Genomic DNA, 72089 nt, shown 5'->3' with positions numbered 1-72089 from the left:
TGTTCAATTTAACGATACAGAACAGTTTGGAAAAGAAACTGCTGATGAGCTAACAGAGTTCACTCAGCAGAACGTGAGTGTGCGTCCACATCCGAAACACGGCGGTTGCTATGGTGATCGGTGCATGATCGGGTCCATGCAGCACCAGAAGTCGCAATAATGTAAAGAAGTATTTTATTTATTATTGATTAGCTTAAAAAGAATACATTCAGAGACTTATTATATTCTAAAAGTTTGATCTTACTTAAAAATTCATTTATTTGTATTCAGTGTTAAAAACTATTATCTGGCTCTCACAGAAATACATCATGTGGCTTTCATGCCTCTCTCAGCCAAAAAGGTTCCCGACCCCTGGCTTTAATACTGGCTTGATTGGTGATGGGAAGCAGGTGAGTCAGGCAGGTGAGGGGAGGTGGTCTGATGAGGAGGGCGTGGCTGGCAGGTGAGTGGAGAGTGAATGGAAAAGTACTGAGAGGAGCAGACTGTGACAGCGAGGCAAACATGCAGCTGAAAAATCATAAAAAACTGACTGTAAATTAATGTCAGAACTGAAACTTTTTCAAGGTTTGGCAGAGAAACGTCGATATTTTATAGATTTTACCTGAATTATTGTGATCAAACACATTTAATAAAGCGATGGCACTAATGATTTTACAGAGAAACACTGTCAACTACAGTATCTAAACTAAACTAAACTAAACTAAACTAAAACTGTTATTTAACAGATCTTTGCTGATCCAGAGACCGCTCAGGGCCACAGTGGAAGCTTTTGTCGAGGTCCTACAGATCTGATGGTCCTGATTGGTTCAGATCTAAGATCAGCTGTAAAACCAAAAGGCAACGAGTGCTATGATTTAAAATTTGAGGTGTTCATTTTTCTGATACGTTTGGATTTAACTAGTCACGTGATCTTTAAAGGGACTTTGCATCACGACCGACCGCTGAGTCCTGCTCGTGTTTGCCGGTGTGTAGGCGGGACCATTACTGCAGACGCCGGCTCCAAATGACATCACCGGCGACTTGGCAGCACCCGTAGCCGAGATATATTGACTTCATTTAGTATAGTGTGAGGAAGTGGAGAGACATCGATCTTTATATCTGTCAATAATACTGACACATTTCTAGGAAAGTCCAGAAAACTAGTTGAGTAAGTCTTAATGTATTCAGGTGAACTTCATTGTTTTTTACAGTGACGCAGCTGTTTTCACTCAGAGCCTCATTTAACTCGACAAAGTGTCGCTGCCTGACCTCCGTTCACGAGCCCGAGGAGCGATTCTGCTCCGCTTTCATTCTGTCTTTGATTCCCCGCCGCTGACTGTACAGTACATTTGCATGTTTGACTAAATAATGTGAGCTGAGTACAGAGTCGGATCCGGCTGCTGGCAGGCTCGGCGCGGAGGCGGCAGCGCTCGGCAGTAAAATAATGCTAATCAGGCCCGGGCCGAGCTGACCGGCGCTCTGGCAGCTCGGTCCGGGCCTAACAGGCAGAGAGGTAATACATTTTTAATTGCAAGTGTGATTATACGGCATGAGGAACCTGCACCGGCTGATTAAATGCATTTGGGTTAATATTAGAGGCCAATCATTCCCAGTGACAAAGCCTCTGGAGGAGGGAAGGTAATTGCGGGAGGACAATTATAATCCCTCATATTGTAATAACGGAAAATAATGTCCTCCAGGAGGCTTTTTTTTAACCAGGCAGACAAAAGATAAATGATTGGATGGGTGCTCATATGAACTGCTGGCAGAGAAAAAAAGGTGAGATTCATCAGAAACAATGATTGGATGCTTATGTCAGCGGTTAGGACGCGACTGTACAATACAGAAATATTAGAGGCAATAACACAGATTGGTTGTTGTTGTTATTTCTAACAAATGGAGGCATAACATTGTGGTTGATTCCTGTTTTCTGGCTCTGTCATTTAGTCTCGTATTCAGCCGGTAGAGTGCGACAGCTTCATCTGGTCCCACTGCAGTTTGTAACTCCTGAACAGATAACGAGACACATTTAGTTCACGCTCCAGGCAGAGGTGAGGATTCTCCTGGATGAAGAGTAACATGTCATTCTTAATATTTCACTTTCATCACGGATTGGTATTTTTGGATTTGTAACGATAATATGTGAAATTATCGACCCCTAACGGAAGATTTATTTCACAAACATAAACATTTATGATACAGTAATGAAGTTTTCCTGTCTGTGGAGGTTCTCAGTCATTCAGGTCCTCTTTCTACAAGATGGGTTCCAACCCAAGAGGCTTCTTCATCACCAGAATCCTCCCTGTCTTTCTTATCTCATGGATTGTGTTAGAGAGATCCTGACCCGACCATGCGTCGTGTAAAGGGATGAAGACGTGATTGAAGATTGTGAAAGTTGGTTTGCTGGCGAGGTCGAGCTTCCTTTTCACAAATACATTTGTATTTTTTTTTTTTCTCATACCTACGTCACCACCGGAGAAAGCTCTAAGAAGTAAGACTGAGCAGGTCATGGCAACTTTTCCATTAACAGATTTTCTATTTTTACAGCGATACTGTTGTCTGGGCTGATTTTATTTTGAAAACCTAGCATTAGCTAGTAAAGGGTTCAGACTAAAATCCATCCATCTTCTTCCGTTTATCCGGATTCTGGTCACGGGGGCAGCAGCTTCAGCAGGGAGGCCCAGACTTCCCTCTCCCTGGCCACTTCGTCCAGCTCTCCCAGGGGGACCCCAAGGCGTTCCCAGGCCAGCCGAGAGACATAGTCCCTCCAGCGTGTCCTGGGTCTTCCCCGGGGCCGCCTCCTGGAGGGACGTGCCCGGAACATCTCACCAGGGAGACGTCCAGGAGGCATCCTCACGAGATGCCCGAGCCACCTCAGCTGGTTCCTCTTGATGTGGAGGAGCAGCGGTTCGACTCTGAGCTCCTCGCGGATGGCCGAGCTTCTCACCCTATCTCTGAGGGAGAGCCCAGCCACCCTGTGAAGGAAGCTCATTTCGGCCGCTTGTATTCGCCGCAGACTAAAATCTACCGGATGTTTTGTGTTGGATCAAGTCTTTAAAAAACTCCAAATGACTCCTCTCTGGTATGGAATTGAGATTGTGGGTTTCTTTCTATTGTTGAAATAGAGCTGGAAATGTCCTCCAGTGAGCGTCCTCTGTGGACGGCAGTCAGGGGGTCTCCAGGGTTAAACAAGCTGATTTGTCTCAGAAACAAAATGGCAGCTTTTCTCTGGCTCTGCAGAGACAAACACATCGTGAGCTCTTTGCTCTGTGTGTTGATTAGAAATCAGGATCATGTGTTCGTCTCTTAGAAGCAACGCTGACCGCCGATTCCCCGTAGTCCCCTCTCCACCAACCCCGTGGCCCGTGGCGACAGTTGCTAAGTAACTGAACACTTAGGCCTGCTGCACACTGAGTCAGAGGTTAAAAGGTAGAACATGCAGGACGCTTCCAGCGGCATGTGAAATATTATATGCTGCTCTCGTAATTAGGCTGCAGGATCAATACTGTCCACCGTCGGGCTCGCCCTCCTCATCGTCAGGGAGCTCACACAGCACCGACGTGGGTGGCTGATTTCTCCAGCAGCTTTCAGTTGTTGATTCTGAGAATATCTGAGCTGGGCCTTTTGTTCCTGAAGCTGCTGGAAGCCATGTTTCCCTGAAAAGGTTAACTCCTGCTGCCTGCTCATCAGAGGTAAGCTAGAAAAAAAAAGAGCGAGTTAAAGGATGATTTTAGGACGCCACAACTTCTCCAATCATCTGTGCACGACGGGTTTGAAAGAGCAGTCGATAAGTGGACTCACACTGTGATGGTGCAGTAACAAAGCAGCAGCAATGCATCTGCAGCAGCTGATTATAACACAGTCATAAGGTGGTTTATGTAGAGAAGGCGCCTGCACTCAGCTCATGATGAAGAAGAACAGGAGGAGCTTGGTGAAATAAAAGGCTGAAAGACAGACGCCGAGCTGGGCTTCTTCCACTAATGTTGCTTTAATTACAGATATTGGTGAGCGCTTTGTCTGCAACACAATGTGAGGTTAATGAAATAACATGCGTGTTCCTGGCAGATTACTTTGTAATGAACAAAGAAGGTGAAGTAGCATCTTTATGACAATGTAAATCACACAATCAGCCAAAGAACAAAGGAAATGTGCTTCATCATCACGATAACTCTGCTGGCAGTCATGTTAATATCACACATAAGTGCATTTGAACTTGAGTGTTCAGAGCCTGGAGAGCTCGTCCAACCCCCCGAGTACAAAATATGAAAGCTGAAAAGCTGCTCACAAAAATAAAAACAGAGATTATGGGATAATACAAATATAGCTCGTCTGATCCACCAGGAGGCGGGGCTGCTCATTAAGCCATGAATCTGAATTTAAAACATAAATATTCACTAAAAGCATCAGCTGTATTTAAAGGAATAACAAGATATGCTCAGTGTTAGTCATTAACTTCCATCCAGATCTGCAGTAAACATGCTTTGTCTGCGCCTCGTCCCTCTTGGCCCGCAGAATCCATGAGTCACCACAATATATGTGTATTTTCTTAAGTGTATAACAGGAGTCATTAATGCTCTCATGCTGTTTTACAACGTCTCATGCCTCCAGATTCAAATGAGGTGTAAAATACGAGCCGGCGGCAGCTGCGTCATCACAAACGAGGCAGAAAAGCCGTTGCACCGATTCACAGCCACGAGGCGATGCATCACCTGCTCCGAGTCTGTAGCGCTTCATCAGAAAAACAACGGACGCCGGCAGACCGAGCGCGAGGCGCCAAGTTCAAACACCAACACTGTAAATACTGACTGACTCCACTGTTAGAGCATCAGGACAAACACAAGACCACAATGATGACGTCAGTATTTATGTAATGAAGTCTAAACCTGCAGCTCTCAAACTGTTTGACTGAAACTACAGGAGCTCTGGGCTGATTGATCCTCCCAACAGTCCGTGAAAGAACCCAGTCTGGGATCTGGATTGTTATATCTCTGTCCTCAAAGCCTCCAGACTCCTTTGACAAAAACAGTATTACCTCACAGCCCACTACTGACTCCATCTGCAGCAATTATCTAACATGTGAAAAGTCAAACAAGAAGAGGTGTCGTTTAGCTCAGGTGGCAGAGCGTCCGCCCCGGGTACGAAGGCTCGGTCCTCGCCACGGCGGCCCAGAGTTCGAATCCAACCTCTCTCTCCACATTTCCTGTCTCTCTTCAGGCTGTCTCTATCTAATGAGGCTTAAAAAGGGCAAAAAAATATCTTCATACAAAAACAAACTACCCGTTGGAGGCAGCAGTGGACCAGTAATTCCTGTTTTTGTCAGTGTCTGTTGGCTAAAGCACAGATGGACTTTAAAGCTAGATTCCCTTAAGAAATACTCTGTAAATATAACATACACTTAGACTAATATTCATGTTTCTCTGTGTCTAAAATATGTTTTGTTGCTGCCCCTCTTTAGTAGCGTCCTTCCACCAGTCTGTGTTCGTACATGCGGTCGCTGTCATGTTGAAACAGGAAAGAGACAAACCAGCTCCATGAAGAAAGTTTGGTGTGGAACAGTGTGACCTGCACAGAGCCGTGCATGTGTGTCCTCAGACATTTGGCCATAAGTTTCTGAATATCACCTTCTGCAGTGTGACAGAGGCTGAGAGCCCCGTCGCCTTCGTGGGCGTCCTTAGAGGCCGAAAACCTGTTCGGCCTGCAGAGCAGCTCGGTAAACTGACAGAGGGAGAGAGGAGCGGCCTGACACCGGCGGCCTGACCATGCGTGACGCTCACACTGTTCATATTGCCAGGAAGAGAATAATTGGACAAAGTTTTCATGTAAATTTCCCGAGGCCACAGAATTTAAGGTGGGATCTGTGCATTCATGCAGATGACAAGTTGAGCTCCCGGTTTGTCCGGACTCCCTCTGAATAATCTGAAGGAGAAAGAGGCGACGCTGGAAAACCGTCCAGAAAAACAAGGAAGGTGACAGGAATTAAAGAGCCACATGTTCAGCTGAAAGGAAACAACAAACAGACGGCTTCAGAAGACAAGCATGTCGAACCAGATCCATGTTCAGCCAATAAAAATCAGACGTGTGCTGATGTCTGCGGCGGGCTGACAGGCAGAACAGAGGCGAATGTAGCCGTAAAGGGAAAAGATGAAGGAGTTGTTGAATTAGATATGCAACAGAAATGAAAGGGAATAATTAGGCAATCATCAAAAAGGGCACAATTTGTTAAAATTCTCGACACTAATGAAAAAAGGGTGATTGAAGCTGATTGTTTTTAGAGCCGTGAAAGCCGCGAGACACGGAGATGAGAGGAAAACGGGAAATGGGAATGTTTGTGATGCTCAGACGGAGGCTGGCGTGTTGCTGCTGCTGATAATTCTCTGTCACAACGCTCAGGTCCACAAAGACGCTGATTTCTGAAAGTGAGACCGGTTCAAAGCTTCCTGATTTTATTATTTTTTTACTTTCTTAAGTGCTCCGTGGAGACGACAGCCAACACTGCATTAACAAACCACAGAGGTGCAGCTGTCAGACTGAGAAATACATTCACCTGTTTGACTCTTTGGGGATTTTCAGGTTTATTCTGGGAGGTTATTTTTCTGGTTTTGTTATGCCGTGTTATCCACGTTACCAGCTGAGATCTGGGAATATGTTGAGATCATTAAAAAGAAAACACAAGCAGTCGTTTAATGAAAACATCATTATTTAAATAAATGATAGAAACGTCGTGATAAAGTGAAATTATCCTCAGATGCAGACCCAAAAATGTAAAACTATTTTCCATCTGAAACAAAGATCAGAAACATCAGAGATGTTCCTTGTTATCACACAAAGGTTTGGAGCCACTGAAAGAAACAAATTAACTGCAAATGCACGGCTCTGCTTCCACATGCTGTTTATTCAGTCGTCCAAAACATTTCAGAAAATACTTTGCACGGGTCCAAGGTGACATCAAATGTTTTATTCAATCAAAAGTCAAAAACTCAAATTCAGTTTCTGATTATAAGTCCTCCGGCTGCTCCGCCTCAACTCTCTGTGATTTACAGAGTTTATGATGGACAGTGAAGTAAACTGCTGACAGCTGTAGCTGCTGTTAGCTCATGTTAGCTCAGTCTGTTAGCTGCTGTTAGCTCATGTTAGCTCAGTGTGTTAGCCAGGGCTGCCAGGCCTGTGAGCTGTTTTCAGGCCCAGCAGTCAGCAGCTTCTACAAAACCTTCTGTGCTCATTTCTTACACCACGTTCTTCATGCCTTACCCGAAACAACGTCTTCACAACATTTCAGTACGTGTCTCCGCCCAAAGACTTTAGATCTGGTGTTGGGTTCATCCTCTGGGGAAATCTGTGCAGTAGTTTTGGCCTATATAATGGGACTAGATGAGGTCCACTGGATGTCACCCAGATAATGAGAATTCAATCTGAAGAGTTCATTAATATTAAGAGCAAATTTCACGAAAATCTGTTCAGCAGTTCATGAGATATTCATTTGAAGTTTCCAACAGACAAACTGAAAGAAAACGAAGAGACGGGAGGAGGAAACGAGCAGGAGACAGACGGAAAACAACTGGGAGGTTCAGATGACGAAGGAGCGAGAGCAAATGAAATGAGAGCAGCTGTAAACATGCAGTCCTTTACATATTTGTCACATTAACACAGCGCAGAGACAGCCGGCGCTAATCGCACACAGGATGTTGATTGATCGGCTGAATGACGGATGGATTACCTGTCCGTTTCAGGTCGCAGCCTCATCCATTATGCTACCTTGTTAAGATGATAGTGCATTAAGCGTTTATTCAGAAATATGCCGGTGCATGTCCTCTGCTCCCTCGGGGCGTGCTCATTACCGAGACGTGTCTTTGAGATCTTCTTTTCTCTTCTGGCAGGAAGTGGAGGAGGGACAAAAGGAAGGCCAGGCCGTTGAAGTTAAAGGCGTCGGTTGTTTCTCTGCTTTTCTTGCATCTTTAAAGGGAGAATGAAAAAAAAATGTTTCTTGCAAAGGAAACGTGTGAACATTAGAAGCCCCGGGCTGCAGAGCGTGACGACTCATTAGGGCAACAACAACAGATATGAAACGCAAACGTCCAAATTCCTTTTGACTGGAAGACTTGATTTGTTTGGAGCTTCTGCAGCACAAAAGCTTCAGTTAACTCGGGTGATTCCGCGGATAAGCTCCTCATCTGACAGTCAATCATGGGAAATAAAAGGTGCTGGCTAACAGCCAATCCCTGGCACTGTTAGTTGAAGCGGGATAATGATGACTTCATGTCAGCCACAGAATCTTCCCGCCACAACAACACCGACTAAAGTGCAGACAGTTAATAACTGTAACGATGAACAATCGCCAGCAGAAGCAAATCACATGACAGTTAAAATTAAATGATTGAAACTGCATCTAAAGAAGACAAGACACAAGAGACGAGCGCTAACAAACCGCTGTATGTCAGACAAGGAGACGGACGTAACGAGGACAGAAGCAGAACAGACAGTTGGACAAGAACTGCGGGACATGATGCTAATTGGAGCTCGGTTGTAAATAATGTGTCACCATGAGAACGACATGAGGACGCTGAAGACGAGGTCCAAAGATCTGCAGGTGAACGTGATGAACAAGAAGGTGGAGCTGGCCTGGAGCTCCTGTTGGATAAAAAACACTGAAATGTTCAAAGAAACTTCTGTAAGTTGTGGTGAAGCTTTGCGTCGGTGGATTGAGAAGATTCTGTGTGTCTGAGGACACTTTTGGCAAATAAACTGTTCATATTGAGAATCCAGACGGACACTGGAGACGTGGATTAATAAAGGTTTTAGAAGCTTCGATGAAGGCTTTGTGACGGCGTCTGTCTTCATAACTTCATAACTTACTATTAGACTTACTAACTGCTATCAAGTTTTCTGGTTTTCCCTCGGATGTCCTCCGGCTGCTCCGCCTCAACTCTCTGTGATTTACAGAGTTTATGACGGACAGTGAAGTAAACTGCTGACAGCTGTAGCTGCTGTTAGCTCAGTCCGTCAGCTTGGCAGTGAGCTCAGAGCGACGGGTGTTTGTACCAACAGGCGTTATGGACGACCAGGAAGAAGAAGAGGAGGTAACCAGGCTCAGCAGCTTCTATGGACATGATGGCAGAGGAGAAGAGAGTGAAGAGGACGCTGACGGAGGAAGCTAAGAAGAGAAAAGGAGAGAGTGAGCGAGCAAGAAGCCGCCGGACAAGAGTAAATGTGGGACTGACTTTTAGTGGTTGGTGAGAGCTTGGTGAAATAAAAGGCTGAAAGACAGACGCCGAGCTGGGCTGACTGCTGCTGGACTAGGCAGTGACATCAGCTGCTGCTGGGGACCTGGATGATGATTGGCTGTTTGATCAGATGTAATGTAATCAGAGGAAATACTCGAGTACAGCTGAACATAGTTACACAGTGGGATTACTCTCTGAGACTGGAGACACAAATCACAAAGATTTACCTGCAGGTAAATTTACAAGTGGTGCTACACCTCTAACCTGGAAGAAAACATACTGCTGCAATAGTGTAGTGTGTGTGTGTGTGTGTGTGTGTGTGTGTGTGTGTGTGTGTTGCCACTGGTAGTTTTGTTACAGCTGTTCATCTGTCGCTCCCTGAACAGTCGAGGCATTAACACCAAAACACAACAACTGTATTTCATCCTCCTCCTCCCGCTCCACAGCTGTGTGTTTCCTGTCAGGACAGACAGGCAGAGTCTCACTCTTTGTCTTTTTGTCTTTCAAAGCGGATAAAGACATATTTCATTTGAGTCAGAAATATTCTGCGTCTACCCCCAAAAAGCACTTTAGTGCACCTGCTGTGATCGTTTTGTGCCATGACACGCTGCGTGAAGCCCGAGCATCCTCTTTCATATGCATGTTACCTCACACAGGTGTTCCTGTTGCTGTGATGTTAAAGTACACCAGTCAACATGTTAACAAAGCATCCAATAACACTCAACGTGTCTCACACATAAACACACATAGAATTATCACAACTCTGCAGCTCTAAGAACAGCGGAGTGCTTCCTGTTTGATGCAGTCTGAGTGATTGTGAGGGCTGCTACAGTCATCTCTGTCCAGGCCTCACTGATTACTGAACAGAACCAGAACCACAGAACTTTATTCAGTGACTTTGGTAACTCGGTCAGCCGTGTAGCTAACTGAACTGACTCAGCCCCGGGATGCCAGGAGAGAAACCCGGCAAGAAAACCACCTGATAGGCTGCTGTGTTCACTGTTAGACTGGACACTGCCGGTTCAGAGGTTCTGTATCCACAGATTTTTAGCTGTTTCTTTCTTGCACAGTCTAAGCTTCGAGTTTAATCCTTTGGACTTTGATGCATCACATGATTGATCATTGAATGGTTTGCCCTATTAGCCCCCAGGAAGAGCACAGAGTATTTACTATATATTTGAAAACCCATGTCCAGATTTGACCCGGCTGGACCGTGTGGTGATCCACGGCACAGGTGATCAGTGGATGGCTCTGAGCAAGCAGACCAGCACAAGCACTGAATCAGTGAGTAGCAGCAATAGTGCGAATGCCACTTTGACAAGGCCATAAAATGATCCTTTGCTTGCTGTGGACTTCTGCCCCCAAGTGGGCAAAAAGACCTGATTAACATTTCCAGTTCAGTTCCAGTCTTCTGGGTTGAATCTGCCTCCAAACAGGAAGTTGGATCAATCAGTGAGCTTGCTTGACACGCACGGCTGCACAATGCTTTGTTGGGATTCATGAGGTGGCTCCTCTGCGAGCTTCTGCGGCTCACAGTTACCTGTAACACCTCCACAGGTGTCTTAGCTGCATTGTTTCAATGTAGTACAACATTACAGAACTTTCCTGTTGTCCTCTGGAGTCTGCATCCTTTAAAATATGTTGATACTATTAACAATCAAGGTCCTCAAGGTTATTGATAATAACCGCATCATGAGTTAAGATCCTTCTGTCAAACTTTGAGTGTGCGTGCGCAGAAATCATTCATTAGAGAGCACAATGTATTAATCTGAGGGAACAAACTAGTCCATTACACCTGCTGAGCTCTGTACTGTTACAATGACAGTTTGTCCTTTAAAATTACAGCTACAACTGTTGATCGAAAACGCCCTCGAATAAAAGTTTGAAGTCAGCACAACCAAAAAAAGTCTCGGTGTCCCGCTCCCTCCTGTCTGCAGGCTGCAGATACCCCCCCTCCTCTCGCTGCCGGCTCCTCTGGGCGTCACGCTGAGCTGCAGCTGCTCTAATTGACTCCCTCGCTCGCCCGCATCACTTCCGCATCACTGTCAGCTTCCTGCAGCGTCGGACACCTGGGTGGACTGAGAGGAAGAGAAACACCAGAACTAACCCTCGCTTCATTACAGAGAAATGCATTTTTTATTTGTTTGTGCATCTGCACCGCTGTGGACTGAACACCTTTCAACTCAAAGTCCAGATCACGCCAAAATATAATAACAAACATACCAAATTTTACAGATTCTCCCTGAACACCTTCAATAAAGTGATGACGCTAATAGTTCTACACAGATATATTATTATTCTTTACATTTTGCCACTTAACATGCTTTTGCAACTTAAACTACGACTACTGTGGTGGTTTCTAGTGCGTTTTTAAGGTAGTTGCCAAGCGGTTGCTATGACCGGGAGACACCGACGCACATCATCTAATATGTGACAACTTATTTTCTTATACAATTCAAAGAAACTTTATTAATCCCACTTTGTCTGGAGCAGCTTGCTCTTCACAAAAGACACGATGACATGAGGGAGCTAAATGTGGGAAAAATGTGAATACGATAAAAAGATCAGAGAAAACATTCACCGATGTAATTTCAGAGGAATGAGCGATGCCCTGATGGCAACAAAGACTATTCACTTGCAAGAACACGTTCGAGAGACACCAGAATACTCGCTGCTTTCTAGAGGATTTGTTGTTTGCAAAAAGATCTTTTTGTTTCACTCCATTGATCCTGGAACAGATTTTAACAATGCTGTTTAGGCTGTTACTATGTTTTACTTTGAGACCAGCAGATAAAAAGAAAAACTCAGGAGACCCTCAAAAAAAGATTGATGGAAACAAAAAGCAGACAGAGGATGATGGGACTCACAGAAAATGAAGCTGGTTTTTCAGAGAAGTGAATTTTCAGTGTTGGTCATTAAAAATAGTACCCACATATCAATAATCAGTTCGTTGAGGATAAATCATAGACTGTGTTGTAAATGTTGGAGAAAGCTTCTGGGTCCTAAACCTGCATTATTTTTATTAGTCAGCTCTACTGGCTGCAACAATCTGCTCTGTTTGTATAGAGTCTTATGGAGAATGACCTCAGTAAAGAGTTTCCTCGTCAGTTTGTGGTCTCAGTTTCTAGTTTCAGCTTCTTCCACACAGCGTGATGTTCATTTGGTGAATTACTCTCGACCATGTCTGCCTCCCGAAAACACAAAGTGGTAGTTTGTTCCACAGGAACCAGTTCCCAGTCCACTTTTGGAGACTAAAGGAACCACGAGCAACCCTGCAGCGTTCTCGAGGGGTACCAAGAAGTTTTCCAAATGGCACCGCAGACAGAAGCTCCTTGATGGAGGTAATAATATGTTGATGTCTGATCATAACCTGAACACAACCTTCCTGCCAAAGCCAATTTTGTTCCGCTGTATCTCCTGACACTGAGACACTTCAGAGTCTCATTTGCATTTATTTAATGTAGATTCAAGAAATTCATGCAAATTCTACTAAGTGGTCGTGACGGCGCGGCGTAGCTCAGTCTGTAGGGACTCGGCTTGGGTACCAGAGGGTGGCTGGACCACAGTACGGAGCGTGGACTGGTAGCTGGAGAGGGGCCAGCTCAGCTTGTGGGCACCTTGAGTAAGACACCAAACTCAAACTGCTCAGAGGCTGTGACTGAACCCGGTCTAGTCCGGCTTCTGTTGCCTGCTAACGGGAGATTCCTCTGGGTTGCAAATGGTTTCCTTTCACAGACCATGATGACGGTTAATGAATGTAAGGGGTGAGAGTCGGTGGGCCAAAGATCTTTAAATGACTTTTTATGTGATATTCTCTACGGAGTCCGCGTTGATGATGCTCTTCTTACACGAGAGCCGACAGTGAATGGTGGAGTGTGGTTAAATCAATAACTCTGTGAGGTGAAGGTGAAGTTATGATATGTCCCTACACCAAGTCTCCTTCTGTGTATTTTGATGAAGCCAAATCAAATCAAAAGATTAAAGATGAGCTCGGATCAGTGGCCATCGCATCCTTCAGGTTAAACTCGGCCTAATTAAACTCCTCCACAGAACTCGGCCTTCAAACGGAAAGCAGCGTGTTGCCCGAGCGCCGCCGTCCGCCTGCAGATTTGTGCGTTTGAATGGTCACAGACAGCTGTTAATGCAGATTACTGCCGCTGTGAAGCACCGACAGCACCGCGGCACCACGGGAGCCGACAGATGCAACTGTTCACCGACCCGCTGAGAGCTGCTGTTCTGAGAAGCATCATCACAAAACCAGCAGGACCGACTGGATCTGGACTGGAAACTGCAAACATGCTGGTTTATGTTGGTGTCAGTGTGTGTTTGTGTCGCTGTATTGTGGTTATAGTGCTGACTGACTCCTTGTTTGGAGTGAAGGAGTAAAAGTGTGTGTGTGTGTGTGTGTGTGTGTGTGTGTGTGTGTGTGTGTGTGTGTGTGTGTGTGTGTGTGTGTAAATGAATGTTTTTAATTTGCTCTCCTGCTTCTGCTTACCCAGCATTCAGAACTGCTGCCTGTTTGAATACACAGTGATGGATGAGGGGCTGCCACACACACACACACACACACACACACACACACACACACACTTTTACTACCCTTGCGAGGACACTCGTTGACATAATACATTTCCTAGCACAGAGGAATGTAACTTCAAACATAAACTATGAGCCAAATCTAACTCTCTAATCTTAATCCTGAAGCCAGGTCTCTGAAATAAATCCCCACCGCTTAAAACCTCGAGATACGACAAGATAGCAAGGTCACGAACAGCAGCAGCTGATATCAGTGACTAGTCCAGCAGCAGTCAGCCCAGAACCAGAACCAGAACCAGACCCTGCAGCAGCTGATCTCACTGCCTAGTCCAGCAGCAGTCAGCCCAGCTCGGCGTCTGTCTTTCAGCCTTTTATTTCACCAAGCTCTCACCAACCACTAAAAGTCAGTCCCACATTTACTCTTGTCCGGCGGCTTCTTGCTCGCTCACTCTCTCCTTTTCTCTTCTTAGCTTCCTCCGTCAGCGTCCTCTTCACTCTCTTCTCCTCTGCCATCATGTCCATAGAAGCTGCTGAGCCTGGTTACCTCCTCTTCTTCTTCCTGGTCGTCCATAACGCCTGTTGGTACAAACACTCAGTTCGTCAGCTTGGCGGTGAGCTCAGAGCGACGGGTACCCGTCGCTCTGAGCTCACCGCCAAGCTGACGAACTGATCTAACATCAGCTACAGCTGTCAGCAGTTTACTTCACTGTCCATCATAAACTCTGTAAATCACAGAGAGTTGAGGCGGAGCAGCCGGAGGACATCAGAGGGAAAACCAGAAAACATTTCCTCCATAAAATATGATCCAGTTTCACCAGAATCAGTGAAATAGTTGCTGCTGTGTGACTTAGTGCCGTAAAGCGTTACGTACTTCTCCCGACCCGGAGCCCAAAGTTACATAGAGTGAGAACAGACGTACGAATGACAGAGACACCGTTCACCTGATCACAGGTCAGTGTGGGTCCTCCAGCTCCTGAGGGAAGTATCTGTCTCTAACTCGTGTCTGTTTTGCTGTTCAGTGTGTTTGTCTGAAAAAGATGCAATTAGAGCAGCGAGAGTGAAGCAGGACAGTAAAGTCCAGACAGATAAACAATGAGCTGAAAGTCACTTTAAAGCTCCATAAAGCCGAGAGAAGGTTTGTCAGGACCAGAGACACTACGACGCTGGAGGGCAGCACGGACCAGAACTGGAGATGCCGGTTCACCTCCTGCCAAGAAGCTCTTGAGCAAGGCTCAGTGCTTCTTCTCCATAAACACCATGACTGTGCTGCCGCTGTCCGTGGTGCTGACGTGCAGCTGATGTTGCTGATGAAAATTACCATGGCGATTATTATTATGAAGGTGATGACAAAGGTGACAGCAGAGATGATGATGATGATGATGGCGGTGTTGATTACAGTGATGGTGATGGCAGCGTCGCTGATGACGATCATAAAAACGACAATGAAGGTCAAGATGAACGTTATGGAAAGACGGAGACGACGATGATGATTCTTCTCTTATGGTTCTCTGTTTTTAATGTAGGATATAATCTTCATAACTCATTCATTCACCTGAAATCAGAATATTTATGTTTTTGTTTCCTTAGAGTGAGACTTTTATCTATAGAAGATCTTTGCAGTGCAGTGTGTAAGATTTGGGGCCTTAATTTTCAGAAAATGGTTGACATGGAATATCATAATCGTAACTATGTTTTCATACATGTATGATCACCTGAAAGTAAGATCCTTTATCTACAGTGGGAGCGGGTTCTACAGACTAAACTAAACACTGACTCTAACCCTTAAAGTGTTGTTGATGATATGAGGAGATTAGACCACTTCATGAAACTAAAGTCTACACACTGGACCTTTAAAGGAGCCATCAGGACTTCTGTAAGGTTGTGATGTCACAGCTATACCGTCACCGCCCTCAGAACAGTTCACCTCGACAATCTGTTTATGTCTATGACCAAAACTGTTTTTTGTACCAGGCTGTAAACATGTTTATTTCTGCTGTGAAGTTGGACATTTGGACATGGGGACTTATGGAGACTGACTCACTGCTGGAGCCAGCCTCAAGTGGACGTTAGAGGAACTGCAGTTTGTGGTTGTTGGCTTCATCTCACAGCCGTGAAGGTTGCCCCTTGGTCATAAATACACCATAATGGTTAACAGCAAAGATGCTGCTGCTGCTGACGATGATGAACAATAATGTTTTTATTTTGTTTTTTTATTTCCAGTTTAGTTTCATCGGTTGATTTTTCCTCAGCGATCAGACATAACGATGTTAATGATGAAGATGAAGATGAAGATGAAGACGTTCCCTTTACCCTTCAGTTATGATCAGCAGGCTGCTGTTTATCTCCGTCTCTCCTCTCTCACAGTTTCACGTTTCTTCCTGATCCCTGATTGATTTCAGTTTGGCTTCCTGTCGATGCTCTTCCTCCTCTGCATTCATCATATTTCGGATATTAAATTCTCCGCTGTGGTTTTATATTCCTCACCATCGACTCCATTTAGGGCCAACACTTAATATCAGCGGCTCATCAATTCTTAATGTGATCAAATCCAAACAGAAAACTACAGGCTGACGCTTCAGGTTTCAGCAGGAGGCTGATGGTCCAAAAATTCTTCATCCTCATCATCGTCGCTGTTGTTGTTGTCAGGGTTCGCCTCCGTAAATGTGACCTTCTTTCTCCTCTTTATAATCTCTCCTTCCTCTTTTATCTATGCTCCTCTCCCTCATTCTCCTAAATAATATCTCCTCATTCTCACACCTATTTCTGGCTCCTCCACCAACTTCCTGTCAAGTAAAAGGCTGCCAACTGTAGTTGCTGTTAGCTCAGTTTGTTAGCTGGGCTTCCCAGACTGTGAGCTCAGAGCACTGGAGGAGTGTTAGTGTTTGTACCACAGGCGTTTTGGACCACCGGGAAGAAGAAGAGGAAGAGGGGGACGACGAGGTGTTCAGGTCCAGCAGTCAGCAGCTTCTATGGACATGATGGCAGAGGAGAAGAGAGTGAAGAGGACGCTGACGGAGGAAGCTAAGAAGAGAAAAGCAGAGAGTGAGCGAGCAAGAAGCCGCCGGACAAGAGTAAATCTGTTCGTCTGAAAAGAAGAAGAGTACCGGAGTGAAAGTCGGATCCTCCAGACTCAAAGTGAAAAACAGCAGATGCAGCAAAACAGCATTTAATGTTCAACATGTGTCGCTGATTGAAACAGACTGTTTCAGGCGTGTGCGATCTGTTCGCAGCACGTAGATTCAGAACGAGTGAAGACGTTGACGTGTGCTCAGTCGTCGTGTTCGCTGCTGAAACAGCTTCATCATCAGATCATGCTCTGACTACAGACGTTCTTACATTCATACACTGATGGCATCGGCTGACACGCGAGGTGTCGACTGCTCAACAGATTCCAGGATCTAACCAGTCCTACGCATTCACATCCGGTGGTAATTTGGGGTTCAGCATCCTGCTCGAGGACACTCGGACATGCAGATTGGAGGAGCCGGGGATCGAATCATGATCATCTGATTAGTGGATGACCCGCTCTGAGAGAGAGCAGGGCAGGTTCATACAGCAAAGTCTTCACCAGGAACATGGAGGAGCTGATGGCTGCAGACACTGAGCTGCAGGCGTGAACATCCAAACAATACAGCTAAAGAGCTGCTCACCTCATCCTGTTCAGCCAGTGACAGGCAGAGAAAGAAACGACTGAATGAATGAAAACAGATGGATGTTAGTTAATGCCAGAGATTCATGAATGAATCATTCAGTTGAAATCAAAAGGATGTAACATAAACCTGCTGCTGCAGATCTCCACGCAGATCCCTGTCCTGTCTCTGAGGTCCTATGGTTGTGACCCTTCGTCCTCGTCCTCATCCAGCAGCTGATCGATGAGGCTTTTCTAAAGAACACCACAAACACACTTTTAAACTCACAGAAGCAACAAACTCAGGCATTTTGATGGACACACACACTCCGTGCCCAATTACATACTGCTGGCCTGCTGGAGCACGCAGCCTGAGGAATAATGATAAGTGTTTAAATCAGCAGTGTGAATGTCTAAACACACTTCCCCCGCGCTCTGGATTTCCTGTCGCTGCTGCCTGATAAGAAACCTGAAAAAAAAAAATCTATTAAACAAACATTCAGTAACAATTTTTAACATTTTCCAGTCGTCTGGATGCGTGAATGAAGAGAGAACACTCGAGTCTGAAGACGAATTTCAATGAGCTCACATCCTGCCGACTGATAGCTCTGTTAATGCAGCTGAGGCCCGTTAGCATGCCACACTGCAGCGCACGCTAACGAGCAGAAAGCAGAAGCAGCTCAGACGAATCAGAAACACAACAAAGCTGAAATATGGATTTCTGTGTGTGTGTGTGTGTGTGTGTGTGTGTGTGTGTGTGTGAAAGACTGAAGAATGAAACAACTTGAGACAAAAGTGGAAAAAACAAATCGAAGGTAATGAATGTTCCAGAGGAAAGAAAAAAGTTTATTTGTTTGAAACTCTTCTTCAAAGAGGAACCTGGACTTCTTCATCGCGCCGTGACAGCAGAAGAACCAACGCCGGGTCTTCATCTGAACTGATGGGTCGAACACACAGGTTTGACTTTCAGCCACATCAAGAAGGGATCGTTCAGAAAAGAAGCGATAAACATGTTTTGCAGAGCGACCATTGACAAAAACATTAATTTCACCTTGCAGAACACTTTCTGGTTCTGGTTCTGTTGATTTGCATGGATCCAGATTAACATCAGTTGCTGTGGATCGTGACAAAGATGGATCAGCATCTCCCGTGATGTGCAAGGAAGTCTGGTGGCTTTGGAGCGAGTGATGTAACGTAGAGAGGACGGCGAGTCTGACGGCGAGATGAAAATCTCCTAAATATAACAATCACACAGACAGGTGTTGATTTCTTAGCTTTGCTGTGTGTGAATGAAATCTTTAGTTTCTGCCTCCGTACACAGCAGAACTTTGTTTATGTTCCACGCTGTTGAGACGTCAAACAGAACTATTCCTTTATTTAAGTTACTTTCCTGCTTCACAATAAAGTTTCAACTGCTAAAGCCTGAGCAGGCTTTAGCATGAGGAAATTAATCTGTCACAGATTTAGGTGAACTTCATCCATGGTGATGAAGAGCTGCAGAACAACACTCCTCTTTTCAAACAAACTTCCTAACTTGTTCTACAATGACTCACCTGTCCACTAGATGTCCTCACAGCCCAGCTCCTCACCTGTCTGCACACCTGTCCTCCATTCATTCATCAGTTTCTAAAGCCGTTTGTCAGACAGACTCTCCTGTTACCTTTGACTGACTCGTCTCCTCTTCCTGTGTTTTCAGCTTACATGACATCTGTTCACCTGTCGACTGAGTCTGTCTGCAAACCTGACACTCTAACAAATGTCCACCTGTATGCATCTGTATTACAAACTGCTGGTTGCATGAAAACGAGTTTGTGGTGACTAAAAAAACACATTTTTTATTCTAATTATCAGTTTCCTCTCAGTCTGATGAATAACTTGTTACAGATGCATCGGTCAGAGTGTTTTCTATTTGTGGCTCCCACACACACACACACACACACACATACACACATACACACATACACACACACATACACACACACACACACACACACACCTAGAAATACAGACTCTGCACCAACCTGTGTTACATAATGTGTTTATGTAACAGATACCTGCAGAGCAACAGACAGACGACGAGAACCTGAATGAAAGAAGTTTGACACCTGATGCGTCGGCGGGCGGCGCTGAGCATCGACCCGGTGACGCCGAGTTCATTCATCCATTTATATTTATGATTCCATATTTATGTTACAACAAACTGACCCTGCGTTCCTCTACATGTGATGAAACAAAGTGAAACGGTCCTCCGACTCTCTGTGATTTACAGAGTTTATGATGGACAGTGAAGTAAACTGCTGCCCGCTGTAGCTGCTGTTAGCTCTTGTTAGCTCAGTCTGTTAGCCGGGATGCCCGGACTGTGAGCTCAGAGCAGCGGGGGGAGTGTTAGTGCTGCTGTCTGCTGGGCTGGACAAATACTCATTAGATGGATGAATCCACAGCTGAAAATAGTCCCTGACAAATTCACTGCTTCCTGTTTATTGGATCAAATCTGCAGCTGTGCTGGTGTCACACAATTAATATATACTCTCAAACTCTACGTAATGTCACTTTAAGCCCGGCCTTAATAAGCCTAACCTCACACAAAGAGTGTGTGTGTGTGTGTGTGTGTGTGTGTGTGTGTGTGTGTGGCAGATAATATGTAAGGAGATTCTGTGAGTATCTGTTGGTGAATTTGTACGGCTCTGTGAGTGTTTGTGTGAATAAGATAGTAAGTGTGTGTTTATGTGTGTGTGTGTGTGTGTGTGTGTGTGTGTGTGTGGTGGAGCGGCACAGCGCCGGGCTGCATTTCAGTGATAAGCAGTGATGAGTGAGCGCTGAGAGGGTGAGGAAGGGGGAGGCTGGAGTGTGACATCCAGCCAGGGGCTTATTGATGGAGGGGGGGAGGTGGGGGTCGGTGGGGACACCCCGGCACCCATCTCAACCGCTCCACCCATCAACCACTGCAGCCCTCATCTCACACCTCCACCCACCCACCCACTCTCCATTTCTGAGTGGAGAAATGAGAGCTGCTGCACGGTGGTTGACTCTGCCTGATGCCTCGCAGCTCGTCGCCGCCGCCGCTGTCGCTCTCCCGCTCTAAAAGCACCGGAGGGGGGAGGGGTGGTTACAGAATCGAATCCGTCATCAGATACGCCTCCCGGCGCTGGAATTGAACATCTCGCCTCTTGCAGATTGCGACAGTCTAACCGGCTGCTGCACGCGTGGCTGCGCCGCCCCCTTGGATGGATCCACCATTTGGATTAAGGCGTTAACCTGCTTCCCGCTCCAACGCCGCCATCGCCGCTGAGTCGAGCTGACAGGCCCGAGGCTGGAGCGGCCAGGCGTGTTTTGGCGCTCCGGACCACCGCCACCGTGTGGATGTGGAGTTAAACGGCCAGCCAGGTGTCACCGCGCTGGATGAGACACGGCTGAGCGCGGTGGACTGACCCGACTCAGAGCAGAGCGGTGAAACAGGTTTAATGCATTAATAATGAAGATTATATGTTGATCCTCTGGGGTGGACCGAACAGAAACTAACGTCTGGAGCAGCACTGAGCCGGCAGAGGAAGGGATGTAAAGAAAGAAAGTTGTAATCCTCAGAATGAAAGTACAAAAACTTCTTTATGTTTCATCTTTTGCCTCTTTAGCAAGTTTTGATGGTAGCGTTGACGAGCTGGTTGAGACCAAACCGGAGCTCAAAGTGCTGCAGGCATGCTTCCTCAAACCTCAGAGACCTCAGAGGTAGTCAGGGACTGTCCTGTCATCCTGCAGAGCAGGACCTGGTCCTGCCTCCCCCTCTCGTTCGGGCTGAGCCGTGATGATCCGTGGCAGCTTTCCACTTCATAAACCCAAACAGACGTCTCACTTCACAGCTGACGCTTCCTTCAACACGTCGTCCCTGCAGACACTTCGCTAACACGATAGCCACAAACTCTTTATGGTGGAGTAAATATTGTAGCTCGGGGGAGTTCCTCCATCCATATTGTTTGTGTGTGTGACACTTCCTGAGCTCTGTACTGCACCATGGGGTCATATTCAGCAAACAGAGTCAGAACTTTATGTTAAAATAAAGAAATAAACAGTTTCACAGACTGCTTACTCGCTATAATAAGACAGAATCTCATTGCAGCGTCTGGAGGCTCCAACGTTTATAACAGCCCTGACACTTTTCAAGGAAAACAAGCCACTACTGAGGACGTAAAGATTTGATCCAAGTGCAAACGGACGATTTAAAGTGTTAAACAAAGTCGCTTTAATTTCACTTCACCTTAAATCACTTTCCTGGAGTCAGAGCGACGTGATGCAGGTGTGAATCAAAGTGTTTCTGACTTCGTCTCTCTGCTGCGAGTTTAAAGAAGTTCAGTTTGATCTGAGATGAACTCCGCCTGCCTGATTATCTGCCCGGCAGGGTGGAACTTCATTTCTTTAACACTGATTTGTACAGGGAAGCTTCACTGCTTCCCTATAAAGTCACACCTGGGAGCCTCCCAGTGTAACCAGTCTGGATCCAGCTCTGCCGCCTCCTCGGCTCAGACATTCCTTTGTGCCTTAAGTTTGGAGGATCGCGCTGCAGAAGTAAAGTTTTAGTTTAATCTCACCTGAACACTCGAGAAACTGTCTGACCGCCTTCAAAAAGTTCTTCATAATAAAACATATTGCAGTGTTTGTTTCCTGTTATTAATCACAGCTGGCTGCTTTTGTACAGAGACGGTTCATCTTTAATTTATCTGGATTTAATTGACTTCACAGTTCTTTGAAAACAATTGAAAACAAAGCTGCAGGTTAATTACGATCCCAAACAGAGCACGGTGCTGATTTATTTCATTTTCTGGAATCTTACCGTGTTGCAATTCTTTTTTTCTTCCTATGGACGACTGGAGAGTTGAACCTTCAGTGAATAAAGTGAATAAAATAGGAAGCACGAAGTGTTTTAAAGGAGTAATATCCAGTTCAGTTTGATTCATAATTCACCCGCTATTGTTGCAGCGTCTTTGTTTCTTGGTCGTGTCTTTTGTTGTCCGATAAGATGTGGGCCGATCTGAGACCGCAGACAGAAACGGGTCATCCACTTTATTCACCTTCGATGACGAGAGGCACATTCAAGTAAAACAACAAAAAAAACTTGATGTTCAAAGTGATTTTTATTTTTTTTCATGATTCTTGTGTCTAAAAAAATCTCACGAGTTGAACCAGAGGCTCTCCTGCTTATTACTTATGTTCAAATGTTTACAGAATGTTTAGAGCATCACACCACAGCGATGCTGCTCTCTGATGGTTCAGAAGATCAGTGGCTGCTGCAGCGTTGTGAACTATGTGACTGATGCTGACGGAGTTTTGTGGATCCTTCTGTTCAAAGAGGACGACAGAGGACTCATCCTGAGAGCTGCTGCGTTCAAGAAACGACAAAAACTCAGGTGGGAGCAGAAGTTCATATTTCCCTGCAGCATTGTGGCACAAGCTGTGAGGACGTTCATTTCATTTCGTACTTTTGAAAAGGTCCCGTTGAAGAAAAGTTGTAAATCAACAAATGTTTTTTTATTTTTGTTTCATTGAACTGATGAGACGAGGTGTTTTCATGCGTTCTGTCCTGTGAATGTTAAATATGTAAATATTCATTTTAACACTTCAAATATTTAGTTTAAATTTTTTTAAATCCTGCTGCTGGTCAATATTTTTTTTTCTCCTCAGACGTCAGCTCGAGACATTCGTCTGCAACAACTGGTCGATTAAATTGATCAACAGAAAATTATTCAGCAACTATTTAGACGATGTATTAATCACTTTTTAAAGCAGAAATTTAAATAACTTGTTAAAGCTTCTCTGTGGAATCTGATTATAAACTTCATATTTTTGGGTTTTGAAATCTCCACATCTCAAAATTATTCCATGCATGTTTCATGAAACAATCTATAAATAGAGAAAATGTATTTACTACACCATGCAATTAGATTTTCCTGCACATTTATATCCATCTATTTAAACTGTAGAGTTACTCCAGCTGCCTCTGTCAAATAAAGCTTGATCTTTAATTGCAGACTGTGACTAACGTGTTTCATCTCACTATGAAGAAAACATCTTTTACAAACTCATTCAAGTGTTTTCCAGCGCCCGTGTCCCTGTTCTTCTGTTGGACTGGGTTGGTTCTGGTCTCACCTCTCTTTCAGTCTGAAGTTTCTTTCTGTTGGTGCGTCCTTGTTGTAAATCTCGAGTAGTTCCTCAGAGTGTAGTAATCACAGAGACTGTGTGAACAGCTCTCTTCATTTTGTTTCAAACGACGCATGAATCTTGAACCTCTGCGAGAAAAGGCCAAGTGTTTTTCCACTGAAGGATTTTTTTCACAGCGTAAATTAAATTTTCACACATCTGTTGACTTTTGAAAAATCGTCTTTGCCACGCATGCACAATGCCTCAGGACCTCAGGTGGATTCAGGTCTGATTCAAAGTGTATCTGAAGAAACGTTGAGGAATCTCTGAGTGGATGATAACAAGAATAAAAAGGCTTCAGTCAGCGGCGCTCACAGACCAGAGGCCGCCTGACAAAGGATCTAATCTCAGCGACTAAATCGCGTCTGATTTCTTTCCAGTTGAGCAAACAAATCTTCACCCTCTCAATTCCACATATAGCAGCAGTTTTACAGCGTAATCCATCGCTGGCTGTGAAACACGCTTTATTTATTTCATCCTCTCTGTGTCATTGTACTCCGTGAACGGCAGAGTTTGGTTTGATGAAGAATCCTGACGTAACTGAATAACTGAATTTGTCTTCCTGTTTGTTGTGATGTATCCTTTATTAATTTACCTCCAATTAGCTGTGTTTGTACAGAAACCCTGACGCCGTGGCTCATTACCTGCAGCAGCCAGCTGACAGCGAGCAGGTCTCAGGGGGATCAGGATCTTCCGGACTGCCTCTAACTCCTCACAGCCTGCGGTGCTGCTTTAAGCTCAAAGGCTGAAGGACTCCCAGACCAAAACCGACGAGTGGAAGTTAGTGACAAAGTGGCTGAACGCATGTAAAATGCTGCTGTTATTGGATCATTGACATAATGTTCATGTCATCTTCCATCTGCACGTCCTGTCCCCATGAATGAGCTCAGCACGCTTTGTGTGAAACTCTTTTTTTTTTTTTTGTTTCATGCTGAAACTCCAGCAGCACGGCTCCGTGACTCTGTTTAACTGCTGACTGCTTTTAGCTCAGTCAGTCGTGTAGTCCAACGTTTACATTTATTTTTATAAAAATCAAAGACTCATCGATGGACCTGAGGCGGGCTGAATGACACCTGTCAGTCAAAGCGTCCACGCTCTTAATCCTGCATAACTTTAAGCCTTAATATAATGTGAACAGGTGAGTTGTATATAAATTCACCCTCAGTACAGTTGTCATGAACGGGGAAATTAGCTACAGAGACCAAAACTGTTTTTTGGACCAGGCTGTAAACATGTTTATTTCTGCTGTGAAGTTGGACATTTGGACATGGGGACTTATGGAGACTGACTCACTTCTGGACCAACGCAGTGGACGTTAGAGGAACTGCAGGTGTGTCACTTCCTGTGGGCACAGAGTTGATGCTGTGTAACGCACACATGCTATTGGCTCCTGGCGATCAGCATCAGCGACAGGTTCCTCTAAAATAAAATGTAAACGTAAACAGAACTCTGAAATCACCACAGACGGACTTAATTCATCAGTTGGTCCGTTTCAAGGAAACATTCACACACAGCTCAGTGTCTGCCTGCCTGTCACCGGCTGCAGGTCGGTTTCCTCTCTGGAAAAATAAAAGTGTAAAACAGCTGGATGGAGTCGGTGCAGCTGTGTTGAACACACGCGCCCACTGCCCCAATTAAAGCCTCGGGGCAGATTGGCTCGCGCTCCGTGGGAGACTGACCTTTGGAGTGACAAAGCTTTTGACTCTCATAGCCAACCAAGTAGCTGCTGCTAAACACAATCCGCATCGATTTTGGATCTGATGAGATCCTCCTGCATCGCTCGCTGTCTTGTCTGTGAGCTGAGTTATAGAAGCTTCCTTAAGTCCTTCATGTGTCCCACCTCGGTGAGTCTAGAGGGCTGGTTCACGTCCCGTACAGTTATGTTATGGTGGTGTTTGGCACCCTACAGTCTGCGGGAACTTCTCAGAGACTACGTCCAGGTTTTAGACAGTCTGTGGGGACGTTACAGAGACTACGTCCAGGTTTTAGACAGTCTGCTGGGACGTCTCAAAGACTACGTCCAGGTTTTAGACAGTCTGCGGGGACGTCTCAAAGACTACGTCCAGGTTTTAGACAGTCTGCGGGGACATCACGGAGACTACATCCAGGTTTTAGACAGTCTGCGGGGACGTCACGGAGACTACGTCCAGGTCTTAGACAGTCTGTGGGGACGTTACAGAGACTACGTCCAGGTTTTAGACAGTCTGCGAGAATGTCTCAGAGACTACGTCCAGGTTTTAGACAGTCTGCGGGGACGTCACGGAGACTACGTCCAGAAAAATAAAACATGTCCATGTTTGTGTACTTGTAAATTTAATAATTTTGACTTTTTGAAACGTCGGGATCGACTGTAACTTGTTTTTTTACAAACGTTTATGTGATTTTGAATCAGGTTGTTTTACTTCATGTGGGACCTTCACAAACCATCAACACGAACAATGTGATTTTTAAAAAATAATTTTACTGAACTCGAACGACGCGGAGGAACATCCAACACGGTCTGAGGATCAGCAGTGAAACCCTGAAGAGGAAGAAGGACTTCATCCACCGTTCAGCCGGTGACATAACACACCGCTGTGTTCAATAAAGTTATTTCCAGGTGTTTGTGGTTTGAGGGAGGTCTACGGGGAAAAAACTGATTTCATCGCGCTGAGAGGAGGTCGGACTGGACCACTCAATAACACACACACACACACACACACACACACACACACACACACACACACACACACACACACACAGTTGACTAATAGCACTGATTAGGCTTAATAATTAATGAGCAATCCGACCTGCTGCTGCTGAGTCCGTCCATCACTCTCTTCTCTCGGACACTTCATCAGCCGCTCACCTTCTTCATCCCCGAGGACTTTCAGAGATTCTCTGACTTTATTACATAACGCCTCCGGTTTGTACTAAAAAAAAAAAAATAACTTTTCCTGTGTGTTGCCTCTTTGTCCAGTAAAACATAAAAAGTTTAGAGTTAGTTTGCTGCAGGCAGAATGACAGAGCTGAGACCTGCCGACCTCCCACAGCCCCTCTAGATTATCTGCTTGTTTCAGTCCAGCTTTATTGATACTCACATATTTTTATACATATATAAAAGATATTACCTGTTTATATAAAAAGAGTAACCTGAGCAGAGATCCAGCAAACACTGCAGGGGAAAGTCAATAGTCTCAACAGATACAGGTATATATTTAAAGAGACGGCAAAACAGAAGCAATTAGATGAACTGTCAAAATAAAGCCGATTGGAAACTTCATATAAACAGACTGGAGGTGAGCAGATGATCAGCTTTAATACTTCATACTACTCCATCGGCACGTTCAAAGTCAGTTTACACACCGCACAGGTAGTTTTAGTTTTGAGGTTTCTTTCTCTGCAACTGACAAGAAATTATATTTCTAGACAATTTATTATTGCAACAGCAAAAATGTTTGTTAGGAGACGTAATGCCAAAGGATTATGTTTTCTATTAACATAATGAGGAAGTGTTGTATCAGTCAAATGTTCTCTGTTTTGGACGAGGACAAGGTTTACAGGCCAGAGCTGCTGTCTGCTGGGCTGGACAAATGTAGATTAATCCACATCTGAATACTCCCAAACAAATGCCAAATGTCAGACGCCGAGCTGGGCTGACTGCTGCTGGACTAGTCAGTGATATCAGCTGCTGCTGGGGACCTGGGTGATCAGAAGTAATGTAATCAGAGTAAATACTCGAGTACAGCTGACCACAGTTACACAGTGGGATTACACTCTGAATCTGGAGCTTGAACCAACCAATGAAATGACAATGTCATTTTATCTGCAGCTTTTTGCGACACAGAGCTCAGATTCATTAGCTCGACAGTAGTTGAGTGTGTCTGGGATTCCAGGTTTACCTGGAGGCAGAAAACCCCCCTGACCGACTCAGAGATCAACTCCCTGAATCTTCTTCATCTTCTTCTTCTCTTTATAACAAAACACAGACTGAAATCTTAAAGCGGCCGAACATCAGAGGAACCTCTGAGTGAGACTTGAGATACGATCGCTCTCCGTTTGGAAGTGATTATCCGCTCCCTCTGCTCTGCTTTCATGTGTTAATATCATGTTAATTCACTATTAATATTCAAAATTCTCTCAAATTTGACTTAGTCTGTTCAAAGTTTAATTTAATTTCATCAGTAGTTTATATGTTTGAACCTCTGACCCTGAGCGTCAGCTCATTTACACACACACATGCTAATAATTCGATTTGAACCAGATTAAACAGGAACTCCGGGTGTAGCTCTGTAGAGTCTTTAATCTGATTATTTGAATGTCAGAGAGGTTGTAATCAGATTAACACAGAGACAGAGCTTTGCTCAGTCCTTTCTTCTTCTCTGATTGTAGTCACAGTGGAGGTCAGAGGTCAGATGAAGTGAGGATCATCAGAGCTGACTCACTGATGGATGATGAAACCAACTGAGCTGAACTTTTAGTCCAGAGATTTAAATATTCCTTCAGTCAGTGTGTTGTTCCTCTGTGAGGATGGCAGCGTTTGTCCAAATACATCAAGCTGTCCAAAGTTATTCCCCCAAACTGAATCCTGTGGATTCGAGGGTGAACCAATCAGAATCAGCTGTACGCATAAATAACAGTTACATAGGAGTGTCTGCTGCAGCCATAACAAACGTGTGGATAGTCTGATCTCTGGTCAGGTTGTCTGTCTGTTTGCCTCTGCCCTCCCGTCTCTGGACAGGCAGCGATGGACGTCATCGTAAATCCCCAACAAAGTGCATGAGCCCTCGTACGCCCAGTTCACCAAGGAGAAGAGCTCAGTCCTGGATGCCTCGGCTCACAAGCAAATCCTAAACACGGTGCCTGGGATCAAGTGCAACCCAGTCCAAGGAGCCATGCACACATTCAATCAGATCTTCAGCCCAGCATGAGCAATTCAGAAAGCCCAGGAACCTCCTGACATGCTCAGACCATCCAGGAAGCGGATCACTTCAGCCCCCTTAAAGCCCGGAGAAGCTGAAAGTGGTCCTGGAGAAGAGGAACGTCAGATCACCAGAACCAACCAAGACCAGCACAGAGAAATGTCAAAGCAACCGGACTGATACCCCACAGACTTTGAAGTGAGTTTTGGGGACATGGAGGTGGACAGTTAGTGCAGGAAAAGCCTCAACCCAAAACATCCCTGTTTGATTCATTTAAATCTTTTCATGAAGTAGGAAAAGCAACAAGAGAAACATCATGAGCATACGTACATGATACTACACTATGAAAGGTCAATGAAGTCCTTAGTCATGGTGTGTGGAAATAAAGAAAATCCAACAAGCTTCTTCTCCATCATAAAAGATATAAATCATAAAAACATCCACGATGTTCCACTGAGGTCAAACGTTTGATGTGATGAAGCAAATGTGTCATTTCTCCTTCAAACAGAGTGAAAACAAGATTCTTCACATTACTTTCTGTCATGTGTACACACTGAATTCAGTCACGAAGACAGAAATAAATTAAACGCTTTGAAAAGTTTTTCTTCTTGACAAAGTAGAAAGACTGTTGAGCAGATTAAAGTGAAGTCAAAGCTTTTGTCTCAACCAGAGAGAGACAGAGAAATAACAGAACATCCAGATCCAGCAAGAAAAAATGTGATAAAATGTTTTGCACGTCGTGTTGTTATGAAGAATGGACTGCACATGCCGCCATGCCGGCAGTCCTCCCTCTACCAGCAAAGTCATCAGCGGACCTGAGGCGGACTGAATGAAGCCGGGTCGCTCAAACAAACCACCTGTAACCACACCCACCTGTCAAAGTGTCCAGGCTCTTAACCCTGCATAACTTTAAGCCTTAATATAATGTGAACAGGTGAGTTGTATATAAATTCACCCTCAGTACAGTTGTCATGAACGGGGAAATTAGCTACAGAGACCAAAACTGTTTTTTGTACCAGGCTGTAAACATGTTTATTTCTGCTGTGAAGTTGGACATTTGGACATGGGGACTTATGGAGACTGACTCACTTCTGGAGCCAGCCTCAGGTGGACGTTTGAGGAACTGCAGTTTGTGGCACTTCCACATTGGTTGCTGCTTTGTTAGTAATTGAATTTACCTGTTTTGGCTTCCGACTGGTCAGGTCAGAAGAGATTTAAAGCTGTTTTGGCTTCCGACTGGTCAGGTCAGAAGAGATTTAAAGCTGTTCTGGTTACATTTATTTATCTGGTTTTATGTTGCTTCTTCCTTACACAGGCTGTTCTCCGTGCACGTTGGCAGCAGTTGGACTCAGCCTGTACTCTGCACCTCAGTGGATTTTATCATAAAAAAAGGTTAAAGGAAAAGAAAGTGACAGTAAATGAATCCACTTGGTGTCCAGCTGGTTTCTCAGAGGTCTCTGATTCTTCTGAGAAATCGCACATTTTGTTCTTTCTACGTCTGCAGGTACCGAGGACTCACCTGCAGCCTGCTGCCTCTGCATGTTACCGTCCTCTAACAGCAGAGTGATTTCCTCTGTCCTTGTCGTGTGTGTGTGTGTGTGTGTGTGTGTGTGTGTGTGTGTGTGCGTTGTCAATCATTCCCTGGTGTACCTGCTTCATTTCACTCAGGTTAGTTGGGAGCTCTCTGTGTTTTTCTCCGTTTCCTCATCACTTTTCTGTCTATAAATAAAAACACATCACCATCAGCCCCGCGGTCATCTGCAGATGGGTAATTTGTTCCCTCAGGCCGTCGTCTCAGGAGGATTGTGATTGCGTCACACAAACCGAGCCGGTGAGGAATGAAAGACTTTTCATTGGACAGTGGAGGGAACAGAAAGGCTGCGAGTGAAGTACAGAGGCCGGAAAGTAAAAGGTTAGTTAGTGAATAAAACAACATTTAAGATTTGATTTGTCCGCTTTAAATTAACCATCCGTCAGCCAATACCTGTGAAATAAATAATCAGCGTGCTGCAGACCAGACTGGTGGTTTGTAACATTTGTCCAGGGCACTGCAGATAAAAAATCGCCTCTTCACTAATTCTGTGTTTCACTAATGTGCAGTGCCTCTGCCAAAAAGCTGCATCGATACTTTCATTTGTATTCTGATCTCCGTTTAGAGAAGCAAATGAATTCAGCTGTTGGATCCGCGTCTTTGCTTTTTGCTGCAATGTTCTGAAGTCGTCCAGGTCTTCACTGACCTCCAGTGTCGCATTGACTTGTTTGTTCTTCAGGCGCTCCGTGGTCTTGACCTTTCTTACATCTCAGACCTTTTAAATGTTGCTTGTTTCTCGGGTGAAACGGACACACACCGTGTCCTTCAGTGTGTGAAGAGCCACGTTAAAGGTCCCCATGACTAAAACGTGCTCCCACCACAAAGGCCATTTCAATTCTCCAGCTTTTGGAGCGACAGAACAGAAGTTATCTTTCAATAAAGAGCAGGTCCAGTCCAAAGTCTTGATAATATGGTTTATAGAGACCCACAGTTCCCACTTTGAGCTTTGAGCGGAGCTAACATGCTACTAAGATGCTAACTGCTAAAGTTGATGCCAAACATGTGCAGACACGAACATGTGACCACTGGATGTTTTCATGCTGAGTAATATCAGGCAACATGTTGACATGTTCACAGAGCTGCAGACAGGATGTTTCTGCACAGTCAGGCTACCTGTTTCCATTCTTTATGCTAAGCTAAGCTAACTGGCTTCAGAAACATGTTTAGCAAACAAACAGACAAACAGACAAACAGACAAAGAAACAGACAGACAAACAAACAAACAAACAAACAAACAGACAGACAGACAAACAAACAGACAAACAGATAAACAAACAGACAAACAGACAGACAAACAAACAGACAGACAAACAAACAGACAAACAAACAAACAGACAAACAAACAGACAAACAGACAAACAGACAAACAGACAGACAAACAAACAGACAAACAAACAAACAGACAGACAAACAGACAAACAAACAGACAAACAGACAGACAGCAGAGTTGTATCAAACTTTTCTTTTAATCTTCTATTCACCATCGTCTCCCTCAGCAGATGCTGCAGCAGATGCTGCACAGCAGCAGCAGCAATAATAATAATAATAATAATAATGATAATTATAATAAAAACATGACGACTTGTAGTAATGATAATAACAGTGTTTGTAGTGGGCGTCATCAGGACCAATGACAGCTCGACCAACCCGAGCAGCTCGAACTATAAGCTCTACCAAAGAATGTAGAAAGAACCAGAACCGGGCCCTGGCACTACAGGAGAGCAGCTTGATAACATGATGGACACTTCTGTAATTAGAATGATTAATTAATAATCAGTCGTACCTGTAATCAGTCATGTGAGGATCAGCTGTCTGTGTTTCTCTCAGCGGGGTCAGAAAAAAACAAAAGAAACAAGAAGAAAGCGTTTAATGACGCCGGTGCCGGTTTGAATAGATGGAAGAGGAAATTAAATCTCGTTTATGAGGCGGCGCTGATGGTGGATGCAAAGTGTCAAGGCGAGGGCCCGATGTCGGGTCGTCTGCGGCAGATTGTTCCACAAGTGTCGACATGATTGACTAAGTGAAAACATATGGCAGGGGACACGAGGACGCCACTGGGGACCTTTGGTTCGCTCACTGCTGAAGACCCCCCCTCCCTCCGTCCTCGTCCTTTTACCTTCTCCCCATCTCCTCCCTCCCTCCTCTCTTTCCAGCTGAGTGGCTCCTAATTGAAGAGGGCGTGGGCTGCGTGTCAACAGCCAACAACGAGGTCATAAATCGTACGTGAACGACCACCGCGCTGCTTCCTTCCACTGCACGCCGTGTCATCGCCACAGCTCCTTTTTAATGACTCAGCTACAAATTCTGCTCGTTAACACTTTAACAACAGTTTGTCTGTGTTTGTGTAGTCAGGTCCAGAACACATGAAGCCTCAAACTGTTTACAAAGAGCTCTGTGGGATGTACGGCATGTTCTGGTCCTGCAGTTTTACACTTACTGAAGATATTTCAAGTATAATGCTACACACCATTCATGTATGAAATATCTTTTATATCAATAAATATAAATATTCAGGTGGAGGGTTCAGGTGCTGTATGGTGTGTAGCAGAGAAGCTGTCAGGTGATGGGCACAGATCACATGTTGTTGAACGTTGTCATGGAAACAGAGCTCAGAGTTGTACGTTTGTTTAAACACGGTGTAATCGTCCTCGTCCTCGTCTCCCTGACAGCTCGTTGACTTTTTCCTTTTCTGTCCCGCAGAGTTTTCTCTCTCTCTCTCTCCTTCCTCTCCTGTTTTGTAATCAGTTTTTTAATCAAATCTAATCAGCTCAGCAGGATCCGCACAGCGAGCTGCTATCCTGCCTTACATAAGACACACTGTCAGTCCTCATCACACACACTGACGGAGCAATTAGCCTGTTGCATTCGTGCAGAAACAAACTGTCCGTGCACTAAACTTCCCAACAGCAACAATCAGACTAACTCGACCTCTGACGAACCTTCACTTCACACCCGGTCAGTCCTCCCTAACTGATGCCCGGTTAGTGATGCTCGGCTACACACTCGGCTGCTGTCGATGCCTCATGCTTGCATCCGATTATGGATCATGGAGGACGTTTGGCTGATGGTCTGTTCAGTTCTGAGTGGCTGTAGCTGCCCCGTGCTCCAGTCAGCTGACCAGGGTTCCTCCCAGTGTTCCCGTTGGCCAGTCTGGACCTGAGCTGGGACCTGTTGGGTCCAGTATCTGTCTTCTGTGAGCAGGAGGGTCAGCATTTTAGTGAGACAGGACATTACAGAAGCACATTACCTGGAGAGCAGTAGACAGTAAAATGCAAAGCTGACATTTGTGTTTTCTGGATTATTATTATTATTATTAACATTACACATTTTTATGTTACATTCATCTTTAACACGAGAACACGATGAATCCCTCCTGCTGTTTTGGCAAAGAGTCTCCTGAGAGGAAGGCGAGTGTGGAAGGCAGAACTCGGGGCAGAAAATTCCCACGTCGGCTTTTTGCTGTTCCTGATTTTTATTTATTTTTTTATTTTTTTTGCTGTGAGTGCACAACAGTGGAAAAAGACTTAAACAAGTGTGTGAAACAAGTGCATGTCTGGATTCTTACAGCTATATTGTAAGTATTAAGAGATATTCAAAATCTGCAAGTGAACAGCTGATTAATATATTCATATGTATAGTTTCACCTAAAACTATGCATATGAATATATTAATCAATAAAGGCTGAATAATTTGCTAAATCTGTGTTAGATTTCATTAGATAAACAGGAGGATTGTCGGGGACTATTTTCAGCTTTGGTGCTCTAATGAGTAATGAGTCCAGCCCAGCAGACAGCAGCTCACACCCTGGGCCTTCAAACCTGGTGGTCCAAACACTGACCCGGTGCTCTGAGCTCACAAACGGACAAACAAATGGAGCTAGCATGAGCTAACAGCAGCTAACAGACTGAGCTAACATGAGCTAACAGCAGCTAACAGACTGAGCTAACATGAGCTAACAGCAGCTACAGCTGTCAGCAGTTTACTTCACTGTCCATCATAAACTCTGTAAATCACAGAGAGTTGAGGCGGAGCAGCCGGAGGACATCAGAGGGAAAACCAGAAAACATTTCCTCCATAAAATATGATCCAGTTTCACCAGAATCAGTGAAATAGTTGCTGCTGTGTGACTTAGTGCCGTAAAGCGTTACGTACTTCTCCCGACCCGGAGCCCAAAGTTACATAGTGTGAGAACAGACGTACGAATGACAGAGACACCGTTCAGCTGATCACAGGTCAGTGTGGGTCAGCTGATCACAGGTCAGTGTGAGTCAGCAGGAGTTATAATCTGTTAGTTTGTGAGAGAAAAGTTCCAGTGTTGCTTTCAGGGTGTCCCACGTTGAACCAGCTGAATATTCATCCTGCTCTCGACACCTCTGCAGTTACCGTGTGGGTAAATTGCTAAATGGAGTGAAAACAGCGTCTGAATGGGATGGTGATTCAGCAGATGCCTCCACAAAAGCCTCCACACAAAGTCACATTCTGTTTGCAGCACATTTCGCTTTATGTGCCGCCGGAAAGGAAATCAGCAGCCGCTGCCGCCACCACTGCCGCCGCAGCTGTCGACGAGGCTTCAGTTCTGGCAGGAGGCCGGCGGGTTACGGCTCGCAGCGTATAGAGCGCGGGGAGACACAAGCAGATAAGATGAAGAGGATGTGTGTGTAAACAGATGGCTGTAAACAAAGTAATGATAAGTAACTAAACTCAACACTCAACCACCAGCTGAACGCCGCTTCTTTCAGGGTCTCTGAGGAAATCTCTGGAAATGAGGCGCCCCTCACGTCTTGTGTGCCTATGATTTCTCTTCCAAACTCTCCTGGGTTCTCCTCCTCCTCCTCCTCCTCCTCTTCCTCCTCACACATTTGGGAGGTGACATTGCCCCGCCACTGCTGAGCTAAGAAATAAATAAACCAAGGGTGCCGCTGCTGCTGCCGCTGCTGTTGCTGCTTCTTGGGTAGAATTGATCCCCAGCGAGATGTGGACTTTCTTCCATCTGCTCACCGCTAATTAACAGACAAGAGCTTCCCAGAAGAGAGACTTGTGCCGCTCTTCCTCCACCACCTCCTCCTCTTCGTCCTCGGCTGCAGATCTGCAGGGAGACAGCCAATCAACAAGCATGATCACTTTAACCAGCTGGTACGGTCAGAGTATTTATGGGTGAAGCTGGTGTGTGACACGAGAGTCGAACATCTGAAAAACTCCTGAGAAATCTAAATGTGTGTTTATGTATTCATATCAGCATCAGACGTGGAAAGCAACTAAACATGGAGTCTAGTAAAAATGATGTAAATTCATCAACACGACGACATCCAGGATTCCCAAAACCATTTTGAAATGTGGACTCTGCTACTATAATGTGTTGAAGGTGGTCAGTCCTGTGGGTTTCTAATGAAGGTCACAGACATCCAGTGCTGGTTTTGGGCCTTGCCCCTGACATGCAGCGATGTCTCTGGATTCCCTGAATCTTTGAATAATATTCTGGATTGCAAATGTTAAAATTCATAAATTCATTCAAACTCTGTGTTGACAAACGTTCTTAAACTGTTGTGAAGGCGTGAACCTCACCCCATCCTTCAGGATACATCACCTGTTATCAAAGAACCTGTTTACCTGTGAATGAATGAGTCTGTTTTCACAAAAATATAACAAGTGTCGCAGGAAATTAAGGAAATTGTGAGGAAGGTCTCAGAGAAAAAGAAAAAAAAAACTACTTCCATCATCAACTTTGATTCAGTATGCATAATTCATCCTTTCCTGGATCATTCACGTTCACATTCAAGTCCTTAAACCGGAGAATAAAACCTTCAACATAGCACAGAAACAGGTTTAAAGTATCTGGTGATGTACTCGCTTTTCCTTAGGGGACAACGTGGGAGAAAGACAATCATTTGTAGGGTCAACAACCATTGCCGTTGCCATAGAAACGCAGCTCTCTGGTTCATATATATATAGCTCGGTTAGTTGCCTACTCTGTATTTGTGTGCAGCTGTCTTTACTCACAGCAGACTAACAATGAGACTGTCCGACGTGAAGTGAGCCGAGCGCTCTGTCACATCGGCGAGAACACGCAGCGTGTGGAAATCAGCGTTTATGAAAGAGCTGCTGATTCAGGCCGAGCCGCCGTGATTTGCAGCCAAGCTTCATTTGCAAAAAAATCATGACCGGGGCAATACGCCCGACTGTGTGTGTGTGTGTGTGTGTGTGTGTGTGTGTGTGTGTGTGTGTGTGTGTGTGTGTGTGTGTGTGTGTGTGGATGCAGGTGATGGACAGGCGGAGGTAAAACTAGGCAGAATTACGGCCTCCAACAGGAGCTCCGTGACACGAAACACTCGGATATAATGAATAAAGTGCAAAACGAAGGAAATACCAACCAAAGCAGTCTGTCTGTAATCTGACTTCAGTCTGACACGCCTCAACATTTGAATTTCTGCTGAATAAAGTCAAACTTTAACTTTAACCGGACCCTCCAATCAATTAATTATTAAGGCCCCTGGTAGGGCCTCCCAAACAGACTAAATGGGATTCACAAAGCTCTGACAAATTGCACTGCAAGGATCTGTAGCACCAAGGCACCAGCGAGTGTCTGGTGGCTAGGCCTTAGTCCATGGGGCTCAGCTGGGCCTTTGGGTCCACCACCTACAGGGAGAGGCACAGGGTTCAGGTGCTTGACCAGCCAGATGACAGGCAAAGGCAGGGACCTGGATGTGCCGTTCCCTGGTGGTTAGGATGCCTACTGGGCGCCATTCTTTGGAGGTGTTCTAGCCATGTCCAACTGGCAAGAGACCCAGAACCAGCTGGAGGAACTACATAGCCCATCTGGTCAGGGAACACCTCGGGATCCCGCAGGAGGAGCTGGAATGTGTTGCTGGGGAGAGGCACGTTTAGAACAGCCTGCCAGACCTGCTGCCTCCACGACCCAACCCCGGATAAGAGGAAGAAAATGGACGGATGGTGTTAGCCGAGGATGTCACCAACAACGTCCATCTGATGTTTATTCGTTTTAGCCAGAAAATCCTGGATGAACAAGCTCATGACGACCATCATGGGCTGGGACCCCTGCCAATCAGGCAAATGAGCACCCAGAGCTCTTTAAACCTCAACAGGTCACTGGTTCTAGACTAAAGTCCCTGTGAGTGAGTTTAACTATAGTTCACACACAGTTCAGAATCTTATTAAATTGTCTTAATGTTGCATTAACTGGAAGATCAGAATTACTCCTGGAGTAGATGGAGAGTCTGTGAGATGTCACAGAGACTACGTCCAGGTTTTAGACAGTCTGTGAGACGTCACGGAGACTACGTCCAGGTTTTAGACAGTCTGCAGGGACGTCACGGAGACTACGTCCAGGTTTTAGACAGTCTGTGGTCTGGTCTTGTGATTCTTAACAGTTTGATGTCGAGAGATGTAAGATAAAGAAAGTTCACGTATTGAGGAGGTTGGACTGGGGTTCAGGGTCACGGGACTCCTTTGTGAAACGACTCTACTCAAACTTTGAGATTTATGTAGAATCTAAGACGTTCATGCTACAGTGATATTATATCATGAAAGTAGGGAATTTAATTAAAAACAAACAATGGTAATTTCTTTATCTCAAACTAATTATTGAAACAAAACATTGCAACAGTGGATAGACCACAACAAAACTAAGCTCAGGGGTAACTTCCTACGTTAGAAGCCTCACACTGACCAGGTGTAAGGAACAGCACGATGAAGAGGACTGTTCAAATACAAACTGTCTTTGAAGCAGAACATTCAGTGGAACATTGTTGGGTTTTTGATTTTTAATCACCTTGTTAGAGAACAGCATGTTCTAAATCAGTACTGAAACACTGAACAGTTGGACATTCAAAGGTTTAGAGGTCGAGTTGAAGTTCACCTGTACAGGTTGGAGTGCGTTTCAGGAGCACTCTGAAATTTCATTTCACATGTGTGTGTATGTGGTTTGAGCAAAGACTGTGGTCCTAATTAAACCCTGAGTGCCTCAGGCTTAGGAGAAAATTTATGTTTAAATATTCGTAAGCTGTGAACACAAACTGTACGGCTCTTTCAATTAAACAACATTTCAGAATATTTTTGTTTGTTTTCAGTATTTTGTCTAATTTCTGTTCATGCTTCTTGACTTGCTTTCATCCGCTTTATATTTCTGTGTTCAAGAAAAAAAAACACTAAACAAGAACTTGATTTGGATCCTGACACCACCACGTCCTCCTGACACCACCACGTCCTCCTGACACCACCACGTCCTCCTCCATCATCGCACGCTCACATTTCCACCACCCAGCAGAACGTTAACCCCACACTGTGCTTTGTGCCACAGAACATTTCATGTTTCTTCTTCTGTTGTTTCATCTGTGATCTGTTCCAGGTTCTCGGAGTCTCACATCAGAGCGGTGCTCACTAACGAGGACTAACACAGCTGGTTCAAATTACACTCGTTACACTTGGTCCAAGACTCAACAGTCAAGAAGGAGTTCATTAGAAGCTACTTGACTCATGGCGGCATTAATGTTTCCATGAAAACAATCACTCTGTCAAATGTCCCAAACTGTCTGTTGGAATATCTCAAAGCTTTAATGTGTCGTCTTAATATTTTAGACATTTTCTGTCCAAAAATACTCAATTCTATGAAATTTAGAAAAGAAGCAGATTGTCACGTTTTAGGACCTGGAACCAGATCAATGAGTTCAGTGTGGTCGTCCTGAATATCAGCCCAGACCAGCTGCTTGGTATCATGTATGAACTGTGAGTGAAACATCAGATCAAATCAAACATGTTTCATATATTCAGAGCGTCGCTGCGCTCTCGTCAGCATCAAACTTTACGTCACTAAATATCCGTCACACACACACGACAGACGGTGAGTTAACAGTGTTTAATTTGACATGAGCTCTTATTTTAGTCAGTCTGAAGTCTTCATGGAATGTCATCGCAGGAGTCAGAGAGACTACAGCCGACAATATCGCGTGAATTCACGAGATCTCGTGCGTTCTCGTGACGCTCTGTGTCCAGCAGAGATGCACCTGAGCGCATCACAAACAGATTATGTGTGAGTTGGCGGACGCCGGAGTACGCAGCCGTTCTGCATGCTGTGTGTTTTAGAGGTAAGAGGGCTGGAACTTGTGTCACCTGGGAGAACAAGTCAGAGCTGCAGCCAATCAGCAATCACAGGTGGAGACAGGTGTCATTCATTAAGGGATAACACTCACCTCTGTTTGTCTTTCAGTCTGAATTCTTTGTCTTTAAGGAATATTAAACTCTTGTGTGATAGTCGGCACATTAGGCTGACGTGTTTCACACTCAAACTGGAACTAAAATGGACAAATTTTGAATAATAAAACAGCTGTGTGTGTGTGTGTGTGTGTGTGTGTTTAGGTGTATTAAAGTGAAATTGGCTCAGAAATTCATTCACTGAACCTCAGCTTACACACACACACACACACACACACACACACACACACACACACACACACACACACACACACCATCCCAAATGAAAGAACAAAGAGCGATTTCCTCATTAAGATTGTTTTTAATGCATGAAGAGATAATTTATTCCTAAAAATTAACAAATTATTCACTCTGCCAGCCGTTGTGTTCAGATATATTTCAGTATTGTTATTATTACAGCAGCACTTTATCGCCGCAGCATTATGTATGCACAGCTGATTAAAAGAGTTTTGATCACCTCTGGAAATTACGGTTTTAGCAGGTAGCAACGGCAATTAGTGAGTGCTGCCGCCGTTACTGAGCAGTCAGCAGCCTCGATAACAAACCTCTTTATTTATTTCATTTTCCTCATGAACACTAGTCTTTTTATTTTAGACTTGGGGTTCAGTTCATTTTATTCTGTTTGTTTGTCCACCAAACTTTTTCACCTTGTTACGAAACCTTTCATTATTTTTATCACCATGAACTCAGAATATTTTCCTTGTACATGAAGTTACATTAATCTGGAGCTGATGGCTCGCCTGGCACAACGTGCCCCAAAAACAAGAGGTTAACTTTCACCTCTACAGCTGTCCTCTCTGGTCAATGAAAACAACTTTAAAAACCTTCAATGTAATTTATAAACTAAGACACTTCAAGCAAAACTAGTATTTTAAATAGCAGCCAGCTAATATTAATTACTAGTCCGAGGTAGGTAGGGTATAATGTCAATTTGAATTAGTGTTCACACAAATGTCGCAAACCGAACACTTCTTTTGTTTTAATGATGTTTTTTGCTCCTGTTGTGTGTCTCACACTCAGACATGAGGCAGCAAAGAGCAGGAGAAAGAGTTCAGAGGAAGGCTGTGGCGTCAGGTGAGACAGGCTTTGATGGATATTTAACGCAGAGAGACTGAGCCGGGTTAATCCCGCCTTTTGTTCACGACGAGTTCAGAGCTGACGAGACGATGGCGTCCGCCGAGAGGAACCTTCAAAGGTCGAGGACTCGGACTCCTCCTGATCCGCCTGCAGTGATGATAAAACCTCCACACAGGCTTTGAAACGCCGGCGAGGACGATGACCTGTCGTGACCCAGATAACAAACAGTGGATACAGGACGGATGCAGAACAGCTGATATTAAAGACGTTTACATCAAACCCACAAAGACTAACCATTCACTGCATACTGCTGTCAGACAGTCAGCTGATAATCCATCAATACAATCCACAAAGAAACAAACGACTCTCTGCAGCGTTATTTTAGTGTTAGACGAGTGACGAACCGATTCAAACATGAAGACTTCAGACTGACTAAAATCAGAGCTCATGTCAAATTAAACACTGTTAACTCACCGTCTGTCATGTGTGTGTGACGGATATTTAGTGACGTAAACTTTGATGCTGACGAGAGCGCAGCGACGCTCTGAATATATGAAACATGTTTGATTTGATCTGATGTTTCACTCACAGTTCATACATGATACCAAGCAGCTGGTCTGGGCTGATATTCAGGACGACCACACTGAACTCATTGATCTGGTTCCAGGTCCTGAAACGTGACAATCTGCTTCTTTTCTAAATTTCATATAATTGAGTATTTTTGGACAGAAAATGTCTAAAATATTAAGACGACACATTAAAGCTTTGAGATATTCCAACAGACAGTTTGGGACATTTGACAGAGTGATTGTATTCATGGAAACATTAATGCCGCCATGAGTCAAGTAGCTTCTAATGAACTCCTTCTTGACTGTTGAGTCTTGGACCAAGTGTAACGAGTGTAATTTGAACCAGCTGTGTTAGTCCTCGTTAGTGAGCACCGCTCTGATGTGAGACTCCGAGAACCTGGAACAGATCACAGATGAAACAACAGAAGAAGAAACATGAAATGTTCTGTGGCACAAAGCACAGTGTGGGGTTAACGTTCTGCATGGTGGAAATGTGAAGCCCAAAATTTCAAAGTTTTAATGTTAGTCGATGTGTCAGCTCACACAGTCACTGACCAGCAGCCTCCGCAACACATACAGAGCTTCTGTTGTTCACGGACGCCGGAGCACGGAGCATAAATTCAGCACAGAGCAGACCGTGAGGGGAAGGAAATCGGCTACAAAATACAAAATAAAACTGATTTTCAAAATAAAATACTTCACCGCGGATCGAGTTTCATTACAAGAACACGTCATAATGGGCGGGGCCGACCTGAAGTCAACAGGTGAGGGGTTTTCAGGTGTAATCATTGATGACACCTCACATCCTTTTTATAAGGACACCAGAAAAAAGATGCGGCGTGGAATGTCATCGAGGAGTCAAGAGACTACAGCCGGAAAATATCCAGTGATTATGTTTGAATTCACGAGATCGCGTGCGTTCTCGCGACGCTCTGTGCCGCGGAGACGCACCTGAGCGCATCACAAACAGATTATGTGTGAGTTGGCGTGCTGCATGCTGTGTGTTTTCGGGGTTACTCTTGTCCGGCGGCTTCTTGCTCGCTCACTCTCTCCTTTTCTCTTCTTAGCTTCCTCCGTCAGCGTCCTCTTCACTCTCTGCTCCTCTGCCATCATGTCCATAGAAGCTGTGAGCCTGGTTACCTCCTCTTCTTCTTCCTGGTAGTCCATAACGCCTGTTGGTAAAAACACTCAGTTCGTCAGCTTGGCGGTGAGCTCAGAGCGACGGTACCCGTCGCTCTGAGCTCCCCGCCAAGCTGACGAACTGATCTAACAGCAGCTACAGCTGTCAGCAGGTTACTTCCAGTCCATCATAAACTCTGTAAATCACAGAGGTTGAGGCGGAGCAGCCGGGACATCAGAGGGAAACCAAAAAACATTTCCTCCATAAAATATGATCCAGTTTCACCAGAATCAGTGAAATAGTTGCTGCTGTGTGACTCAGTGCCGTAAAGCGTTACGTACTTCTCCCGACCCGGAGCCCAAAGTTACATAGTGTGAGAACAGACGTACGAATGACAGAGACACCGTTCACCTGATCACAGGTCAGTGCAGCATGTTATTGTAGAAAGTTGCTTTGTGACTCTCTTAATTGTCTCTGATGGAAAAATTAAATAGTAATCTTAAATACCACGCAGCCGTTTTTGAATTCAAAGTGTCTGCGCGATCATTTGGTTTCCTCCCATTTCACTGACCAATAGGAGGTTTTGTCCCAAAGAGCTGAACCACACTGCCGATGGTTTCCCCACATCCACTCTGATCTCTGAATTATGAACGTCCATTTCATATTTATCTTCTGTGGTGGCTGTTGCAGAAAGCTGAAGGAAGGAGCTGAGTTGGGAGGTCCGGGGGAATAAACTTTAATTATACATGCCAGTGTCAGGGATACAGAGTGGCGAGCGCGGACGGAGTGATTGATTCGCCGTCAACAGGGGAGGGGAGGGGAGGAGGGGGATGGGAGGGGTGATGGAGGTATCCGTGGCGACGAGCAGCGGGCCCTTCATCACCTGAGAGGCAGCCGGCATTAAGGCAGCTGTCAGGGACTTTGATTTGGAGTGGGAATTACAACACACACACACACATGCTGGCATAACACACAGTTTCACACAATACCCAAGCTTGCATAATATACATGATACACACACACACACACACACACACACACACACACACACACACTCTGTGGCTGTCCCCGCAGGCAGATGCTGCAGCAGCTCCTTGACGTGACACCACATGAATAATTTGTGAGCGGCGGTTCAGGCTGGAGGTGAAACAGAAACACAAAGCTGAAAAATCCCACGCTTCACAAACACACCTCATGTAATGCTGATGGTGCCTTAAAAAAAAAAAAAAAAAAAAAAAAGAGAGCGGCCCGACAGTTCACCTGCAGGCTGAGACGAGCTGAAAAACCTGAAACGCATCAAAACAAGAAGAAATGCAAACTGCTCACATCTGAGCCCAGAGGCTGCGAGAGGATAAAAGACCAGAGCAGCCGAGAGCAGAGCGAGCAAGCTGTCACTGCTGGACGTTTGACGGCCTGTTCTCGCCGCATACACCTGCTTCAGGAAAATGCAGGATCAAGATATATTTCTGGGTGATTATGCAGTACAGCAGTATCTGAAAAATCCCCTCTCCAGTTCACCAGGAGACCATTAGCATCAACAAAATGGCTGCATGGCTGCAAACCTGAGAGCATGGAGCCTGAAACCTTTGTGGACATTTGTGACATCCACAGCTCGTTGTGAAACTCGGTGTGGTGGCTCTGGGCGTCTCCGTCTGGGTCGTCCTGCCTCTGCCAGCTCCCAGTGTCCAAAAATGGGCAAAGATGTGGAGCTTGGGTGGAGCCCCATGTGTTCTTGCTTTTGTTACTGACGTGTAATTATAACACAAGACAACAAACAAATAATATAAAAGAAAAATATCTTCTGAACATCTGATCTGATCTCCTTTGCAGTCTGGACTTTGGGACAATGAGCAGCATCTGAGCATCTCCAGGAATAAAAAATGACATCAGGCTTGGACGCTGAACTCCTCACTGGGCTTTAAAAGTAATCAATAAAGTTTGTGATCAAATTGAGGAGCAACAGGATGTGGGAGAAAACAGGATTATCGAAATGAGATCATGTCTCTTTGTAGCAGTTAGAATCCTGGCAGCTGAGTTTGGACGAGCTGTGAGCAGCAGAGAGAAGCCAGAGAGGAGTTACAGTGGAGTTCCCAACAAAAGGAGAATGACAGTATCAAATATAACAATGACAAGTAAAGAGAAGCTGGACATGGCTGATTCTCCATCAGAACAATGAAGCAATCGAAGATGGCTGACTTTGGACTTCTCCATGCAAGGAGAGTGATTGCACTATATTGGAAAAATGTAGATCTACCATCACTGGCAATATGGAAGAAGGAGTTGATGACTTGTCTTGGACTGGAGATATTGACATACATTGTTAAAGGTCATTTTTGACCAATGAAACAGATAACACTGACTGACCCTTTTTTTCTTTTTTACTCCATTATTTATTTGTTTTTATTTTTATTTATTTAGTTATTTTTTCTTTGTTTCTGTGAATAAGTGGTTGTTCGAGGGAATTAAAAGAAAATGTTTGTAAATTTGTCATAAAGTTCGATATGCATTTGAAACTTTAATAAAAAATATTGTTAAAAAAAAAACTATGACTACAAATAAAATAAAATTCTCTCAAATTGGGGCCTTTGTTATGTGTGACCAGGTAGTGGGAGTGTTTTCCTGTCCTCCTCCTGTCCTCCTCCTGTCCTCCTCCTGTCCTCACTTGGTCTTTCCTCCACAGGTGGAATCAATTTGTTAATCAGGGAGGGGTTAAAGAGGAGGAGGGAGGCCACGGTCTCTCTCACTCTGGGGTTTCCTTTCTTTCTTTTGGGCTGAGTTAAGCCTTGTTTGTTTTTTACCTGTGTGGGACGGCAGAGTTTTCTTATTTTAGTTTGAGTTGGAGGTCTCCGGTAGTCCAGTTTTTCGGTCTGTGTTAAGTTAGACCTGTTTTTTCTTTAGTTTGTGGGGAGTGCAGGGTGTGACGGCCACAGTGGGGCTGGTTCTGTGTTTCCCTCATTTGTTCCTTTTGGGTCTCCATCTCTTTTTGGTTTATTCCTTTATGGGTTTCCTCTTTTTCTTCCCTTCTTTAGGGGCAAGTTATTAATAAAGAATTTCTTTTGCAAACATTGGAACATTCGTGTGGAGTCCTTCATATGTTATGGTCTCATTTGAGCCAGCTCCAAGTTAAATGTATTTTAATTTTATGAGCCTAATTATGGACTTCATCAATGCTGTCGGGTGATACCATGTTGGAGGTGTATGTTTATCTCTTTCATATTGTGAATGGTGGAAAACAATATAGAAAAGTTGAAGTTTATGTTCCTCTAAGAAATGATGTGGTGTTTTCCTGGTGAGCTGGATTAATAGTCAGTCATCTTGGGGAAGCCAAAGGGGGAAGAGTTGGGCCCAGCAGACAGCAGGGTTTGGGCTTTTAATTAGATTTTTTATTTTTTTTATTTTGTCATGCATTGATTTATCCTCGGTTTCTTATGCTAATGAGTTTTATATTTTTTTAATTTTATTGCTTGTCTACCTGTGGGACCTGAATATAACCTCTGGAGTCTGCCTCCTACTTTACAACAGACGCTCTGGCAACGACTTCCTTACAAACAAAAAAGGGAAATGTACCGAGCACAGGGCCTTGAGGTACCCCACAGGGCAAACCTAATGCAGTGATATTAGAGTTATAGTCGAGTGTTTAACTGTGGCTGCTTCACTTCAATCGAATCATCTTTCCTTTAGTCTTACTCGAGTGTTCACTCATGTTAGTACTTTTTCATTTTGGAAGTGTAGCTCCTCCAACTCAAATAAGCTGAAATTACCCAACTCCCTCTCGCCCTCCCTCCTCCTCCCTCCTCCTCCTCCCTCCAGCATATTGAACGATGCTATCAGAGCAGAAGTGACAGCTCGGCTCTGCTTTATTTACTTTATTTGCTGTGGTCAGAATGTGAAGCGCTTCATATTCAGACTGATGAGAGGCTGCAGATCAGCGTGTCATCAATCAGCCGGGCCAAGCAAACATTAGCACAGAGAGAGTGAGAGAGAGAGACGCCTCATTTGCAAAGTGAATGCACTTGCGTATTTATCCTGACATGGTTTATGATTACCAACCCCTCTAATACACCCCCCTCCAAACACACCCCTCTGAAGACTGATGAATGAATAATGAAACTCAGGAGGCAGCAGTTAGATAAAAACAGACTGTGGAATCAAGTTTAGAGAGATGATTAAAATCTCTCAGCAGGAGGAAAGATTTGGTCAGATGTGAGCATCACATTCTTCTGTTACATACTTTAATGCACCTTTGGTCTGGGTTTGTTTTTCCTGGTGTGGCCAACTGAAGGGAGGTGAGTTAAAATGTTCAGCTTCACAGCAGAGATAAATACAACTTTGTCTGTCTGCTGTTTAAAGTCATGAACTTTGGATTTATTTCAAGTGGTAACCTCTGTGGCTGTGAAGTGAATCCTTTGGGAAAGTGCCACAAGCTGCAGTTCCTCTAACGTCCACCTGAGGCTGGCTCCAGAAGTGAGTCAGTCTCCATAAGTCCCCATGTCCAAATGTCCAACTTCACAGCAGAAATAAACATGTTTACAGCCTGGTACAGAAAACAGTTTTGGTCTCCTGTTTTTCCTCAGTCTGTGGTTAGGATGTAGAGCGAGCAGAATAGTTCTGAAATACAGACCCAGCCTAGCTTTAAGTGAGTTTCACTGAGGATTTAAAGTCTGTACAACAGTCTCTGTTCGTAGACCTGTTTCAACCAGAAAATGCATGACAAAGTTGAAAAATGTGTCTTGGTGATTATACCCCATCAGGATGTCATATCTAGACTGATGGAGTCTAGACACTGATGGTGGTGTTGAAGAGGATGCTGAAGATTTGGATGCGATGAAGAGTAGACTTCTGATGAGCTCGACACCGGATATGATGGACTAGAAATGACAGCTGACAGCAGCAGAGAGAACTTATTTAAAGTTTGACAGCTGCAGCACGATTGGCTGATGGAGGCTTTGGCAAAATCTGCTTGACTTGAACGAGTACACATCAGCTGATGGAGGAGAGGGAGAGAATTGTGAATGAATGCTTCATTAAGAAATGGGTCATGTCCCAAATCCACTCCATACTAATTAGTGCATGCGGCCATGGCTCAGGAGGCAGAGCGGGTCATCCACTGATCAAAGGGTTGGCAGTTTGATCCCCTGATCACGCTGCCCACATGTCAAAGTGTCCTTGGGTAGGACAATGAAGTCCAAATTGCTCCCGATCGGTTCAGAACCAGTTACGCCAGTGTTGAATCTGGCTCAACTTCCTGCAAAAAAACCTGCAGCATGTTGACGGGGACAGACTGAAACTAGAAGAGTGGAACAGCACATGGATGCTCCTTGTTAATAAAGAGTGAGTTCAGCAGTCATATGATAAACAGTTTAACATGTTTAACCATTTTCCATGTCTGTTATTCATCTTTCACAACACTCAACCCGACATTGAACTGACGTCCACCAAGGTTATTACACCTCAATTCTTTTTTGAAACATATAGGCCTGAAAATGAGATAATACAACCATACACACAAAAGTGTGTGTGTGTGTGATCTCAGTGTGCAGAGATGTTGGAGTGATGGGTCGCCACGTTGCAGTGGCCTGAGGGAAGTTAGGGGCACCTTGGCAACATCTCCACCTACCAGTTCACACTCCAGACTGTGGTCTGTGCTGGACTGGAACCAGCCATCGTCCAATTCACCAAACCAAGTCCCCACAGAGTGAGCTGCTGCTGCCCGAAGATGACATGACCATCAGTTATCTTGGAAACATCAAATATGGGTGCGATGTTCAGGTGTCCACATACTTTTGGCCATGCAGTCCTTTATCAACAGGTCTTCAGAAGTTCAGTTTAGATAGACAAAGACAATGAAGGCTGCAGTTCCTTCCTTTTTAATTAAATATGAAAAATAACACGACCTCCTCTCCAGCTCCTTCTGTCTGCTTTCATAAAACATGCAGCCTCCCGTCAATATCAGCCTCAATGAAAATGGAGCAGACACACATGTTGTTTTTTTTTCTGTCGGTGTTTGAGCAGCTTTCCTCTCGATGCCGATGCATCCAAGACTCGGAGCTCGCTGCTTCTGGCAGTAATGGAAACATTGAATATTGATACTGTTATTATTCAAGGACATGTGGACGCATGCTTCTGTTTGTAGAACTGGTCTCTCTCTGATGTGAATTGATAGACTGAAGCGAGTATTCCCGTTACAGCCTGGAGGACATTTTGCTGTTTTTAAAACATACACAGCGTATGTACTGTATAGTGTTCATACATCAGGGTCGTGTGTTTTGCATAGAAAAGAAAGGACTCCATTAATTTCCTCTGGTGATTTCACCACTCTGCTTTTCCTTTTCCAGTTATTTTAATGGATTGTCTTCACATAAACATGAAAACTGAAGAACTGAAGGACAAATCTTCCTGTTTTGAAAGTCACATTTTGAACATCTGATCGAGATTCACACCAAGTTTGTGCATCCTCAAGGTTTCCAGGTGGAGAGAAAGGGACTTAATTCAAACTGCTCAAGTTGTTATTTAGGGTTTGAACACAAAACTTCATTTCAGCTGTCAAAATATTGACTAAAGTGGATCAAATGAATTTGATCAAATTCAGTTTACAGCCAACACAGTTAGTTCAGCTGTCAATCACATTTAAATGCACGTACAATGTGTATGTGAACACACACAGAGGATGAACCTTAGTGACAGTGAGGAAGTAGGAAACAACAAGTTGTGAAATATAAGAAGGGATAAAAACTGAATAAAACCCAACGAATGAGATGAAAGGTAGAAAATGTGGGAGGAGGTAGAGAACAATAAGATTGTTGGAAAGTAAACTGGGAGTTAAGGAACCAAAGAAGGAGGAAGAGGAAGGAGGGCTGTCGTTTAGCTCCCTCCCTCCATTCCTGTCACTCTTCAGCTCTGTCAAAGCTTGAAAAGGCCAAAATCTTAAAAAAAGAGGAAGGAAAGTAAATGGAGAAGTAGAGAAGAAAGGTAGAAAGCAGTGGGAAACAGAGAGGAAGAGAATAAAAGGAGGCAGATGAGGAAACAAAGACGTAAGAAGCAGGGAAATCTAAGAAACATTAAAGGAAAAAAGGAGGCAGGAATGTTCAGGAGAAATTAGGAAAGGAAGAAGAGAGTGAAGAAGAAGAAGAAGAAGAAGAGAAGGAAGCTGCAGCATTAAAGGAAAGCGTCGAGGCCTCAGAGGTCGCTCTGCTCTTTACTATCACAGAAATTCATTTAAAACTCGAGCCAGAGACGAGTCGACTCGGGGCAGATTTTAGGGCGGCTCCGCGATGTGACAAGACATGTAATTATCTGCAGCGACTGCATGTACAAACAAATTTTCACTTTTATAATCTTATTAGGAGATTAGGATGGCTCGGCAGCGGGCTTAGGCACGGCTGTCTGCTGGGGGGGGGTCTCGGAAAAAAACTTATTTACTTCTTAATGGATTTTATTTTCACTTTCTCTCTCTGAAAATCAGTTCTGGAGACGTCCTTAAGCGACGTGTTCGACACACACACACACACACACACACACACACACACACACACACTGTACGCTTTAGCCTAAAGTCTATCAACAGAAACAAGAAGACAAGGTGGGATGAAGTTTGTTGAATTTAAATGACAATCCAATCACACAGCGAGGAGGGGGGAGAAAAAGGCGACACAACGTTTTGAAAATAATCCCATTAAAACAGCAATTTGTTCCACTTCCAACAGCATGTCTGTTATTGTGCTGCAATAATGTTCCACGGGGAAAGAAAAGGCAACAACAACAAGAGGCTGAAAGACACAACGGTGGGTTTGAGAGTGAAAGAAGTTGTGGAAGAGGCTGAGAAGGGAAGAAAATAGAGCTGGATACATACTCTCCTGGTTTGTATGGTCCGTGCTCGTTGTATGACCCTGGAACATTATTACATTGCATTTATTTTTCTATTCTGATTTCTAATCATTTCAGAAAGGACCAGGGCCACGATAACATCGACAAGAATTTATAATCTACTTCTGACCGGAAGCTGACAAACATCATATTGGAGGTCCAGGTCCATTTTGATATTTCATCCAAATTAGATTTGATCCGAGACCTGAGGCTGTATTTATATCTGCTTGCTCTGGAAAGGTCTTCTAGTACCTATTCTCTGGGAAACATGCACCATAAGGCCAGTCCCCAGGAGACCCCGTCCATCTGAACCAAACCACTACAGACCAGTAGGACGTGACGTGAATCCTCTGTACTGTGAGGCCACAGCTTTTATCACAGTACCCACATTTCTAAACAAAGGACACTGAGTTCTAACCCACCTTTGCTGCTCATGTGCAGGAGCTGATGAACATGATGCTGATTTACAGGCCCCAGTTCCAAAAAAACTGAAGGCGATGTAAAACCCCAAGGACACAAAGTCTTTGCTCATGTCAGTTGAGTTCTGCATGAGCCTCAAACCCAAGACCCAAAACCGGCTTGCACTTGGCAAACTCGACCTTTGATCCAAATTAAAGTTGATCCAAGACCCGAGGCTGTATTTTAATTTCTTCTGCAAAGACATAATCATGTGCTTGCTTTGAAAATACCTTCCAGTATCTATTCTCTGGAAAAAATCCACCATAACTCCAGTCCCCAAGAATCCTGTCCATCTGGACCAAACCACTACAGACTGGTGACACTCACCTCCACCCTAATGACTGTCACAGCCCCCATCATACAGCATTTCAAACACTGGATACAGACACATTTGAACTACCTCAGTCAAGGCCTATCAGCACTCCAGCTCCAACTCCAGCTCCCATCTCTTCACTCAGTGGTCCAAAGAGAATCACTGACTCCTGAACGCCACCAAGACCTCTCATTGAAACCTACAATAAAACGAGTACCCCCTTCTCCCATGTCTCCACCAGCAGTGAGCCAGTAGAGATGGCAGTTGAGATCTTTGACTCAGCTATTATCAAACTACTGACATCCATGACTGTTGCCAACAGAGAAAGAACAGACACTCCTCCTGATCTTCAACCCTGATTCCAAAAACGTGACGCTGTGTAAAACCCCAAAGACACAATTATGATGTCCAAAAGCAGGTTGACATGTGGATCTCCATCTCAGGCGGGCTTGGGTCCAGAGAACTAGACAGTGTATCCGTCTGAACTTCACTTACAGGGAAGTTCATCATTCCTCCTCTCGAGTTCTGTATGAGCCAAAGTCCCAAATCCGGCCTGTGCTTGTGTTCAACCTAGAGTTGCACGATACCCACGGTATACCTGGTACCCCGCGGTGCCAAATCATAACCGTCGCTACTATACTAGAAATTTTACACGACGGTACTACCGTGGATTACTATACTACCGGTGCCAGTCTCCGCTACATAGCGGCCGCCTCTGCTCTCCTCCCGGCTTCTCACTGCATGCTACTCCTTTGTAAACAAACCAACATGGAACCGCAACCGAACTACACAGCTGCTGAATGATTGGCTGTTTGCCTGTTACTGGTGACGTCCAGGGATATGATAGGCTGTTTCCGCACGCTGGGTCCGCCCGTCTGTTAGCTGATTGGCTGTTCGTGTGTTTCTGCCGGCAAGAACGAACTCCGTGAAGACAGCTCCGCTTCGATAGAAACTCGCTTCAGAACAAACAACAAGCTAAAGTTCTGTCTCGCCCAGACACGAGACAACACACTCACCATGGCAGAAGCACCGGGCCCGAGCAGCGAGTCTGCCGTGGCGTCTTCGTCAGTGGCAACACTAATTTTGCTTAAAAAACAAACGTCGTTGTTTCAAACTAACTTGTACAAATACATTGCAGTTTATAAAAATAATAATAATAAAAAAAGGCCGCAGTATCGCGATAATACCCGGAACCGCGATACTTTGTCTGGTATAGTATCGTGGTTACTCATTTTAGTATCGTGACAACTCTAGTTCAACCTGTAGAGGGAGGTAGCTGCATGTTTATATATGGAATTCAAATACTTTTCACTAAACTGCAGAGACCAACAAACGACGACAACTAGTGTCTGTAGAAAGTGTCTGCTGCTGCTTTCAGGACGCATCAGCTGTTTTCACTCGTGGAAGTCAAAACATAACATTTGAACTACGTATTCAAAATAAAACAAAATAAAAACGATTTTCATCCCGATTTTTACTCCAAACACTAAAATAAGGTGAAAACTAAGTTTTGATTTTGCGTCCTCTGAGCAGCTGAAGTCTGAATCTGTGATCTTTTCTTCTTTTTGTTTTTAAGGATTTTTTTTTTGGGGTTTAAGCGACAGAGTCGGTGGTGTTGAAGCTGCTAACAGATGGCTCCGTCTGTTTTCATTTATTTTGAGTAAAGGTTAAACAGCATCAACAAAAATAGCCCGAGCCATCTGTTCAAAAGCAGCAGATACATACTGTACACCGTACAGACCTTCACTTACATCAGCACACACTCAGTACATGACACCGACTTTACTTTACTCATAACATCGCTTCATCATTATCAGAATTCAAAATATTTTGGATTTAAAAATAAGTTTCAAAGTCACTAAAAGAAAAGAAATACTCCTTTCTGATTGGCTGGCAGGTTTTAATCATCAGATTAGAGATGAACATGGTATTTCACAAACTGCAGGTAACCATAGCAACAGTACCTCTGTTTGATGGTGCAGGTCATAAAACTAACTGTGACTTTTAGAGTTTTATGGATGATTTAAAGACCGTCTAAAACCTGGACGCGGTCTCCGTGACGTCCACGCAGACTGTCTAAAACCTGGACGCGGTCTCCGTGATGTCTCCGTGACGTCCCCGTAGACTGTCTAAAACCTGGACGTGGTCTCCGTGACGTCCCCGCCGACTGTCTAAAACCTGGACGTGGTCTCTGTGACGTCCCCGCAGACCGTCTAAAACCTGGACGTGGTCTCCGTGACGTCCCCGCAGACTGTCTAAAACCTGGACGTGGTCTCTCTGTGACGTCCCCGCAGACTGTCTAAAACCTGGACGCGGACGTGACATTGGCTTCATTTGACATAGAGACTGTTTGTTTTCTTGTATTAGTGTTTCTGAAAGACATTTGCTGTATTGAATCACAAAAACAAACAAAATGTGAGGACACTTTGACACATTTTCATGAATTCGTATGAATATTCATGTCGTCATTTCTCTCATTTGATTCAAATATTTGTATTCAGCCTCTTCGATTGAAGCTTGTGTTCGTCTTGTCGTTGATTCATTGGTTCTTTTCGATGACGTCACGACATCAGACGGTTGTTTGACTCCACGTTCAGCCGCAGAAACACGATCTTCAAATAAAGTGAATTGTTGCATCAAACACTCAAACGCTGAAAGAGAGAAACAGAAAGCGAGCGACCCTCCGAGCTTCATGCATCAACATAATGAGTCACACTGAGGAGAAGTTTTACTTTAACTGTGTGAAAATATTTTCTCTCCTCGTCTGACGTCTGACAACATAACAACGCCAATTACAGCCGAGAAAAGGCGCCGCTTCCTCTTTGATTTGTGTTTTTAACTCATTAATCGCAGGTCTCCTCCATCAGACACATTTTTCAGTTCAGAATGTCACAAAAAAAAAAAATCAACGCTGCAGGTTTTCCTCCGCTGACAGAATAAAAAGTTTGTGCAGCCGCTTAATTTGATGTCATGAGCTCCTTTTTAAAAAACACGTCTGCTGGAGGAAAGCTGGGATCAAACACGGCGAGAGGAAGACAAGAGGAAGGAAGGAAAGGAGCCAAGGGAAAGGAAGGGAGTGACAAGGAGGCAAGGAAAGATGGGAATGAAAAGAGGAAGGAAAGGAAGGAGGAAGGAAGTGATGTGTAAAGCAGAGAGGAAGTACTGAAGAAGAGAAGATGTTGGAAGGACAGGAGGTTGAGAAAGACGGAGAAGATGAGCAACGAAAGAAAAGGAGCGAAAATTAAGGAGAGAAGAAAAAGAAGTGAGGGAGAGAATGGGGTGAAACAGGAAGGAAAATAAACAGGAAAGGAGGAAAAGAAGGAAAGAGGAGGTAAGAAACAAAATAAAAGAAGCAAAGGGAGGAAGAAAAACATGAGTTGGTGAATGAAAAGAAAAGAAAGAAGTCCAAACAAGATGAGGAAAAAGGAAATGAGGAAATAAGATAATGAAGGAAGGAAGGAGAAAAGAGAAGGGAGTAGGAGGAAAAGATGGGAGGAAACCAAAGGAGGTAGTAGGAAAGGAAAATGAGGAGTTAGTGAATGAAATGAGGAACGAGGGAGACGCAGAAGGAAGGAAAGGATGTAGAAGCAGACCTGTCAATCAATTTGAAGAGGATCCAATCACGTGTTTTGAATTCGGTGGAGAAAACATTTGTCATAAAAATGAGTTAAAAATAGTTTTTTAATGTCAGGACAGATTATAAAACTGTGTGTGTGTGTGTGTGTGTGTGTGTGTGTGTGTGTGTCCTCCAGCCTCTGTCAATGCCGATTATCAGCTCTCCTTCAGATCAGCTGAGAGTAATCTGATTATTCCGAAGTCCCCGGGGTTTTCCCAGCGATCCCTGATTTACTTAAAGGAATGAAAAAGAAAAAACAACATTTCTTTCTCCCTGAAGGAGGCGTTCGGTCTAATTTGATAACGGACCGCCGCCTGAATCAACGTTGAAGCTGCTGTGACGTTTGTATCTGAAGTCATGTTAACAGCTGAGTGTCACTGAAGGGTCACACCGTCTGCTCAACTCTCTGTCTGTGTTTAAACACAAATGTCTTCAGTCATGATACCTTAGAGTTTCTGGATATCTGCTGACTGACACATCATTGGTTGCAGGTCAGAGGTCTGCTCGTTAGTAAAGCTAACAGAGGAAATGTCACTGGGTCATTAAAATAAATGGTTCGTCACTCAAATATGGAAAACTTTAAATTCTACATTGTTGTGGGCTTCAAATCACTCTTGTTACACAGTACACTTCTATTTGAAATAAACCACTACTGTTTGAACGATCACTGCACAGCTGCTGTTTGCTTTGAAAACATTATATTGTATTTCTTTTTAATAGTTTATATTCATGCACCAACGACACCAAAACTAATTCCTTGTATGTGTAAAATCGAACTTTTCCACGCTCTGGCAATAAACAGGCAGAATTTTTCAAACCTCTGCCCAGCAGCTGACGTGGAAACTCAACATGACGAGCAAACCAGAAAATCTGTGGCAAACTTCCCAACATGCACTCTGTTTGGCCAGCTGGAGGCCGGCGGTTCTACCTGATGCGTTTTGCAAAACACGATTCTGGAAACAAAAAAAAACAAATGCCAAAGTACATAAGGTGTGGGTGTGTGTGTGGGTGTGTGTGTGTGTGTGTGTGTGTGTGTGTGTAACCAGGAGGTCAATGTCTGAACAAGGCTGCACTTTGATTAAGAGCAAGATCTCAGAAGCTTTGACAGTAAACTTTGTCCTCGAGTGTTTTCCTGCGACTGCTACCGAGCAGCGGGGGGGGAGGGTCCCGCAGGCGTCGAAATGAAACGCACCCTTGGCCAAGCACTGATTAGTGTTTGACGATGGCCATCTCCCCGGGGCGGTTTAGACGGCTGACCTAGTTCAGCCTCGATGGAGACGTTAAAAAGTCGACGTCTTCGTGGCCCGACCCTGCTCAAAAACATCTCAGAGCGCAAACACAGCGGCGGGAACACGAGGCCGGGGTGGACTGTGGTTTACAGAGTGTGAGGTCAGCGCTGAAACACTATTTGGGGCTTGTTGGCAACACTCTGTTTGTGCTTTTGACAAATGATAATGTACTTTCACCTCTGGTTTTCCTCTGAAATTGCTTTTGGTAATTTGGGACTGACAGCAGCTGTGCTGAACATTCAGAGCTCAGACTGCGAGAGAAAATGTCCATCTGAGGACAGAAAGACGGATTTTATATTTATTATCAAATGTAAGACTTAAAGTTTAAAGTCTTCATGAAGTCAAACTTGATGTTTCATGTTTTCGTCCATCTGTCCTCCAATATCTGTCCTTAGCCCCTCGGTAGGCTGCTGTATTCACTGACTGGACACTGCCGGTTCTGAGGTTCTGTCGCTGTGTTCGCTGTTAGACTGGACACTGCCGGTTCAGAGGTTCTGTCGCTGTGTTCACTGTTAGACTGGACACTGCCGGTTCAGAGGTTCTGTCACTGTGTTCACTGTTAGACTGGACCCTGCTGGTTCAGAGGCTGTGTTCGGTCCCGGTCCGACCATGTTCACACACTAGCTGCAATGTGTATGTGGAAGTGTAACTTACAGTACACTAGAAGTTCTGATCGTTTTCACAGAAAGCACACAGGAGATGAGCAGAGAGGAAGCTCGCTCCAGAACCTTCTCATGTTGGACAAATCATTTCCTTTTATTGTGACTGATCTTGGACCTGTTTGCTCTCAGAGGCCTCAAACCTCTTTTCTTTTCCAGGACACGTCGGGACGAGGACGATCAAATACTGAGCTGCTAATTACCAACAGTCACAGAGGCAAACAAAGGTAAAGCTGAATAAACACGCCGTGATAACTCTGAATGTCCCCCAAAGAGACTTTAAAAAAAAGAACATCTGGATGAAATTAATATTCAGTAATACTTCATAATGACTTTTAAGTCTCATTAATCCCTTCAGGTTCATGAGCTTTGAGCTGAAGATGATGAAAGTAAAGATGCGTGTCTCAAACACTGAGCCTGAGCTGCCACAGAGATGTGAAGTGAATTCATTCAAAACTGATCCAGAATCTGAAAATGAACCAGTTCTCTGTCTTTAGTCGTTCATGTAACAGAATTTGAAGCTCTGTGATTGGATGTCTGTTACTGAAATAAACTTTAAAGGCCACATTCCACCGGGCATGGATGGTCTGTATGTGCGAGTGGCAAGTTAGACACAGAAATGGCAAACAGAATAAAACACACTGTGCAGACTTCAGACTGGAAAAACAGTTTCACTACGTACAATATTTACATTTTATTAACCAGAAAAATGTTCAGATCTGAGCAAGTTAAAGTCAGGAGAAGAAAATGAAGTTTGAAGTTGCGCGTAGAACCGCCCAAAAACTGGAGATGTGCCCAGTGGGGTCCCGTCATAAAGGTTGTGGTTCAGTCTTTATGTTCACAGGCTTCTTAATTCTCAATGTTTATCAAAGAAGCAGAAATTTTCAAACTGGAGTTGTTCTCCTGCTGGACTCATCACTGCAGAAGATGAAGTTCAGGTCCCCCCAAGACCTGAAGAGAACTGTCAGTCAACCAAACTGAACCAGACCCGGTATAATTACAAGACTTTTGCAGCTCCACAGAAAAAGACTTTTATAAGATGAGGATGTTTGTGATCAAATTCAAAGTCGAGGCACTTCAAAAACAACTTAAGACTTGTTATAAAGTCTATTTTGCTTCCATGTCGTCTTTCAGAATGGTGGAGGAAATCCACATTTCTGTTTAGCTGACTTCACTTTGTCGGTTTAAGTTTACCGTCGATGATGTCCCATTATTTAATGAATGTTTACGTCTTGTTTTGTCGGACACACATTTTTCACGTCGCCTGTTCTGACCGTCAGACCAGATCCTGATGGTCCGTGAGACGGCGGCGCTTCGTGTTGGTCTCCATATGCTCCTCGTGCTCTTCGTGCTCCTCATGCATAGATCTGATGTGAACGTGCATGAACGCTTCATCGGCTCTAATACAATTACCTCTGTTGGCGTTGTTCTTCCTCTGTGGCTTTCTCAGCTCGTGCAGATGCACACCACGAAGAAGACTTCCTCCCCTGTGGGTTCCTCTGTAACGTTACAGTCGGGGTGGAAATCGGGCGTTTGATTGGCTGTCTGAGTTATTTATGTTTCATGTAAATAAATCATTTCTGATTTTACTGCAGCCGTGTCGCATGTCGGACACACGAGGATCCGCCTCCGCTTTATAACACATTTGGACATCTTCGACATGAAGACGTTGTTCATACATGTACACACATACATGCTAAATGGCAGAGCAGCTTTAAGTTCAGCTGTACACGGTACTTTAAGTACTTTAAGTACTTTAACTGAAGGTACTGTCTGGCAGGATTTGAGTACCTTTTCCTCTTCTGCTGGTTTTGTTGTCGGAGCGTTTCAACCTGGACCACAGTCGTGTTTATTCACAGTCGAACTAAGTCTGCACAACTGTGAATTCATGTCGGGCGTCCGCTCATCATATTTACCCAGGCTGTGTTTGCTAACAGTGCTAAGCTAACCACACATGATAAGATAACACACACACACACACACACACACACACACACACACACACACACACACACACACACACACACACACACACACTCCAATCAGACGTAGCCACAGCGACAAAATGCACCGACATGGAAACAAACATTTGGAGGCAGCTCTCTGAACCGGTCTGTGTCGACTGGAGGACTGAAGCAGTCCACGTCACTCATCCTCAAGCTCCAGACGCTGCACATTTAAATATCCAAAATCATCAAGTGCTGACATTTTGGCACATGGGCTCGTTTATATTTTCATTGATTAGTTATTTCCTGAGATGGACCCTCATTCAATGAATGGAAAGCAGCTAAATCTCCATCTCCTAATCAGAATCAGAGAGTTGGCACTGAACAAACCTGGCCAGTAAAAGACTCTGATTCCTCAGCCTGTCAATTTAAAGGCCCCATAACTAAACTGCTCTGCACTGCAGCTACTGCTATCAGCTGGTGTCAGCATGAACACAGTCGGACCCGGGACTGGGCACAAGCAACAGAACCTCTGAACCGGCAGTGTCCAGTCTGACAGTGAACACAGCGACAGAACCTCTGAACCAGCAGTGTCCAGTCTAACAGTGAACACAATTCAGGAAACTGTACTTCTGTACATCAGAGCTGAAGCTGAGCAGTTGGAGGACATCAGAGGGAAAAGCAGCAAATATATTGTTTGTATAAAATTGTGACTTTGTAAAAAATTGACTTTAGAAATAAAACGTTTGACCCTTTTTGAGGACTGAGGAAAGCAGTGACTTTATTATGAACTGCAGGAGTCAGAAAAACATGAATCGTAATAAATTAAATTCATTTTGCAGCTGATCAAGGATATGTTGTCTAAAAAAATGGCCTTCACGTTGCTTTATGCTATTCAGTTTATAAATGCCAAAACAGTCATCTGTGCTGGAGAAGAGGCTGGGACTAACATGGGCAGGCAGAGAACCACTTAATTATTTTATCATTTAAAAAGCGAAGCTGTTGAAGAGGCTGATCGTATGATGGCACAACAAGAAGCTCATCACATTTTAAAGTGCACAGCATCCACAGAAGAAAGAGAGAAATCAGAATCACGTCAGCCTTCACCAAACATGCCAACTGCACTATCTCCTGTTCAATAGCATTATTGATCTTTTCAATAAGGTCTAGAAATTGGAATAATTAGTGATAGATTAACAGTAATACAATGAAGTCTGTAATTGCTATCAGGATGTTGCTGCATATACCATCAGCCCCTGTAAGTGTATTCTTCATTGTGATGAATTCTTTAAGCTCAGTAGCATCAGCAGGTCTCATTAAAAGAAGAGTGCACATAGTGGCCTGAAGGTAGTTTCTATAGGAATCTCCCTGAGGATGCCTGATTTTATTGGCAAGTTCTTGACCAATAGAGGCAAAGTATCTTGAAGCTCTCAGTGAGTTGAGGTAAATTCACTGTATCTGGAAGCAGTAAAGACCTCTGACCCCTGTTAAGGACTTTATTTAAGACTGCCCATGTCTTTTTGGAGTCTCCCTGGGCTGCACTCAGGTGTTCAGTGTAGTAGTTGCATTTACTCTTCCTTATTATGTGGCTGAGTTTACTTCTAAATGTATAATATTACTTTTTGTTGTTATATCACCTATAAAGTTTGTTTTTATGTTTCATAGAATTTAATATCCCTTTTGTGAGCCAGGGGTTTTGATCTTTCTTTCTAAATATAACTTTGGATTTACAGATGGAATCATTGAGTTCATATATCAGACTGTTACATGCAGTATCTGGATCATTATCATTAATAACATTTGTCCAGTCTTTTGTCTTCAGGAATTCACACAACTGCTGCAGAGTTACATACAAGATTCAGGAATAACACAATGAAGACGTTCCTCTTTGACAGAGCTTAGTAACTCTGGCTCAGGTGAGTCCTGAACTGAATTCAACTGTGACAGCACGACGCGTGCTACTCTGCCTCTGATTGGCTTACCCCGAAAATATACAGCATGCAGACCGGCTCCGCTCCAGAGCGACTGCGTCATCCGCCGACCGCCAACTCACACATAATCTGTTCGTGATGCGGTCAGGTGCGTCTCCACCAGCTACCGAGCGTCGCGAGAACGCACAAGATCTCGTGAATTCACACATAATTGCGTGATACTGCCGGCTGTAGTCTCTCTGACTCCTGCGATGACATTCCACACCGCATCTTTTTTCTGGTGTCCTATTTTGTAGCTGATTTCCTTCCCCGCACAATCTGCTCTGTGCTCAATTTATGCTCCGTGCTCCGGCTCCGTGAACAACAGAAGCTCTGCGTATGTGTTGCGGAGGGCTGCCGGACGCCGCAGTCGTTATGGAGCCGTGAGCTGACACATTGACTAACATTGAAACGTATCGTTCTACATGCAGTGTATTTTAGCCTTTACTCAGTCACTGCGTGACTAGTCCGAGGCACACCTGTGTCATAGTCATGCTGTGTAATCTGCATCTTGATGTGTCACACCTGTCAGGTGGAGGGATCATTTTAAAACATTTGTGACCAAAATCTGAGAGAAATTGAATTTTCAGAATGGCCCATTTCATAACATACAGTATATTAGGCTTTATTATTTAATTATAATTGTTGATGCATTAACGTGTTCATCACTTCATCATTGCAGCTGGTAGATTTTAATTACTTTATACAGCTGAGTAGTTTGTGAACTTCCCCCCTGGGATCAGTTTTACCTTATCTTAAAGCAACAACTTTTCAGAATTTAAATCATGTTGGCGCTAGGCTGACTTGTAATCAGGTGAATTGTGTCTCTGTTTCACTGATTCTGGTGAAACTGGATCATATTTTATGGAGGAAATGTTTTCTGGTTTTCCCTCTGATGTCCTCCGGCTGCTCCGCCTCAGCTCTCTGTGATTTACAGAGTTTATGATGGACAGTGAAGTAAACTGCTGACAGCTGTAGCTGCTGTTAGCTCAGTCCGTCAGCTTGGCGGTGAGCTCAGAGCGACGGGTACCCGTCGCTCTGAGCTCACCGCCAAACTGACGAACAGGCGTTATGGACTACCAGGAAGAAGAAGAGGAGGTAACCAGGCTCAGCAGCTTCTATGGACATGATGGCAGAGGAGAAGAGAGTGAAGAGGACGTGTTAGCGTGTTACCCCTAAAATACACTGGATGCAGAGCTTCTATTGTTCACGGAGCCGGAGCACGGAGCATAAACTCAACACAGAGCAGACCGTGCAGGGAAGGAAATCGGCTACAAAATACAAAATAAAACCCTGGTTGATTTTCAAAATAAAATACTCCGTGTTCACCGCGGATCGAGTTTCATTACAAGAACACGTCATAATGGGCGGGGCCGACCTGAAGTCAACAGGTGAGAGGTTTTCAGGTGTAATCATTGATGACACCTCACATCCTTTTTATAAGGACACCAGAAAAAAGATGCGGCGTGGAATGTCATCGCAGGAGTCAGAGAGACTACAGCCGTAAATATCACGTGATTATGCGTGAAGTCACGAGATCTCGTGACGCTCTGTGGCCAGGAGACGCACCTGAGCGCATCACAAACAGATTATGTGTGAGTTGGCGGACGGCGGAGTACGCAGTGTGTTTTAGGGGTTAGGGCTGCTGTCTGCTGGGCTGGACAAATACTCATTAAAACACCAAATGTGGATGAATCCACAGCTGAAAATAGTCCCTAACAAATGCTCTGCTTCCTCCTGTTTATTTGAACAATCTACAACTGTTTAAGGAAATTACTAAGCCTGTTAAGACATGAAACTACATGTATATATTCATGACGTTTTCAGTTGAGAGTACAAAGTACAATATGTGCCTTTGAACTGTTGTTGAGTACTAGAATAAAGTTACTGACTAAATGTACTTAGTTACTTTTCACTGTGGACTGAACATTTAATTAGAAAAACATCTTCCTTGTTCACACATGCTCGGTCTGTCAGGGTAGCAGGTGGTGCAGTAGGTGTTCTGGTGTTGTTGGTTGGCCTCTGCCTCCTCCTTTGCCCAGGTTCATCACTACATCTTCTACTCCACCCCTCCTCCTCCTCTGGAGTCCGTCAGGGTCAGGCAGGTTTAATCACACCCAGCTGGGTTCACTGGCCGAAGCAGAGAAACGTCTCTGAAGCTGCGGGTCGCCCTCCTCTGAATGTCAGGATAGTTTAAAGTCTTTAGAGTGAAACATGCCACCGTGCAGCAGTGTAAAATAAACAGTGTTGTCTTTGGATCTGGAGGTGAAGATTTAATTTGCCTGGATGTCAGGTGAGAAGGAGATCCAGGACACGTTCGTGACACATTACACCTGTGTTTAGAGCTGTCCAAATGTGATCCGACTCTCGAGAAACTCAGGAGTCAGAAACGCTGGGTAAGAATCTCAAAACTCATGTCTGTCAAAACACCTGCAGCCTTAAACTCACAGAGCAGAGCGGTGCTACAACGCTCCACAAAAGCTCTTCATCACATGCACGGTGCACTGAGTGTTTGTACCAGAGGCCTGTTGGGCCACCGGGAAGAAGAAGAAGAAGAGGAGGTTTGCTGACGGGGAGTGGAGCCGGTGTTGTGCCAGAACAGGAGCTGGGCAAGCGAAGAAGGCAAGTGAAGAGGACGCTGACGGAGGAAGCTAAGAAGAGAAAAGGAGAGAGTGAGCGAGCAAGAAGCCGCCGGACAAGAGTAAATGTGGGACTGACAGGTCCGAAAAGACGCCAACATCTACCAATGCTTACTTTTGTCTTTGTGTATAGCCGTGGTTTGAGAATTCAGTTTGACCCAGAGAATATAAAGATCCATGTATGAGTATTCTGAAGTGAGCTTGACATTTTGGTTTGGGTGTCAGAAACAACAACCAGAAGACAGATTTTAAGGTTTAGTAGATGAAGATGATAAGAAATGATAGTCAACATTAAAAATACTGCTGTGTGTGTGTGTGTGTGTGTTTTGTTTCATATCTCATCACTGCCAATCACTGCTCCGTGCACACAGCGCAGTGATCAATTCAACGCCTCCCTTCAATTATTCAGCCCGCCTCCCTCGCAGCAGGTCACAGTGAGAGAGCGTCATCAGGCTTCCCGCCGCCACTCTGCCATACGGTCATTAACCCAGTCGCCGAACTGGAAAACGGTGGCTAGGGACGGAGAGAGGAAGGAGGCACCACAGGGAAGCGGAGACGGGGGGACCTTCAGCGCCCTGGGGATCCGGTTTTCCGGTCTCCCTTCCCCTCAGCGCCCCCCCATCCAGTCTCACCTCCAGGCCCAATCACAGCCTCCTGAATAATTCAGTATGTTCATCAGCTGTAATCTGATTATTCACCGGCTACTGAAATATGAATAATGAAGGAGCAGAGCGGTGACCATTTCCATATTCTACCTCGGTCTCTGTCTGAGTTTGCCAACTGACGAGGACAGATGGACAAACAGATACATGGACGGACTGATGAGGAGGTGACAGTCTCCTCTTTGTCCTCCAGAAGAAAGTATGCAGACCCTGCTGTGCACTTTCCAAACAGAAAGAGTGTTTCTGCTGGTTTGGACCAATAGTTGAGTTCCAGTATAGGGAAATCTCAGAAAGGTTGTATCAGGTTCTGATCCATTGTCAGTGTGTTACCTCCACTGGGCGGTCGGCACGCCTCCAGTTTGGAGAACCAGACAGGAGGATCAATGAGGAATGTTCTGGTCCGTTCTCCAAGGACTTGATGTCTTCTTGCCGACTCGATCCGCCCTGTGCTATCTGTCAAACATAGACCATCTCCATGTGGTCCGAAAAAGAGTGGAGAGACACTTCTGGGACTCTTCTGAACCTCGTTGTGGTGCTTCTGGTGTCACAATCACAGAACAGGCTCGATCACCTCAGTGCAGCTGTGCCTGGTGGAGGCAGCAACATGACATATCTATAGATCCTGTTCTGTCTCCATAAGTCCCCATGTCCAAATGTCCAACTTCACAGCAGAAATAAACATGTTTACAGCCTGGTACAAAAAACAGTTTTGGTCTCGGTAGCTAATTTCCCCGTTCATGACAACTGTACTGAGGGTGAATTTATATACAACTCACCTGTTCACATTATATTAAGGCTTAAAGTTATGCAGGGTTAAGAGCGTGGACGCTTTGATTGACAGGTGGGTGTGGTTACAGGTGTCTGGTTTCAGTAATCAGACTCGCCACAGCTCCACCAATGCTTCATGTATGAGCCGGGAGCTGGCAGAGGCAGGACTACCGAGGTGGAGACGACCGGAGCCTCCACACTGAGCTTCAGACCGGCTCTTCAGAAACCTGCAGGAGACGTCATAGAGACTACGTCCGGTCTTCTGTCCTCATCCCGAGGAGACCATGAGGGTCTAAACCAAATTTTATTGGCATTCATTAAGATATTTGAGTCCTGGACTGATGCAAAAAGTCCATTTTTAAAAAGTGTTTCTGTTTTTAAGTTAACCTCATCTTCTCTCTCTGACTCTTCAACATGTCCCTCCGTCAGCCTCACTTATCTTTCTCTTCCTCCTCTCCATCTCTTTGTTCAATCTCCGTCTGTACACAAACCTTTCCTCACTTTTCTCTTTCTTATTTACTCTTCGGCACTTTCTTTTCTTTCGCTCACTTTCTCTGTCGTCTTCTTCTGCATTCTTTGTCGGTGAGCGACCTCACTCTTCCTCGTTAACATTCAAAGCAGTGTCTGAATAATTTCCATTGAAATAATTGATTTTCTTTTTTTTTCCTTCCATCTGGTGGACTGCTCGGTAAATAATGGATGGCTTCATCATCAGGGACTCCCGGACCCTCGAGGCTGAGTGACGGGTAATAATAAACACACACACACACACACACACACACACACACACACACACACACACAGTGGAGATGAAGAGAGGATGTGACATCACATTGTTTGGATAAAATAAAGACTCATGGCCGGCTGAGAGGAAAACAGTAAATTAGGGTAAAGTGCTGCGTTGAGGGTGGTTGTGAGCTTTGGTTATTAAAATGTTAATTACAAATGTATTTTCAGTTTTTATTTACTAAACTCACTCCCAACCTGGAAGTATCTTTCTACGGTTTTCCAGCGGGACCATGGCCTCAACGCCCCATGGGTCGAGGCCTGGCCACCAGACGTCCACCAGCGAGCTTCCCTCCATGTCTGGCTCCATGAGGGTGGCTGTTTCTGTTTTTGGGCCTTCCTTTAGGAGCGTTTTGCTTTGGGAGACTCTACCAAGGGACTATTCCCTCAGACAACACAGCTCCCAGAGTACAGTACCACACAAACCCCAACACCACTTCAATGTGGCAATGTTTGCTGGGATAGATCTGCACCTCTCAGTTTTACTAACTTTGTCCTTTTCTATCACTACAGAAACACAACACCACCTGTATGCAGACGATGCTTTCTTGTATGTTTATAAGGTCAGAATATGTATGTGTCAGGTTCATACCACACTGGGGATCTTAGTAAATACTACTGACTGAGAAACTGTAGTGAAACCAGCAGCGTACCATGAGGAATAACTTAAACACCAGTGTTGGCAGCATGTCATGGACGTATAGCCATGAACACTGGTGGCAAGTCTTTTGGCCTGTTGGTGACTATGACTTATTTTCTGAAATAGATTCACATTGCAAAGGAACATAATCACATCTGGCTCTGAGACAAATACACAAACTGAGAGAACCCTGGAAATGAACCAGAAACCGTCTGTAAGTGTTTGATGCTAAACTAAAACCTTAAATGTCCTTTTTATCCTGCAGTGAGTGCATGCGGCTGCTGTAATCCTGCTTCTAGCTTTAATATAAAGTTTATTTTTGTGGAGTTCTTTTTTTTTCTTTTGTAAAACCCTTTGAACAACTTTTGAAAAGTAAATCCAATCCCACAGAGCGACCTGCCTCCATCTCTCTGCTAAAACATGTCTGAATTCAGCTGAAAGATTTGAATGAAAAGATGCTACGTTGCTTCAAAGAGCTGTAAAAACGTTTAATAGGACTCATTCTCGACCCTCTTTCAGGTTATGTAACAAGCGTTTTCTCTCATCTGCTGCAAGTCGATTAAAAGGAAAAAGCCCAGCACGAAATGACCCCTGACCCCTCACTTAGATTAGGGCTAACATGAGGGTCAGGGAAGTAGTGCTCCTTAATGAGTCTGAGTGACCTTTATTTACAAAAAGGAAACAGTCTGAAGATATAAAGTAAAGAGATTTCTGTTTAATGAAGTTAAAAGTCCGTGTCAGGCTGGTTGTGGCACGGCAGTCTCAGATAACCAGCGCTGCTTGTTTGGATACTCTCCCCATTAAAAGATGCTTTCTTGACAGCAGACCTGTGGATGAATTCATTAAAAAATCTGAATGTGTCGCTCCTGTGTCAGCGCTCAGCAGGCTCCCATCCCACTCCAACACAGAGATGATCTTTGAATCTTCAAACCCTCTGAAGGCTCCAATATAAACAGCTGCACTGCAACATTTTGGGAAATCCACTTGACATACAGTCACAGTTCTTGTTGTTCTGGTCTTCAGGTGGCATCTCTGTAGCCATCGTAGCTCTGACACACAGAGACTACATCCAGGTTTTAGACCGCCTGCAGGGGACGTCACGGAGACTGGACAGTCTGTGGTTTAGTCTAGTTTAGCAGACAGTCTGCATATTAATACTGGTGTTTTTGACATCTCCAGTTTGATTTACATGTTGTTTATTGAGCAAATTAAACTCAGCTGACGACAGCAGGAGTTGGTTCCTAGCCTGCTTGCTAGTGATATATGTGTATTATTATTATATTATTATTATTGTTGTTGTTGTTGTTGTTGTATTTGTCTGAATAGAAGCAGCAGATCAACAGTTTGTTCTAGTTATTATGGATCTTTCCACGCCTGGTAATAAAGCATCTCCATCCTCCATGACGACGGGCTGAAGGTGCTGCAGTCTGGAACATAAAGGACCAGCGTGTCACGTTTGAATGCCGGCGGGTCAAAGGTCAGAACTATAATGTGGGCGAGCAATTACTGATGAATGAAGTGTCAGCTGTGCGTCCCTCAGGTCAGTGACACGCGCTGGGACTTAATGTCTCGACACTGACTAACTGTGTATTCAGCTGACCTGAGAGAAGCTTTGAAGCGTTGGAAAGGAAAAAACCTCCATGTGTTGTTTTCACCTCTGTTATTATCTGCCTGAACCGCCAGTTAGAGAGCGTCTGGGCTTTTATCAGGAGTGCATCATCGTATTCAGCCGATAGACTCGAGCCAACTGGATCCTGCTGTGTGTCCTGACCCGCTCACGCCAGTAAACACTCGAGCCGCCGAAATAATTCAACCTTCAGTTTCTCACTGTAACACAAAGGCGGGCGACTGAGGCAGGAAACATGAGCTGTGTCCCAAATCACTGATTCACTGCTTGATACAGCGAGGAGCAAGTTTTATATTTTTATGCACATTTTCAGTCAGAGCACTGACACTGAATAACATGTCTCTGCTTCTGCTGCAGACAAAACATTCACGCATTTATCAGATAGACTAAAAAGTTAACGGTCCAGTCAGTGTGTAGGATTAGTTGCATCTCGTGGTGTAAGGGCTGCATTGCAATCTCCTCACATCACCGTCGCCTACCTAGTATAAAAGAGAAACGACACTAAAAGGAACGCGGCTCATCGTTGGCTTTCTGATCTTTGGTTCTCTGGATAGTCTGTTTGCTAGTCTGTAACAGAACCGCACCGGGTTCACTTGCAAACAGATTGAGACCCACGTTTTCAGGCGGACCAGAGTTGGGATGAGCTTTCACAGCTGCCCAAACAAACCGGACTATCTGAGGAAACAAACTCTGGTCTGTTTTAAAGTGGACCAAACAGAGCCGGTGTGACAGTGCCCTCAGCCTGTCGTGTTTCTTTTCACTGTAAATAAAAAATAAGAGTGATCGTAGCTGATGCAGCATCAGTGGTGGAGGAAGTAATCAGATCCTTGTGAAGTGAAGCCAATGTGGAAGTCCCAAAAACTGCAGCTGCTTAAACGTCCACTGGAGGCTGGCTCCAGAAGTGAGTCAGAGCGGAGTCAAATGTTTCCAGCCCGGTCTCTGAGCAGGTCACAGATATTATTCTGTCACTGATCGATTGTTTGGTTTGTGAAGAGTTCATCTTCTATTTTGTCAATACACTCATTGATTATTTGGACTAATGGTTTCAGCTGTCGGATATTTTAATCATCATCAACATGTGTTATGTAAAAATACTGTCAGGTAATTACTTCAGATTACTTCAAATGAGTGCTAAATTCCACGACTGTGCACTTTTCATGGTGCAGACACCCTGATACAATAAATACATTAATAAATAATAATAATAATAATAATAATAATAATAATAATAATAATAATAATAATAATAAATATTCAGACGGTGACGTGCAGCTGGAGGTCGAGTTTTAAATCGACGCTCATCAGGACAATTTTCATCCCAAACTGAGTGATTATTGATATTAAATAAACATTTAATCAACGCTGTGTTTTGGTTTTATCGCTGCTGTGTGTGTGTGTGTGTGTGTGTGTGTGTGTGTGTGTGTGTGTGTGTGGGCCACAACATCACTCATGCGTGTCGAAGCTGAAACTCTACAAACAAAACCACAAACATGAAACAACTACATGCAACCTTATCGACTTTCTGAGCAACACACACACACACACACACACACACACACACACACACACACAGAGAAACACACACACACACACAGGAAGTGTAGCAGTGTGTCTTTGATGTGTTGGAGTGCGAGCACTTCACTGCCCGCTTGGAAAAATCGTAACGAATCAGAGGATTAGGAAAGGCCTGGGAGACACTGCAGGGTGTGTGTGTGTGTGTGTGTTTGTGTTTGTGTGTGTGTGTGTGTGTGTGTGTGTGTTTGTTGTGTACATGCATGTGAAGTCGGGGTCACACTATGTTTGGTGCCCTGATTGCTGATCCACTTCCTCTTCATCAAAGACACGAGCAGCAGGAGGAGGAGGAGGAGTGACGCCGCCGGAGCCTGAAGCGGTCACATTAGGAGGGAGGGTCACTTCCTGTTGGCACTGTGGAAAAACTCAAAAAACAATGAGGATGAAAAGAAACTTGATTTGGATTTTGTTTCCGTCCGTCCAGTTTCAGGGAGCGTTCGCCGTTCCTTCAGGTGTGTCACCGGACAGACAGGTGTGTAATCCCTGAGCGACGCGAGCAGCCGAGCTCGTCAAAACGAGTCCAAACTCAGAGAAAAGAGGCTCGAGCAGGCAGATGGCTCTGATTGGAAACCCAGTTTGAAATGAAAATACATCTTAGTGTGCAGCGATGCAGACAGCCTCTATCTTTGTCTCTGTCTGCTCTAATCCCTCGTGTGCAGAGTGTGCTGCTTACGACTCACTGTCAATTTATTAATAAAGTTTGACTTTGAAGTTTTCTTGTCGTATGGAAGAAGCAGCGTGTTCCAGTCCATGATTCCTGCAAAGCTCCAAAATAAAAGTACAATTAAAAAGTAAAATGAGCATATATAACCCGGCACATCTCAAATCTCAAACAAATGTAACCTTAAAAAATGGAATGAAATAAAATAAAAACTTTAAGCTAACAGAACTGACTCAGCCCGGGAGCCAGGAGCCAGACCCGGCAAGAAAACCACCTCGGTAGGCTGCCGTGTTCACTGTTAGACTGGACACTGCTGGTTCAGAGGTTCTGTCGCCGTGTTCACTGTTAGACTGGACACTGAACCAGCAGTGTCCAGTCTAACAGTGAACACAGCAACAGAACCTCTGAACCGGCAGAGGTTCTGTCGCTGTGTTCACTGTTAGACTGGACACTGCCGGTTCAGAGGTTCTGTCGCCTTGTTCACTGTTAGACTGGACACTGCCGGTTCAGAGGTTCTGTTGCTGTGTTCACTGTTAGACTGGACACTGCCGGTTCAGAGGTTCTGTCGCTGTGTTCACTGTTAGACTGGACACTGCCGGTTCAGAGGTTCTGTCGCCTTGTTCACTGTTAGACTGGACACTGCCGGTTCAGAGGTTCTGTCGCTGTGTTCACTGTTAGACTGGACACTGCCGGTTCAGAGGTTCTGTCGCCGTGTTCACTGTTAGACTGGACACTGCCGGTTCAGAGGTTCTGTTGCCGTGTTCACTGTTAGACTGGACACTGCCGGTTCAGAGGTTCTGTTGCCGTGTTCACTGTTAGACTGGACACTGCCGGTTCAGAGGTTCTGTTGCCGTGTTCACTGTTAGACTGGACACTGCTGGTTCAGAGGTTCTGTCGCTGTATTTACTTTATTTTGGTCTAGTCCAGTATAGAAGTCTTTCAGGCAGGTAGAGTGCCACGTGTCTTTGCACGGTGCTGTTTTCGTACCAGACAGTGGCGTTCCCCATCAGGACGCTCTCAGTGGCGCAGGAGTATAAATTCCTCAGTATTTAGAGGACACCTGGAATCTCCTCAAGTTTCTGAGGTAAAACAGTCTCATGCAAATCCCTGCAGCAGGTCCAACATCTGTTCACAAGCCTGAAACCAGAAGAGCGGAGTCTGTTACAGCCCAATGAAAAACAAATGCAGAGGGTCTCCAGATACTTTTGGACATTTCATCTTCTTCCATGGAACCAAAATCTAAAATCAGAAGTGTTGGCGCTGGTCCTGGAGAAAAAGGTCAGGGGTCATGGGTCATGGGTCACCATAACTATTTAAATCCCCCCTCTGGAGGCCGTGAACATTCCCTTTCAGGGCCTGTAGTTTCAGAGAAGTGTTGCAGCAACTTAATTCCGATCACAGCGGCCGCGAGCGTCCACGTGTGCAGCAGGAATACAGAGCAGAGCGTTCATTAGGCTCTGTCAGGTTGCTACAGGGCATGTTTAGCCTCACCAAAATGATCCAGCTTTGTCTGTCACTGATGTTAAGCTTCTGTTATTGCAGCCGGGGGGGATTTTTTAATTAAATCAAGGGCTCTTCACACTATTGTGATGCATAAACAAAGTGTTTGAATTAAAGAAGAGAAAACATGTTTTATTCTCCATCCATCTCATCTCCACTGTAGATTACAGGACTGCAGGTGAAGCTGCAGAAACTGACACGCTGCCAGCAGCATACAGATCAGTGTGTGTGTGTGTGTGTGTGTGTGTGTGTGTGTGTGTGTGTTGACTGTTGTCTCCAAGCGACTCTGGAGACAATTAAAGCCCCCAGAGGAGAGTTTTGTGCGCTCTGCATGTATATGTGTTCATTTCTGTCATCTATCTACTGCTGTGACTGCTGAATGCTAATGAGGCTTTGCTCAAAGGCACTGTGGATGTGTGCTGGTGTGATCCTCAGACAACACTTTGATACATCACACACACAAATATAAACATGATGACTGTCTTCCTCGAACAGAAGATGAAATGGGCTGCGACAGATAATTTCATTTAAACTGGACAGGAACAAAACACAAAGCACCTCTGTTAGTGATCACTGCCGCTGGTTTGGTTCAAATAAACTTTATTTAAATCTAAGTTTGTGTGACGTGAAGTTGGACATTTGGACATGGGGACTTATGGAGACTGACTCACTTCTGGAGCCAGCCTCAGGTGGACGTTAGAGGAACTGCAGGTTTTTGGCACTTAAACTTCTCGGCCATGGAGGTCGTAAGGATCTGCCTCACCTAGGCGATGATCATAATATTCGTGTAACATCCTGTTAGACTTTCAAAATAAAGCTTTCTGAGAAACATTTCAGGTGACAGTCACAGTCAGTCCTAGTCTTTGGTTGGTATTACTGTCCAGGTTATACGCTGAGGAACAAACAGCAGACTGATGTTTCCCTCAGGAGCTGGTGGAGACCAAAGACGGAGCTCAAAGAGACTTCATCGCTAACAATATGTCTCCGTCATCTTGTTGTGAAGCTCTTCTGCCCCCTAGTGACTGAGATTAAATGTGTGCAGCTTTAAATGAAGCACCTGCTGGTATAAAAATATCTGATATTACAGAT

At 44.6% G+C, this 72089-nt stretch overlaps 1 long non-coding RNA gene across 1 annotated transcript; it reads left to right on the top strand.

Moving 5' to 3' along the window:
- Positions 1-38562: 38562 nt before the first annotated feature.
- Positions 38563-49159, top strand: LOC113747151 (uncharacterized). Its single transcript, XR_003463389.1, has 3 exons — positions 38563-38573; positions 45272-45275; positions 48937-49159. It is a non-coding gene; the product is annotated as an uncharacterized LOC113747151 (long non-coding RNA).
- Positions 49160-72089: the final 22930 nt, after the last annotated feature.

The sequence above is a fragment of the Larimichthys crocea genome, chromosome I (genome assembly GCF_000972845.2).
Source record: "Larimichthys crocea isolate SSNF chromosome I, L_crocea_2.0, whole genome shotgun sequence".
Lineage (NCBI taxonomy): Eukaryota > Metazoa > Chordata > Actinopteri > Sciaenidae > Larimichthys > Larimichthys crocea.
This window is presented reverse-complemented; position numbering and strand designations above follow the sequence as displayed.